This window comes from Triturus cristatus, chromosome 10, assembly GCF_964204655.1.
Source record: "Triturus cristatus chromosome 10, aTriCri1.1, whole genome shotgun sequence".
Taxonomy (NCBI): domain Eukaryota; kingdom Metazoa; phylum Chordata; class Amphibia; order Caudata; family Salamandridae; genus Triturus; species Triturus cristatus.
Window position 1 is genome coordinate 736,355,440 of NC_140593.1, and position 72,089 is coordinate 736,427,528.

The following is a 72,089-nucleotide window of genomic DNA, read 5'->3' on the forward strand; positions in this document are numbered from 1 at the left end:
CTACTCAGCAAACCCCGAATTTGAAAGACTGTAATCTCTACTGATGACGGTTAAAGAACCAGAAACACGTGTTTAGAGATCAGCACTATTTGCACCAACTGCGGCGAAGCACTTGAACAATCTTGAAACAAGCAAGTAATCGAAACTGCATTTACCACAATGCCAGGGGTGAACCTTGCTGGGAGGTGAAGTGGTGTGCACCCACCCCTGTTCCTGTTTAATAGTTTTCCCGTGAGTCATTGAGCTGACGAGCTCGTTGATGAAGCACCTGCATGCCTGTGAGAGGTACCTGATCTGAGAAAGATATTGGCAGCCTACTCAGCAAACCTCACATTTGAAAGACTGTAATCTCTACTGATGATGGTTAAAGAAGCAGAAACACGTGTCTAGAGATCAGCACTATTTGCGCCAACTGTGGCAAAACACTCGAACACTCTTGAAGCCAGCAAGTAACTGAAACTGCATTTACCACAACGCCAGGGGTGAACCTTGCTGGGAACTGATGAGGTGTGCTCCCACCACTGTTCCTGTTCAATAGTACTCCCGTGAGTCATTAAGCTGACGAGCTCGTGAATGAAGCACCCGCATGCCTGTGAGAGGTACCTGACCTGAGAAAGATGTTGGCAGCCTACTCAGCAAACCCCAAATTTCAAAGACTGTAATCTCTACTGATGATGGTTAAAGAACCAGAAACACGTGTCTAGAGATCAGCACTATCTGCGCCCACTATGGCGAAACACTTGAACACTCTTGAAGGAAGCAAGTAACTGAAACTGCATTTACCACAATGCCAGGGGCGAACCTTGCTGGGAGGTGAAGCGGTGTGCTCCCACCCCTGTTCCTGTTTAAAAGTACTTCTGTGAGTCATTGAACTGACGAGCTCGTGGATGAAGCACCCGCATGCCTGTGAGAGGTACCTGACCTGAGAAAGATGTTGGCAGCCTACTCAGCAAATTCCAAATTTGAAAGACTGTAATCTCTACTGATGATGGTTAAAGAACCAGAAACACGTGTCTAGAGATCAGCACCATCTGCGCCAACTGTGGTGAAACACTCGAACACTCTTGAAGCAAGCAAGTAACTGAAACTCCATTTACCAAAATGCCAGGGGTGAACCTTGCTGTGAGGTGAAGAGGTGTGCTCCCACCCCTGTTCCTGTTTAATAGTACTCCCGTGAGTCATTGAGCTGACGAGCTCATGGATGAAGCACCCGCATGCCTGTGAGAGGTACCTGACCTGAGAAAGATGTTGGCAGCATACTCAGCAAACCCCAGATTTGAAAGACTGTAATCTCTACTGATGATGGTTAAAGAACCAGAAACACGTGTCTAGAGATCAGCACTATCTGCGCCCACTATGGCGAAACACTTTCACACTCTTGAAGGAAGCAAGTAACTGAAACTGCATTTACCACAATGCCAGGGGCGAACCTTGCTGGGAGGTGAAGCGGTGTGCTCCCACCCCTGTTCCTGTTTAAAAGTACTTCTGTGAGTCATTGAACTGACGAGCTCGTGGATGAAGCACCCGCATGCCTGTGAGAGGTACCTGACCTGAGAAAGATGTTGGCAGCCTACTCAGCAAATTCCAAATTTAAAGACTGTAATCTCTACTGATGATGGTTAAAGAACCAGAAACACGTGTCTAGAGATCAGCACCATCTGCGCCAACTGTGGTGAAACACTCGAACACTCTTGAAGCAAGCAAGTAACTGAAACTCCATTTACCAAAATGCCAGGGGTGAACCTTGCTGTGAGGTGAAGAGGTGTGCTCCCACCCCTGTTCCTGTTTAATAGTACTCCCGTGAGTCATTGAGCTGACGAGCTCATGGATGAAGCACCCGCATGCCTGTGAGAGGTACCTGACCTGAGAAAGATGTTGGCAGCATACTCAGCAAACCCCAGATTTGAAAGACTGTAATCTCTACTGTTGACGGTTAAAATACCAGAAACACGTGTCTAGAGATCAGCACTATCTGCTCCAACTGTGGCGAAACACTCGAACACTCTTGAAGCAAGCAAGTAACTGAAACTGCATTTACCACAATGCCAAGGGCGAACCTTGCTGGGAGGTGAAGCGGTGTGCTCCCACCCATGTTCCTGCTTAATAGTACTTCTGTGTGTCATTGAGCTGACGAGCTGGTGGATGAAGCACCCGCATGCCTGTGAGAGGTACCTGACCTGAGAAAGATGTTGGCAGCCTACTCAGCAAACCCCAAATTTGAAAGACTGTAATCTCTACTGATGACGGCTAAAGAACCAGAAACACATGTCTAGAGATCAGCACTATCTGCGTCAACTGTGCGGAAACACTTGAACACTCTTGAAGCAAGCAAGTAACTGAAACTGCATTTACCACAATGCCAGGGGCGAACCTTGCTCGGAGGTGAAGCGGTGTGCTCCCACCCCTGTTCCTGTTTAATAGTACTCCCATGAGTTATTGAGCTGACGAGCTCATGGATGAAGCACCCGCATGCCTGTGAGAGGTACCTGACCTGAGAAAGATGTTGGCAGCCTTCTCAGCAAACCCCACATTTGAGAGACTGTAATCTGTACTGATGACGGTTAAAGAACCAGAAACATGTGTCTAGAGATCAGCACTATCTGCGCCAACTGTGGCAAAACACTCGAACACTCTTGAAGCAAGCAAGTAACTGAAACTGCATTTACCAAAATGCCAGGGGCGAACCTTGCTGGGAGGTCAAGCGGTGTGCTCCCACCCCTGTTCCTGTTTAACAGTACTCCCGTGAGTCATTGAGCTGACGAGCTCGTGGATGAAGCACCCGCATGCCTGTGAGAGGTACCTGACCTGAGAAAGATGTTGGCAGCCTACTCAGCAAACCCCAAATTAGAAAGACTGTAATCTCTACTAATGATGGTTAAAGAACCATAAACACGTGTCTAGAGATCAGCACCATCTGTGCCAACTGTGGTGAAACACTCGAACACTCTTGAAGCAAGCAAGTAACTGAGACTCCATTTACCACAATGCCAGAGGTGAACCTTGCTGTGAGGTGAAGCGGTGTGCTCCCCCTGTTCCTGTTCAATAGTACTCCCGTGAGTCATTGAGCTGACGAGCTCGTGGATGAAGCACCCGCATGCCTGTGAGAGGTACCTGACCTGAGAAAGATGTTGGCAGCATACTCAGCAAACCCCACATTTGAAAAACTGTAATCTCTAATGTTGACGGTTAAAATACCAGAAACACGTGTCTATAGAGCTGCACTATCTACTCAACCTGTGGCGTAACACTCGAACAATCTTGAAGCAAGCAAGTAACTGAAACTGCATTTACCACAATGCCAGGGACGAACCTTGCTGGGAGGTGAAGCGGTGTGCTCCCACCCCTGTTCCTGCTTAATAGTACTTCTGTGAGTCATTTAGCTGACGAGCTGGTGGATGAAGCACCCGCATGCCTGTGAGAGGTACCTGACCTGAGAAAGATGTTGGCAGCCTTTTCAGCAAACCCCACATTTGAAAGACTGTAATCTCTACTGATGACGGTTAAAGAACCAGAAACACGTGTCTAGAGATCAGCACTATCTGCGCCAACTGTGCGGAAACACTTGAACACTCTTGAAGCAAGCAAGTAACTGAAACTGCATTTACCACAATGCCAGGGGCGAACCTTGCTGGGAGGTGAAGCGGTGTGCTCCCACCCCTGTTCCTGTTTAATAGTAGTCCCATGAGTTATTGAGCTGACGAGCTCATGGATGAAGCACCCGCATGCCTGTGAGAGGTACCTGACCTGAGAAAGATGTTGGCAGCCTTTTCAGCAAACCCCACATTTGAAAGACTGTAATCTCTACTGATGACGGTTAAAGAACCAGAAACACATGTCTAGAGATCAGCACTATCTGCGCCAACTGTGGCAAAACACTCGAACACTCTTGAAGCAAGCAAGTAACTGAAACTGCATTTACCAAAATGCCAGGGGCGAACCTTGCTGGGAGGTGAAGAAGTGTGCTCCCACCCCTGTTCCTGTTTAAAAGTACCTCCGTGAGTCATTGAACTGACGAGCTCGTGGATGAAGCACCCGCATGCCTGTGAGAGGTACCTGACCTGAGAAAGATGTTGGCAGTCTACTCAGCAAACCCAAATTTGAAAGACTGTAATCTCTACTGATGACGGTTAAAGAACCAGAAACACGTGTCTAGAGATCAGCATCATCTACGCCAACTGTGGTGAAACACTCGAACACTCTTGAAGCAAGCAAGTAACTGAAACTGCATTTACCACAATGCCAGGGGCGAACCTTGCTGGGAGGTGAAGTGGTGTGCTCGCACCCCTGTTCCTGTTTAATAGTACTTCCGTGAGTCATTGAGCTGACGAGCTCGTGGATGAAGCACCCGCATGCCTCTGAGAGGTACCTGGCCTGAGAAAGATGTCGGCAGCCTACTCAGCAAACCCCAAATTTCAAAGACTGTAATCTCTACTGATGATGGTTAAAGAACCAGAAACACGTGTCTAGAGATCAGCACTATCTGCGCCCACTATGGCGAAACACTTGAACACTCTTGAAGGAAGCAAGTAACTGAAACTGCATTTACCACAATGCCAGGGGCGAACCTTGCTGGGAGGGGAAGCGGTGTGCTCCCACCCCTGTTCCTGTTTAAAAGTACTTCTGTGAGTCATTGAACTGACGAGCTCGTGGATGAAGCACCCGCATGCCTGTGAGAGGTACCTGACCTGAGAAAGATGTTGGCGGCCTACTCAGCAAATTCCAAATTTGAAAGACTGTAATCTCTACTGATGATGGTTAAAGAACCAGAAACACGTGTCTAGAGATCAGCACCATCTGCGCAAACTGTGGTGAAACACTCGAACACTCTTGAAGCAAGCAAGTAACTGAAACTCCATTTACCAAAATGCCAGGGGTGAACCTTGCTGTGAGGTGAGGAGGTGTGCTCCCACCCCTGTTCCTGTTTAATAGTACTCCCGTGAGTCATTGAGCTGACGAGCTCATGGATGAAGCACCCGCATGCCTGTGAGAGGTACCTGACCTGAGAAAGATGTTGGCAGCATACTCAGCAAACCCCAGATTTGAAAGACTGTAATCTCTACTGTTGACGGTTAAAATACCAGAAACACGTGTCTAGAGATCAGCACTATCTGCTCCAACTGTGGCGAAACACTCGAACACTCTTGAAGCAAGCAAGTAACTGAAACTGCATTTACCACAATGCCAGGGGCGAACCTTGCTGGGAGGTGAACCGGTGTGCTCCCACCCATGTTCCTGCTTAATAGTACTTCTGTGTGTCATTGAGCTGACGAGCTGGTGGATGAAGCACCCGCATGCCTGTGAGAGGTACCTGACCTGAGAAAGATGTTGGCAGCCTACTCAGCAAACCCCAAATTTGAAAGACTGTAATCTCTGCTGATGACGGCTAAAGAACCAGAAACACATGTCTAGAGATCAGCACTATCTGCGTCAACTGTGCGGAAACACTTGAACACTCTTGAAGCAAGCAAGTAACTGAAACTGCATTTACCACAATGCCAGGGGCGAACCTTGCTCGGAGGTGAAGCGGTGTGCTCCCACCCCTGTTTCTGTTTATTAGTACTCCCATGAGTTATTGAGCTGACGAGCTTATGGATGAAGCACCCGCATGCCTGTGAGAGGTACCTGACCTGAGAAAGATGTTGGCAGCCTTCTCAGCAAACCCCACATTTGAGAGACTGTAATCTGTACTGATGACGGTTAAAGAACCAGAAACATGTGTCTAGAGATCAGCACTATCTGCGCCAACTGTGGCAAAACACTCGAACACTCTTGAAGCAAGCAAGTAACTGAAACTGCATTTACCAAAATGCCAGGGGCGAACCTTGCTGGGAGGTGAAGCGGTGTGCTCCCACCCCTGTTCCTGTTTAACAGTACTCCCGTGAGTCATTGAGCTGACGAGCTCGTCGATGAAGCACCCGCATGCCTGTGAGAGGTACCTGACCTGAGAAAGATGTTGGCAGCCTACACAGCAAACCCCAAATTTGAAAGACTGTAATCTCTACTAATGATGGTTAAAGAACCATAAACACGTGTCTGGAGATCAGCACCATCTGTGCCAACTGTGGTGAAACACTCGAACACTCTTGAAGCAAGCAAGTAACTGAGACTCCATTTACCACAATGCCAGAGGTGAACCTTGCTGTGAGGTGAAGCGGTGTGCTCCCCCTGTTCCTGTTCAATAGTACTCCCGTGAGTCATTGAGCTGACGAGCTCGTGGATGAAGCACCCGCATGCCTGTGAGAGGTACCTGACCTGAGAAAGATGTTGGCAGCATACTCAGCAAACCCCACATTTGAAAAACTGTAATCTCTAATGTTGACGGTTAAAATACCAGAAACACGTGTCTATAGAGCTGCACTATCTACTCAGCCTGTGGCGTAACACTCGAACAATCTTGAAGCAAGCAAGTAACTGAAACTGCATTTACCACAATGCCAGGGACGAACCTTGCTGGGAGGTGAAGCGGTGTGCTCCCACCCCTGTTCCTGCTTAATAGTACTTCTGTGAGTCATTGAGCTGACGAGCTGGTGGATGAAGCACCCTCATGTCTGTGAGAGGTACCTGACCTGAGAAAGATGTTGGCAGCCTACTCAGCAAACTCCAAATTTCAAAGACTGTAATCTCTACTGATGACGGTTAAAGAACCAGAAACACATGTCTAGAGATCAGCACTATCTGCACCAACTTAGGCGAAACACTTGAACACTCTTGAAGCAAGCAAGTAACCGAAACTGTATTTACCACAATGCCAGGGGCAAGCCTTGCTGGGAGGTGAAGCGGTGTGCTCCCACCCCTGTTCCTGTTTAATAGTACTCCCTTGAGTCATTGAGCTGACGAGCTCATGGATGAAGAACCCACATGCCTGTGAGAGGTAACTGACCTGAGAAAGATGTTGGCAGCCTACTCAGCAAACCCCGAATTTGAAAGACTGTAATCTCTACTGATGACGGTTAAAGAACCAGAAACACGTGTTTAGAGATCAGCACTATTTGCACCAACTGCGGCGAAGCACTTGAACAATCTTGAAACAAGCAAGTAATCGAAACTGCATTTACCACATTGCCAGGGGTGAACCTTGCTGGGAGGTGAAGTGGTGTGCACCCACCCCTGTTCCTGTTTAATAGTTTTCCCGTGAGTCATTGAGCTGACGAGCTCGTTGATGAAGCACCTGCATGCCTGTGAGAGGTACCTGATCTGAGAAAGATATTGGCAGCCTACTCAGCAAACCTCACATTTGAAAGACTGTAATCTCTACTGATGATGGTTAAAGAAGCAGAAACACGTGTCTAGAGATCAGCACTATTTGCGCCAACTGTGGCAAAACACTCGAACACTCTTGAAGCCAGCAAGTAACTGAAACTGCATTTACCACAACGCCAGGGGTGAACCTTGCTGGGAACTGATGAGGTGTGCTCCCACCACTGTTCCTGTTCAATAGTACTCCCGTGAGTCATTAAGCTGACGAGCTCGTGAATGAAGCACCCGCATGCCTGTGAGAGGTACCTGACCTGAGAAAGATGTTGGCAGCCTACTCAGCAAACCCCAAATTTCAAAGACTGTAATCTCTACTGATGATGGTTAAAGAACCAGAAACACGTGTCTAGAGATCAGCACTATCTGCGCCCACTATGGCGAAACACTTGAACACTCTTGAAGGAAGCAAGTAACTGAAACTGCATTTACCACAATGCCAGGGGCGAACCTTGCTGGGAGGTGAAGCGGTGTGCTCCCACCCCTGTTCCTGTTTAAAAGTACTTCTGTGAGTCATTGAACTGACGAGCTCGTGGATGAAGCACCCGCATGCCTGTGAGAGGTACCTGACCTGAGAAAGATGTTGGCAGCCTACTCAGCAAATTCCAAATTTGAAAGACTGTAATCTCTACTGATGATGGTTAAAGAACCAGAAACACGTGTCTAGAGATCAGCACCATCTGCGCCAACTGTGGTGAAACACTCGAACACTCTTGAAGCAAGCAAGTAACTGAAACTCCATTTACCAAAATGCCAGGGGTGAACCTTGCTGTGAGGTGAAGAGGTGTGCTCCCACCCCTGTTCCTGTTTAATAGTACTCCCGTGAGTCATTGAGCTGACGAGCTCATGGATGAAGCACCCGCATGCCTGTGAGAGGTACCTGACCTGAGAAAGATGTTGGCAGCATACTCAGCAAACCCCAGATTTGAAAGACTGTAATCTCTACTGATGATGGTTAAAGAACCAGAAACACGTGTCTAGAGATCAGCACTATCTGCGCCCACTATGGCGAAACACTTGAACACTCTTGAAGGAAGCAAGTAACTGAAACTGCATTTACCACAATGCCAGGGGCGAACCTTGCTGGGAGGTGAAGCGGTGTGCTCCCACCCCTGTTCCTGTTTAAAAGTACTTCTGTGAGTCATTGAACTGACGAGCTCGTGGATGAAGCACCCGCATGCCTGTGAGAGGTACCTGACCTGAGAAAGATGTTGGCAGCCTACTCAGCAAATTCCAAATTTGAAAGACTGTAATCTCTACTGATGATGGTTAAAGAACCAGAAACACGTGTCTAGAGATCAGCACCATCTGCGCCAACTGTGGTGAAACACTCGAACACTCTTGAAGCAAGCAAGTAACTGAAACTCCATTTACCAAAATGCCAGGGGTGAACCTTGCTGTGAGGTGAAGAGGTGTGCTCCCACCCCTGTTCCTGTTTAATAGTACTCCCGTGAGTCATTGAGCTGACGAGCTCATGGATGAAGCACCCGCATGCCTGTGAGAGGTACCTGACCTGAGAAAGATGTTGGCAGCATACTCAGCAAACCCCAGATTTGAAAGACTGTAATCTCTACTGTTGACGGTTAAAATACCAGAAACACGTGTCTAGAGATCAGCACTATCTGCTCCAACTGTGGCGAAACACTCGAACACTCTTGAAGCAAGCAAGTAACTGAAACTGCATTTACCACAATGCCAGGGGCGAACCTTGCTGGGAGGTGAAGCGGTGTGCTCCCACCCATGTTCCTGCTTAATAGTACTTCTGTGTGTCATTGAGCTGACGAGCTGGTGGATGAAGCACCCGCATGCCTGTGAGAGGTACCTGACCTGAGAAAGATGTTGGCAGCCTACTCAGCAAACCCCAAATTTGAAAGACTGTAATCTCTACTGATGACGGCTAAAGAACCAGAAACACATGTCTAGAGATCAGCACTATCTGCGTCAACTGTGCGGAAACACTTGAACACTCTTGAAGCAAGCAAGTAACTGAAACTGCATTTACCACAATGCCAGGGGCGAACCTTGCTCGGAGGTGAAGCGGTGTGCTCCCACCCCTGTTCCTGTTTAATAGTACTCCCATGAGTTATTGAGCTGACGAGCTCATGGATGAAGCACCCGCATGCCTGTGAGAGGTACCTGACCTGAGAAAGATGTTGGCAGCCTTCTCAGCAAACCCCACATTTGAGAGACTGTAATCTGTACTGATGACGGTTAAAGAACCAGAAACATGTGTCTAGAGATCAGCACTATCTGCGCCAACTGTGGCAAAACACTCGAACACTCTTGAAGCAAGCAAGTAACTGAAACTGCATTTACCAAAATGCCAGGGGCGAACCTTGCTGGGAGGTGAAGCGATGTGCTCCCACCCCTGTTCCTGTTTAACAGTACTCCCGTGAGTCATTGAGCTGACGAGCTCGTGGATGAAGCACCCGCATGCCTGTGAGAGGTACCTGACCTGAGAAAGATGTTGGCAGCCTACTCAGCAAACCCCAAATTTGAAAGACTGTAATCTCTACTAATGATGGTTAAAGAACCATAAACACGTGTCTAGAGATCAGCACCATCTGTGCCAACTGTGGTGAAACACTCGAACACTCTTGAAGCAAGCAAGTAACTGAGACTCCATTTACCACAATGCCAGAGGTGAACCTTGCTGTGAGGTGAAGCGGTGTGCTCCCCCTGTTCCTGTTCAATAGTACTCCCGTGAGTCATTGAGCTGACGAGCTCGTGGATGAAGCACCCGCATGCCTGTGAGAGGTACCTGACCTGAGAAAGATGTTGGCAGCATACTCAGCAAACCCCACATTTGAAAAACTGTAATCTCTAATGTTGACGGTTAAAATACCAGAAACACGTGTCTATAGAGCTGCACTATCTACTCAACCTGTGGCGTAACACTCGAACAATCTTGAAGCAAGCAAGTAACTGAAACTGCATTTACCACAATGCCAGGGACGAACCTTGCTGGGAGGTGAAGCGGTGTGCTCCCACCCCTGTTCCTGCTTAATAGTACTTCTGTGAGTCATTGAGCTGACGAGCTGGTGGATGAAGCACCCGCATGCCTGTGAGAGGTACCTGACCTGAGAAAGATGTTGGCAGCCTTTTCAGCAAACCCCACATTTGAAAGACTGTAATCTCTACTGATGACGGTTAAAGAACCAGAAACACGTGTCTAGAGATCAGCACTATCTGCGCCAACTGTGCGGAAACACTTGAACACTCTTGAAGCAAGCAAGTAACTGAAACTGCATTTACCACAATGCCAGGGGCGAACCTTGCTGGGAGGTGAAGCGGTGTGCTCCCACCCCTGTTCCTGTTTAATAGTAGTCCCATGAGTTATTGAGCTGACGAGCTCATGGATGAAGCACCCGCATGCCTGTGAGAGGTACCTGACCTGAGAAAGATGTTGGCAGCCTTTTCAGCAAACCCCACATTTGAAAGACTGTAATCTCTACTGATGACGGTTAAAGAACCAGAAACACGTGTCTAGAGATCAGCACTATCTGCGCCAACTGTGGCAAAACACTCGAACACTCTTGAAGCAAGCAAGTAACTGAAACTGCATTTACCAAAATGCCAGGGGCGAACCTTGCTGGGAGGTGAAGAAGTGTGCTCCCACCCCTGTTCCTGTTTAAAAGTACATCCGTGAGTCATTGAACTGACGAGCTCGTGGATGAAGCACCCGCATGCCTGTGAGAGGTACCTGACCTGAGAAAGATGTTGGCAGTCTACTCAGCAAACCCAAATTTGAAAGACTGTAATCTCTACTGATGACGGTTAAAGAACCAGAAACACGTGTCTAGAGATCAGCATCATCTACGCCAACTGTGGTGAAACACTCGAACACTCTTGAAGCAAGCAAGTAACTGAAACTGCATTTACCACAATGCCAGGGGCGAACCTTGCTGGGAGGTGAAGTGGTGTGCTCGCACCCCTGTTCCTGTTTAATAGTACTTCCGTGAGTCATTGAGCTGACGAGCTCGTGGATGAAGCACCCGCATGCCTCTGAGAGGTACCTGGCCTGAGAAAGATGTCGGCAGCCTACTCAGCAAACCCCAAATTTCAAAGAGTGTAATCTCTACTGATGACGGTTAAAGAACCGGAAACATGTGTCTTGAGATCAGCACTATCTGTGCCAACTGTGGCGAAACACTCCAACACTCTTGAAGCAAGCAAGTAACTGATACTGCATTTATCACAATGACAGGGGCGAACCTTGCTGGGAGGTGAAGCGGTGTGCTCCCACCCATGTTCCTGCTTAATAGTACTCCCGTGAGTCATTGAGCTGACGAGCTGGTGGATGAAGCACCCGCATGCCTGTGAGAGGTACCTAACCTGAGAAAGATGTTGGCAGCCTACTCAGCAAACCCCAAATTTGAAAGACTGTAATCTCTACTGATGACGATTAAAGAACCCGAAACACGTGTCTAGAGATCAGCACTATCTGCGCCAACGGTGCGGAAACACTTGAACACTCTTGAAGCAAGCAAGTAACTGAAACTGCATTTACCACAATGCCAGGGGCGAACCTTGCTCGGAGGTGAAGCGGTGTGCTCCCACCCCTGTTCCTGCTTAATAGTACTTCTGTGAGTCATTGAGCTGACGAGCTCGTGGATGATGCACCCGCATTCCTCTGAGAGGTACCTGACCTGAGAAAGATGTTGGCAGCCTTTTCAGCAAACCCCACATTTGAAAGACTGTAATCTCTACTGATGACGGTAAAAGAACCAGAAACATGTGTCTATAGATCAGCACTATCTGCGCCAACTGTGGCAAAACACTCAAACACTCTTGAAGCAAGCAAGTAACTGAAACTGCATTTACCAAAATGCCAGGGGCAAACCTTGCTGGGAGGTGAAGAAGTGTGCTTCCACCCCTGTTCCTGCTTAATAGTACTTCTGTGAGTCATTGAGCTGACGAGCTCGTGGATGATGCACCCGCATTCCTGTGAGAGGTACCTGACCTGAGAAAGATGTTGGCAGCCTACTCAGCAAACCCCAAATTTCAAAGACTGTAATCTCTACTGATGATGGTTAAAGAACCAGAAACACGTGTCTAGAGATCAGCACTATCTGCTCCAACTGTGGCGAAACACTCAAACACTCTTGAAGCGAGCAAGTAACTGAAACTGCATTTACCAAAATGCCAGGGGCGAACCTTGCTGGGAGGTGAAGCGGTGTGCTCCCACCCCTGTTCCTGCTTAATAGTATTTCTGTGAGTCATTGAGCTGACAAGCTTGTGGATGATGCACCCGCATTCCTGTGAGAGGTACCTGACCTGAGAAAGATGTTGGCAGCCTACTCAGCATACCCCAAATTTGAAATACTGTAATCTCTACTGATGACGGTTAAAGAACCAGAAACACGTGTCTAGAGATCAGCACTATCTGTGCCAACTGTGGCGAAACACTCGAACACTCTTGAAGCAAGCAAGTAACTGAAACTGCATTTACCACAATGCCAGGGGCGAACCTTGCTGGTAGGTGAAGCGGTGTGCTCCCACCCCTGTTCCTCCTTAATAGTACTTCTGTGAGTCATTGAGCTGACGAGCTCGTGGATGAAGCACCCTCATGCCTGTGATAGGTACCTGACCTGAGAAAGATGTTGGCAGCATACTCAGCAAACCCCAAATTTGAAAGACTGTAATCTCTACTGATGACGGTTAAAGAACCAGAAAAACGTGTCTAGAGATCAGCACTATCTGCGCCAACTGTGCAGAAACACTTGAACACTCTTGAAGCAAGCAAGTAACTGAAACTGCATTTACCACAATGCCAGGGGCGAACCTTGCTGGGAGGTGAAGAGGTGTGTTCCCACCCCTGTTCCTGTTTAATAGTACTCCCATGAGTTATTGAGCTGACGAGCTCATGGATGAAGCACCCGCATGCCTGTGAGAGGTACCTGACCTGAGAAAGATGTTGGCAGCCTTCTCAGCAAACCCCACATTTGAAAGACTGTAATCTCTACTGATGACGGTTAAAGAACCAGAAACACGTGTCTAGAGATCAGCACTATCTGCGTCAACTGTGGCAAAATACTCGAACACTCTTGAAGCAAGCAAGTAACTGAAACTGCATTTACCAAAATACCAGGGGCTGCCCTTGCTGGGAGGTGAAGCGGTGTGCTCCCACCCCTGTTCCTGTTTAAAAATACTTACGAGAGTCATTGAACTGACGCGCTCGTGGAAGAAGCACCCGCATGCCAGTGAGAGGTACCTGACCTGAGAAAGATGTTGGCAGCCTATTCAGCAAACCCCAAATTTGAAAGACTGTAATCTCTACTGATGACGGTTAAAGAACCAGAAACACGTGTCTAGAGATCAGCATCATCTACGCCAACTGTGGTGAAACACTCGAACACTCTTGAAGCAAGCAAGTAACCGAAACTGTATTTACCACAATGCCAGGGGCGAACCTTGCTGGGAGGTGAAGTGGTGTGCTCCCACCCCTGTTCCTGTTTAATAGTACTCCCTTAAGTCATTGAGCTGACGAGCTCATGGATGAAGCACCCGCATGCCTGTGAGAGGTACCTGACCTGAGAAAGATGTTGGCAGCCTACTCAGCAAACTCCAAATTTCAAAGACTGTAATCTCTACTGATGACAGTTAAAGAACCAGAAACACGTGTCTAGAGATCAGCACTATCTGCACCAACTTTGGCGAAACACTTGAACACTCTTGAAGCAAGCAAGTAACCAAAACTGTATTTACCACAATGCCATGGGCAAGCCTTGCTGGGAGGTGAAGCGGTGTGCTCCCACCCCTGTTCCTGTTTAATAGTACTCCCTTAAGTCATTGAGCTGACGAGCTCATGGATGAAGAACCCAGATGCCTGTGAGAGGTAACTGACCTGAGAAAGATGTTGGCAGCCTACTCAGCAAACCCTGAATTTGAAAGACTGTAATCTCTACTGATGATGGTTAAAGAACCAGAAACACGTGTCTAGAGATCAGCACTATTTGCGCCAACTGCGGCGAAACACTTGAACAATCTTGAAACAAGCAAGTAATCGAAACTGCATTTACCACAATGCCAGGGGCGAACCTTGCTGGGAGGTGAAGCGGTGTGCTCCCACCCCTGTTCCTGATTAATAGTACTTCTGTGAGTCATTGAGCTGACGAGCTGGTGGATGAAGCACCCGCATGCCTGTGAGAGGTACCTGACCTGAGAAAGATGTTGGCAGCCTACTCAGCAAACCCCAAATTTGAAAGACTGTAATCTCTACTGATGACGGTTAAAGAACCAGAAACACGTGTCTAGAGATCAGTACTATCTGCGCCAACTGTGCGGAAACACTTGAACACTCTTGAAGCAAGCAAGTAACTGAAACTGCATTTACCACAATGCCAGGGCCGAACCTTGCTGGAAGGTGAAGCGGTGTGCTCCCACCCCTGTTCCTGTTTAATAGTTCTCCCATGAGTTATTGAGCTGACGAGCTCGTGAATGAAGCACCCGCATGCCTGTGAGAGGTACCTGACCTGAGAAAGATGTTGGCAGCCTACTCAGCAAACCCCAAATTTCAAAGACTGTAATCTCTACTGATGATGGTTAAAGAACCAGAAACACGTGTCTAGAGATCAGCACTATCTGCGCCAACTGTGGCGAAACACTCGAACACTCTTGAAGGAAGCAAGTAACTGAAACTGCATTTACCACAATGCCAGGGGCGAACCTTGCTGGGAGGTGAAGCGGTGTGCTCCCACCCTTGTTCCTGTTTAAAAGTACTTCTGTGAGTCATTGAACTGACGAGCTCGTGGATGAAGCACCCGCATGCCTGTGAGAGGTACCTGACCTGAGAAAGATGTTGGCAGCCTACTCAGCAAACCCCAAATTTCAAAGACTGTAATCTCTACTGATGACGGTTAAAGAACCAGAAACACGTGTCTAGAGATCAGCACTATCTGCACCAACTGTGCAGAAACACTTGAACACTCTTGAAGGAAGCAAGTAACTGAAACTGCATTTACCACAATGCCAGGGGCGAACCTTGCTGGGAGGTGAAGCGGTGTGCTCCCACCCTTGTTCCTGTTTAAAAGTACTTCTGTGAGTCATTGAACTGACGAGCTCGTGGATGAAGCACCCGCATGCCTGTGAGAGGTACCTGACCTGAGAAAGATGTTGGCAGCCTACTCAGCAAATTCCAAATTTGAAAGACTGTAATCTCTACTGATGATGGTTAAAGAACCAGAAACACGTGTCTAGAGATCAGCACCATCTTCGCAAACTGTCGTGAAACACTCGAACACTCTTGAAGCAAACAAGTAACTGAAACTCCATTTACCACAATGCCATAGGTGAACCTTGCTGTGAGGTGAAGCGGTGTGCTCCCACCCCTGTTCCTGTTTAAAAGTACATCCGTGAGTCATTGAACTGACGAGTTTGTGGATGAAGCACCCGCATGCCTGTGAGAGGTACCTAACCTGAGAAAGATGTTGGCAGCCTACTCAGCAAACCCAAATTTGAAAGACTGTAATCTCCACTGATGACGGTTAAAGAACCAGAAACCCGTGTCTAGAGATCAGCATCATCTACGCCATCTGTGGTGAAACACTCGAACACTCTTGAAGCAAGCAAGTAACTGAAACTGCATTTACCACAATGCCAGGGGCGAACCTTGCTGGGAGGTGAAGTGGTGTGCTCCCACCCCTGTTCCTGTTTAATAGTACTTCAATGAGTCATTGAGCTGACGAGTTCGTGGATTAAGCACCTGCATGCCTGTGAGAGGTACCTGACCTGAGAAAGATGTTGGCAGCCTACTCAGCAAACCCCAAATTTCAAAGAGTGTAATCTCTACTGATGACGGTTAAAGAACCGGAAACACGTGTCTAGAGATCAGCACTTTCTGTGCCAACTGTGGCAAAACACTCAAACACTCTTGAAGCAAGCAAGTAACTGATACTGCATTTACCACAACGCCAGGGTCGAACCTTGCTGGGAGGTGAAGCGGTGTGCTCCCACCCATGTTCCTGCTTAATAGTACTCCCGTGAATCATTGAGTTGACGAGCTGGTGGATGAAGCACCCGCATGTCAGTGAGAGGTACCTGACCTGCGAAAGATGTTGGCAGCCTACTCAGCAAACCCCAAATTTGAAAGACTGTAATCTCTACTGATGATGGTTAAAGAACCAGAAACACGTGTCTAGAGATCAGCACCATCTGCGCCAACTGTGGTGAAACACTCGAACACTCTTGAAGCAAACAAGTAACTGAAACTCCATTTTCCACAATGCAAGGGGTGAACCTTGCTGTGAGGTGAAGCGGTGTGCTCCCACCCCTGTTCCTGTTTAATAGTACTCCCGTGAGTCATTGAGCTGACAAGCTCGTGGATGAAGCACCCGCATGCCTGTGAGAGGTACCTGACCTGAGAAAGATGTTGGCAGCATACTCAGCAAACCCCACATTTGAAAGACTGTAATCTCTACTGTTGACGGTTAAAATACCAGAAACACGTGTCTAGAGATCAGCACTATCTGCTCCAACTGTGGCGAAACACTCGAACACTCTTGAAGCAAGCAAGTAACTGAAACTGCATTTACCGCAATGCCAGGGGCGAACCTTGCTGGGAGGTGAAGCGGTGTGCTCTCACCCCTGTTCCTGCTTAATAGTACTTCTGTGAGTCATTGAGCTGACGAGCTCGTGGATGATGCACCCGCATTCCTCTGAGAGGTACCTGACCTGAGAAAGATGTTGGCAGCCTACTCAGCAAACCCCAAATTTCAAAGACTGTAATCTCTACTGATGATGGTTAAAGAACCAGAAACACGTGTCTAGTGATCAGCACTATCTGCTCCAACTGTGGCGAAACACTCGAACACTCTTGAAGCAAGCAAGTAACTGAAACTGCATTTACCAAAATGCCAGGGGCGAACCTTGCTGGGAGGTGAAGCGGTGTGCTCCCACCCCTGTTCCTGCTTAATAGTACTTCTGTGAGTCATTGAGCTGACGAGCTCGTGGATGAAGCACCCTCATGCCTGTGAGAGGTACCTGACCTGAGAAAGATGTTGGCAGCTGTTGGACTTGGCCCTTTTTCCCGAAATTTTTCGCTTTTCGGGGAAACTAAATGATATATGAATGCTGTATGAATGTGTGCAGACTGAGTTTCCCCATTTTAAAAATGTAACTCAAAATGGATGCCAAAGCCGTGTGGTTGCGCCGTTTGACTGAGCTGAGTTGACAGTCTAGGCGTTATTTCCCAGCAGCCCCAGCTTTTGGAGGGAAGCCTGGCACCCAGGGTGCTCTACCCCTCCCCCTAGGCCAGTTAGAGCCAGTTTCCCCAGATGCTTCTAGAAGCTTCTGGCACTGTCTGGAAGGTGGGGTGAGGGGCGTCTAAAGGGAGGAGCTGGGTTGCCATGCAGTCAGTCAGAGGGTGGACCTGGGAGAGAGGGGACCTGCTGCCAGGGGTTACCGCCACATAGGCCTGTGTGCTAGGCCCTGAGCCTACCTACCCCCCTACTGTCCACAGGGCGAGGGAAAGATATAGTTGGGGCAACGCAAACCTGGAGAAGCCCTCGCAGGAGTTTTAGGCGGTAGGATCAGTCAGGGACCTATGCCTCTGAAGGTGACAGGGTTTAGGCGCTGCCCTTTAAGTGAGTGAGGGATCCTGAACTACCCACTGATCTGGCCCGGCGAGAGGAGAATCCAGGGACGACAGGCAGAGACTAATTAGTACGCCTTCCGCCACCAAAGCAATTTCCCCCCTCAAGAAACCCTCAAACAAGGGGCAGGAACCAAAGAGCGCTATTTCCAAGCTGCCCCTGGAAGGAGAGCGCTATTTCCAAGCTGCCCCTGGAAGGAGAGTGCTATTTACAAAGGAGAGCGCTATTTCCAAGCTGCCCCTGGAAGGAGAGCGCTATTTACAAAGGAGAGCGCTATTTCCAAGCTGCCCCTGGAAGGAGAGCGCTATTTACAAAGGAGAGCGCTATTTCCAAGCTGCCCCTGGAAGGAGAGCGCTATTTACAAAGGAGAGTGCTATTTCCAAGCTGCCCCTGGACCAAAGATTGCTATTTACAAAGGAGAGCGCTATTTACAAGCTGCCCCTGGAAGGAGAGCGCTATTTACAAAGGAGAGCGCTATTTCCAAGCTGCCCCTGGAAGGAGAGCGCTATTTACAAAGGAGAGCGCTATTTCCAAGCTGCCCCTGGAAGGAGAGCACTATTTACAAAGGAGAGTGCTATTTCCAAGCTGCCCCTGGACCAAAGAGCGCTATTTACAAAGGAGAGCGCTATTTACAAGCTGCCCCTGGAAGGAGAGCGCTATTTACAAAGGAGAGCGCTATTTCCAAGCTGCCCCTGGAAGGAGAGCGCTATTTACAAAGGAGAGCGCTATTTCCAAGCTGCCCCTGGAAGGGGAGCGCTAGTTACAAAGGAGAGCGCTATTTCCAAGCTGCCCCTGGAAGGAGAGCGCTATTTACAAAGGAGAGCGCTATTTCCAAGCTGCCCCTGGAAGGAGAGCGCTATTTACAAAGGAGAGCGCTATTTCCAAGCTGCCCCTGGAAGGAGAGCGCTATTTACAAAGGAGAGCGCTATTTCCAAGCTGCCCCTGGAAGGAGAGCGCTGGATTTGGTGAGCGCTATCTTTGAAGTGGCTGTGCCTGCAGCCGGAGAGAGTGAGAGCCTGCTGCTGGGAGGCCGCCGAGACGCCTGCAGCCGAGAGCCCGGTGAGTGGGGCATTGGGGGAACCAGTGGCGTGGAGGGGGCAACGGGGCACATTATCGGTGCCCGCCCCGGGGACCCTTCACATTTTTGGGACCTTGTGGGGGCGCACTTGGAGGGTGTGTCGGGGCACATTGTCGGTGCCCGCCCCCGGCGTCGTGTGGGACTGGTAGTGGAGGAGGGGGGGCAACGGGGTACATTGCCGGTGCCCGCCCCTGGTGCCAGGAGCCTGCACAGCTGCCCCACAGGACAGTGGGCAGCTGCAACGGCCTAGAGGGATGCTGGAGGGGGTGGACACCTCGGAGGGCCCACGGACCTGCCCGGACTAAATGCAATGCCTAGCGCTGCAGTGGCTGGCCATGGTTGATGCTCCCAGAGCTTGCCAAGTCTACTGCCCCAAGAGCTTGCTATGCTGAATGCTCCCAGTGAGGGCCCTATCTGAAGCGCCATTGATCTGCCAGGTGTAGCACTATGCTATAATGCCATATTTACAGCGCTATGGTCAATGCTAGTTGTGCAGCGCTATATTCAAATGTCATGCTCTTAAGCGCTATGTCAATGGCTAGGTTTTGAAGCGCTTTCGCCGTGATATGTGCAGCGCTATATTCAAATGTCATGCTCTTAAGCGCTATGTCAATGGCTATGTTTTGAAGCGCTTTCGCCGTGATATGTGCAGCGCTATATTCAAATGTCATGCTCTTAAGCGCTATGTCAATGGCTATGTTTTGAAGCGCTTTCACCGTGATATGTGCGGCGCTATATTCAAATGTCATGCTCTTAAGCGCTATGTCAATGGCTATGATTTAAAGTGGTAGTCATGTGTTGTATGCAGCGCTATGTCTAGATGCCAGGTTTTAAGGTGAATGAACTGCCTATTTTGATTCCTGCCTCAGGGGACCTCCAGGGTGTTAAGGGATATGGTCAGGTCATGATGTGTTTTATTACAGGTGGTCCGGACTAACGCCTAAGGTTATGGCCTGAGTTGACTTTATTGCAGGTTGCAGCTAATGGACTTACTTTTACTATCTTCTAAATCGCAATGATTCCGGCAGGGGCCCGATTGGTCCTGCCCTGTACATAATTCCCCCCCTGTAAATGTTAACCTAGCGCCAGTTGGCGCAGTACAGAGATTGCCTATTGACACCTTGTGGTTTTGGACAATACAAAAGTTATTTTTACCTCAACTGGTGTGGTGTCTCTTTTTGTAGTGTGCCTTGTGTGTCGCCTGTGTGTACTGCGTGGATGCTTTGCACATTTCCTCCGGAGTTTGGCCCGCCCGCTCTGCACCACGCTACCCGTTTCCAACATTGGTGTTCAGCGGTGGGAAAGGACTTGTGTTTGCGCAGTACCGCAGCGACCACGGGTTGCACTGCAAACTGAGGATTGAAGGAATCTCAGGTTGTGGGGAATTATTGTTTTTTTTCCTTGATTGTGATTTTCTCCTGGAAGTGTGTTTTTAAATTGTGTCCCCCTGTTGCACTGTGGGTGGTGTGTCCCGGGTGTACCTTGCCAGGATGGGGGTGACCTACGAGGAGGTTTGCCTGATGGAGTACACGGAGCAGGAAGTAGTGGATTTCTGCAGGGAGAGAGGGATACCCCCAGTAGGCAACATACGCAGGAAGTTATTTCTCTATGAGGCCCTCAAGAGGGGGGAACCCTTAGAGATTGGTGGGGACCTGTCAGATTACCCCTCCGCATATTTAAAGGGTGGATTTAGGGGAGACCCGGAGGAGGACCTCCAGTGTAGGGAGGACTCCGAGAGTGAGGGGGCCCAGTCCATAACCCAGGAGGGGGGTGACACTGACGAGGAGGAGGAAGATGACCGGGGGGAGACGCCAGTAGCGAGTGAGGACACCAGAGTTAGGGAGTCCCGTGCTGGGTCCAGTCCCGGGGGCACTGCCCCGTCCCTTTCCCTGTCCCCAGAAGAGTGGGTAGATAGGAGGGAAGAGAGGGAGCATCAGCTGGCGCTGGGAAGGCTCAAGGTGGAGCTAGCGCGGCTGAGTGTGCAGGAGAAGAGGCTAGAGACGGAGAAGGTCCTAGCGCAGGAGAGGATGGCGGAGGCAGAGAGGGCCTTTGCCAGGGAGAGACCAGCTCGGGAGGGTAGGTTGCCCCCTGAGAGTGGTTTTTGTGGTCTGGATTCACCAGTAAGGGTGGGATCCAGTGGTGGCAGCGAGAGTGGATCCAATGTAGGGTGTCCCACTCCCAGAGCCCAGGATACGGTGCCTGATTCCCAGGAAGAAGGGGACAGGTTAGAGTTCAGGGGCAGGGGAAAACTGTCCCACCAGTCCTGGGGGGAGTTTGCGGAGGTGTGTGGGACTGCATTGGAGGATTGGGTGGTGAGGAGTGCAGTGAATGAGTGGGAAGGGCTGTGCCAGGTACTCATCCGGGAGCACATGCTTAGAAATTGTTCCCCAAGGTTGCGTCACCACCTAGTACAGTGTGGGTTCTCCGACCCCAGGGAGCTTGCACAGGAGGCAGACCTCTGGGTGAGGGCCAGGGTGTCTGAGGAGGCATTGGGGAGTGACCCTGAAGGGGGTGGTGCAGGGATCGTCCAACCCAGCGAGGTGGGAGAGGTGGCGAATAGCCCAGCTAGGTCCCCGGGAAGAGAGAGGGTTGTAGGGCCTCACGACCTATCCATAGGAAGGAGTAAGACGGGGAGGTGTCCCGAGGTGCCCCAACCGCAGTCTCAGGGCCTGGAGAGTTCCGTAAGGGAGCCCCAGGTTGGGAACCTAGGCTGTCCTGATGTGCCGCCCGGTGAGGGGGAGCCCCTAGTGTCAGGAGGACCCGGGGCATCTGTAATCAGAGCTCCTGAGGTTCTGGGGTTGGCCCAGTTGCAGGGTTTAGATCCTGGGCTGGTATGCCAGGTTCAGGGGTTGCCTGACCTGGCGGGTGGGACATCTGTTAACAGTGTCCCCCCGGAATTGACTTCCAGGGGTACTTCTCCAGGTGGGAGGGTGTGGAACTCTGGAAGGGGGTGCAGAGGGAGGAATGTCTCACCTCGGGCACCGGCTCAGCCACAGGGCTTAGATCCTGGGTTGGGAGGCCAGGGATGGGTACTGCCTGACCTGGCGGGTGGGACATCTGTTAGCAGTGTCCCCCCAGAATTGTCTTCCAGGGGTGCTACTCCCGTTGGGAGGGTGCGGAACTCTGGGAGGGGGTGCAGGGGGAGGGAGGTCTCACCCCTGGCACCGGTGCAGCCTAAGGGTTTAGACCCTAGGCTGGGGAACCAGTTGAAGGGTCAAGGCCCTGGACTGGGGAGAGAGTGGTGGTCTTAGGGTGCCTCGCATGGGAGTAGGGTGAGGAACCCCAGAAGGAGAGGTAGGGGGAGGAGAGCCACGCCCCTGAGGGCTGGTCAGCCTGAGGGTGCGGACCCCAGGTGGGAGGACCAGTGGCAGTTCGGAACTGCAAGGAGGAGGAGGAGAGTGGTCAACGGGTACTATGGGCCTGGGGTTACTGCCCCCCACTCTGTGAGACCACAAGGGCCAGAGACATCTGGGTGGCCTAGGGGCCAGTCCTGGCCACAACCATCTAGGGGACCCCCGGGTGGTGGCTCAGTCGGTCGAGGAAGGTTTGAGAGAGGGAACCTTCGGGTTCCAGAGTGGAGGAGAACCTGCGGGTGCTCCTGCAGTTGCGGGCCTGCGTCCACCTTTTCTCGCCCTAAGCAGGGAAGCCCATCAAGGCATTGATCGGTCTACCCTGGCTTTTGGCTGGAAGGGGGTTGTGTTGGACTTGGCCCTTTTTCCCGAAATTTTTCGCTTTTCGGGGAAACTAAATGATATATGAATGCTGTATGAATGTGTGCAGACTGAGTTTCCCCATTTTAAAAATGTAACTTAAAATGGATGCCAAAGCCGTGTGGTTGCGCCATTTGACTGAGCTGAGTTGACAGTCTAGGCGTTATTTCCCAGCAGCCCCAGCTTTTGGAGGGAAGCCTGGCACCCAGGGTGCTCTACCCCTCCCCCTAGGCCAGCTAGAGCCAGTTTCCCCAGATGCTTCTAGAAGCTTCTGGCACTGTCTGGAAGGTGGGGTGAGGGGCGTCTAAAGGGAGGAGCTGGGTTGCCATGCAGTCAGTCAGAGGGTGGACCTGGGAGAGAGGGGACCTGCTGCCAGGGGTTACCGCCACATAGGCCTGTGTGCTGGGCCCTGAGCCTACCTACCCCCCTACTGTCCACAGGGCGAGGGAAAGATATAGTTGGGGCAACGCAAACCTGGAGAAGCCCTCGCAGGAGTTTTAGGCGGTAGGATCAGTCAGGGACCTATGCCTCTGAAGGTGACAGGGTTTAGGCGCTGCCCTTTAAGTGAGTGAGGGATCCTGAACTACCCACTGATCTGGCCCGGCGAGAGGAGAATCCAGGGACGACAGGCAGAGACTAATTAGTCCGCCTTCCGCCACCAACGCAATTTCCCCCCTCAAGAAACCCTCAAACAAGGGGCAGGAACCAAAGAGCGCTATTTCCAAGCTGCCCCTGGAAGGAGAGCGCTATTTCCAAGCTGCCCCTGGAAGGAGAGCGCTATTTACAAAGGAGAGCGCTATTTACAAGCTGCCCCTGGAAGGAGAGCGCTATTTACAAAGGAGAGCGCTATTTCCAAGCTGCCCCTGGAAGGAGAGCGCTATTTACAAAGGAGAGCGCTATTTCCAAGCTGCCCCTGGAAGGAGAGCGCTATTTACAAAGGAGAGTGCTATTTCCAAGCTGCCCCTGGACCAAAGAGCGCTATTTACAAAGGAGAGCGCTATTTACAAGCTGCCCCTGGAAGGAGAGCGCTATTTACAAAGGAGAGCGCTATTTCCAAGCTGCCCCTGGAAGGAGAGCGCTATTTACAAAGGAGAGCGCTATTTCCAAGCTGCCCCTGGAAGGAGAGCGCTATTTACAAAGGAGAGTGCTATTTCCAAGCTGCCCCTGGACCAAAGAGCGCTATTTACAAAGGAGAGCGCTATTTACAAGCTGCCCCTGGAAGGAGAGCGCTATTTACAAAGGAGAGCGCTATTTCCAAGCTGCCCCTGGAAGGAGAGCGCTATTTACAAAGGAGAGCGCTATTTCCAAGCTGCCCCTGGAAGGAGAGCGCTAGTTACAAAGGAGAGCGCTATTTCCAAGCTGCCCCTGGAAGGAGAGCGCTATTTACAAAGGAGAGCGCTATTTCCAAGCTGCCCCTGGAAGGAGAGCGCTATTTACAAAGGAGAGCGCTATTTCCAAGCTGCCCCTGGAAGGAGAGCGCTATTTACAAAGGAGAGCGCTATTTCCAAGCTGCCCCTGGAAGGAGAGCGCTATTTACAAAGGAGAGCGCTATTTCCAAGCTGCCCCTGGAAGGAGAGCGCTGGATTTGGTGAGCGCTATCTTTGAAGTGGCTGTGCCTGCAGCCGGAGAGAGTGACAGCCTGCTGCTGGGAGGCCGCCGAGACGCCTGCAGCCGAGAGCCCGGTGAGTGGGGCATTGGGGGAACCAGTGGCGTGGAGGGGGCAACGGGGCACATTATCGGTGCCCGCCCCGGGGACCCTTCACATTTTTGGGACCTTGTGGGGGCGCACTTGGAGGGTGTGTCGGGGCACATTGTCGGTGCCCGCCCCCGGCGTCGTGTGGGACTGGTAGTGGAGGAGGGGGGGCAACGGGGTACATTGCCGGTGCCCGCCCCTGGTGCCAGGAGCCTGCACAGCTGCCCCACAGGACAGTGGGCAGCTGCAACGGCCTAGAGGGATGCTGGAGGGGGTGGACACCTCGGAGGGCCCACGGACCTGCCCGGACTAAATGCAATGCCTAGCGCTGCAGTGGCTGGCCATGGTTGATGCTCCCAGAGCTTGCCAAGTCTACTGCCCCAAGAGCTTGCTATGCTGAATGCTCCCAGTGAGGGCCCTATCTGAAGCGCCATTGATCTGCCAGGTGTAGCACTATGCTATAATGCCATATTTACAGCGCTATGGTCAATGCTAGTTGTGCAGCGCTATATTCAAATGTCATGCTCTTAAGCGCTATGTCAATGGCTAGGTTTTGAAGCGCTTTCGCCGTAATATGTGCAGCGCTATATTCAAATGTCATGCTCTTAAGCGCTATGTCAATGGCTATGTTTTGAAGCGCTTTCGCCGTGATATGTGCAGCGCTATATTCAAATGTCATGCTCTTAAGCGCTATGTCAATGGCTATGTTTTGAAGCGCTTTCACCGTGATATGTGCGGCGCTATATTCAAATGTCATGCTCTTAAGCGCTATGTCAATGGATATGATTTAAAGTGGTAGTCATGTGTTGTATGCAGCGCTATGTCTAGATGCCAGGTTTTAAGGTGAATGAACTGCCTATTGTGATTCCTGCCTCAGGGGACCTCCAGGGTGTTAAGGGATATGGTCAGGTCATGATGTGTTTTATTACAGGTGGTCCGGACTAACGCCTAAGGTTATGGCCTGAGTTGACTTTATTGCAGGTTGCAGCTAATGGACTTACTTTTACTATCTTCTAAATCGCAATGATTCCGGCAGGGGCCCGATTGGCCCTGCCCTGTACATAATTCCCCCCCGTAAATGTTAACCTAGCGCCAGTTGGCGCAGTACAGAGATTGCCTATTGACACCTTGTGGTTTTGGACAATACAAAAGTTATTTTTACCTCAACTGGTGTAGTTTCTCATTTTGTAGTGTGCCTTGTGTGTCGCCTGTGTGTACTGCGTCGATGCTTTGCACATTTCCTCCGGAGTTTGGCCCGCCCGCTCTGCACCACGCTACCCGTTTCCAACAGCAGCATACTCAGCAAACCCCAAATTGGAAAGACTGTAATCTCTACTGATGACGGTTAAAGAACCAGAAACAGGTGTCTAGAGATCAGCACTATCTGCGCCAACTGTGCGGAAATACTTGAACACTCTTGAAGCAAGCAAGTAACTGAAACTGCATTTACCACAATGCCAGGGGCGAACCTTGCTGGGAGGTGAAGCGGTGTGCTCCCACCCCTGTTCCTGCTTAATAGTATTTCTGTGAGTCATTGAGCTGACAAGCTCGTGGATGATGCACCCGCATTCCTGTGAGAGGTACCTGACCTGAGAAAGATGTTGGCAGCCTACTCAGCAAACCCCAAATTTCAAAGACTGTAATATCTACTGATGATGGTTAAAGAACCAGAAACACGTGTCTAGAGATCAGCACTATCTGCTCCAACTGTGGCGAAACACTCGAACACTCTTGAAGCAAGCAAGTAACTGAAACTGCATTTACCAAAATGCCAGGGGCGAACCTTGCTGGGAGGTGAAGCGGTGTGCTCCCACCCCTGTTCCTGCTAATAGTATTTCTGTGAGTCATTGAGCTGACAAGCTCGTGGATGATGCACCCGCATTCCTGTGAGAGGTACCTGACCTGAGAAAGATGTTGGCAGCCTACTCAGCAAACCCCAAATTTGAAAGACTGTAATCTCTACTGATGACGGTTAAAGAACCAGAAACACGTGTCTAGAAATCAGCACTATCTGCGCCAACTGTGCGGAAACACTTGAACACTCTTGAAGCAAGCAAGTAACTGAAACTGCATTTACCACAATGCCAGGGGCGAACCTTGCTGGGAGGTGAAGCGGTGTGCTCCCACTCCTGTTCCTGCTTAATAGTATTTCTATGAGTCATTGAGCTGACGAGCTCGTGGATGAAGCACCCTCATGCCTGTGAGAGGTACCTGACCTGAGAAAGATGTTGGCAGCATACTCAGCAAACCCCAAATTTGAAAGACTGTAATCTCTACTGATGACGGTTAAAGAACCACAAACACGTGTCTAGAAATCAGCACTATCTGCGCCAACTGTGCGGAAACACTTGAACACTCTTGAAGCAAGCAAGTAACTGAAACTGCATTTACCACAATGCCAGGGGCGAACCTTGCTGGGAGGTGAAGCGGTGTGCTCCCACTCCTGTTCCTGCTTAATAGTATTTCTATGAGTCATTGAGCTGACAAGCTCGTGGATGATGCACCCGCATTCCTGTGAGAGGTACCTGACCTGAGAAAGATGTTGGCAGCCTTTTCAGCAAACCCCACATTTGAAAGACTGTAATCTCTACTGATGACGGTTAAAGAACCAGAAACACGTGTCTAGAGATCAGCACTATCTGCGCCAACTGTGCGGAAACCCTTGAACACTCTTGAAGCAAGCAAGTAACTGAAACTGCATTTACCACAATGCCAGGGGCGAACCTTGCTGGGAGGTGAAGTGGTGTGCTCCCACCCCTGTTCCTGTTTAATAGTACTTCCGTGAGTCATTGAGCTGACGAGCTCGTGGATGAAGCACCCGCATGCCTCTGAGAGGTACCTGGCCTGAGAAAGATGTCGGCAGCCTACTCAGCAAACCCCAAATTTCAAAGAGTGTAATCTCTACTGATGACGGTTAAAGAACCGGAAACATGTGTCTAGAGATCAGCACTATCTGTGCCAACTGTGGCGAAACACTCAAACACTCTTGAAGCAAGCAAGTAACTGATACTGCATTTATCACAATGCCAGGGGCGAACCTTGCTGGGAGGTGAAGCGGTGTGCTCCCACCAATGTTCCTGCTTAATAGTACTCCCGTGAGTCATTGAGCTGACGAGCTGGTGGATGAAGCACCCGCATGCCTGTGAGAGGTACCTAACCTGAGAAAGATGTTGGCAGCCTACTCAGCAAACCCCAAATTTGAAAGACTGTAATCTCTACTGATGACGATTAAAGAACCCGAAACACGTGTCTAGAGATCAGCACTATCTGCGCCAACTGTGCGGAAACACTTGAACACTCTTGAAGCAAGCAAGTAACTGAAACTGCATTTACCACAATGCCAGGGGCGAACCTTGCTGGGAGGTGAAGCGGTGTGCTCCCACCCCTGTTCCTGCTTAATAGTACTTCTGTGAGTCATTGAGCTGACGAGCTCGTGGAGGATGCACCCCCATTCCACTGAGAGGTACCTGACCTGAGAAAGATGTTGGCAGCCTACTCAGCAAACCCCAAATTTCAAAGACTGTAATCTCTACTGATGATGGTTAAAGAACCAGAAACACGTGTCTAGAGATCAGCACTATCTGCTCCAACTGTGGCGAAACATTCGAACACTCTTGAAGCAAGCAAGTAACTGAAACTGCATTTACCAAAATGCCAGGGGCGAACTTTGCTGGGAGGTGAAGCGGTGTGCTCCCACCCCTGTTCCTGTTTAAAAGTACTTCCGTGAGTCATTGAACTGACGAGCTCGTGGATGAAGCCCCCGCATGCCTGTGAGAGGTACCTGACCTGAGAAAGATGTTGGCAGCCTACTCAGCAGACCCCAAATTCGAAAGACTGTAATCTCTACTGATGACGGTTAAAGAACCAGAAACACGTGTCTAGAGATCAGCACTATCTGTGCCAACTGTGGCGAAACACTCGAACACTCTTGAAGCAAGCAAGTAACTGAAACTGCATTTACCACAATGCCAGGGGCGAACCTTGCTGGTAGGTGAAGCGGTGTGCTCCCACCCCTGTTCCTGCTTAATAGTACTTCTGTGAGTCATTGAGCTGACGAGCTCGTGGATGAAGCACCCTCATGCCTGTGCGAGGTACCTGACCTGAGAAAGATGTTGGCAGCATACTCAGCAAACCCCAAATTTGAAAGACTGTAATCTCTACTGATGACGGTTAAAGAACCAGAAACACGTGTCTAGAGATCAGCACTATCTGCGCCAACTGTGCGGAAACACTTGAACACTCTTGAAGCAAGCAAGTAACTGAAACTGCATTTACCACAATGCCAGGGGCGAACCTTGCTGGGAGGTGAAGCGGTGTGCTCCCACCCCTGTTCCTGCTTAATAGTATTTCTGTGAGTCATTGAGCTGACAAGCTCGTGGATGATGCACCCGCATTCCTGTGAGAGGTAACTGACCTGAGAAAGATGTTGGCAGCCTACTCAGCAAACCCCAAATTTCAAAGACTGTAATCTCTACTGATGATGGTTAAAGAACCAGAAACACGTGTCTAGAGATCAGCACTATCTGCTCCAACTGTGGCGAAACACTCGAACACTCTTGAAGCAAGCAAGTAACTGAAACTGCATTTACCACAATGCCAGGGGCGAACCTTGCTGGGAGGTGAAGCGGTGTGCTCCCACTCCTGTTCCTGCTTAATAGTATTTCTATGAGTCATTGAGCTGACAAGCTCGTGGATGATGCACCCGCATTCCTGTGAGAGGTACCTGACCTGAGAAAGATGTTGGCAGCCTTTTCAGCAAACCCCACATTTGAAAGACTGTAATCTCTACTGATGACGGTTAAAGAACCAGAAACACGTGTCTAGAGATCAGCACTATCTGCGCCAACTGTGCGGAAACCCTTGAACACTCTTGAAGCAAGCAAGTAACTGAAACTGCATTTACCACAATGCCAGGGGCGAACCTTGCTGGGAGGTGAAGCGGTGTGCTCCCACCCCTGTTCCTGTTTAATAGTAGTCCCATGAGTTATTGAGCTGACGAGCTCATGGATGAAGCACCCGCATGCCTGTGAGAGGTACCTGACCTGAGAAAGATGTTAGCAGCCTTTTCAGCAAACCCCACATTTGAAAGACTGTAATCTCTACTGATGACGGTTAAAGAACCAGAAACACGTGTCTATAGATCAGCACTATCTGCGCCAACTGTGGCAAAACACTCAAACACTCTTGAAGCAAGCAAGTAACTGAAACTGCATTTACCAAAATGCCAGGGGCAAACCTTGCTGGGAGGTGAAGAAGTGTGCTCCCACCCCTGTTCCTGTTTAAAAGTACATCCGTGAGTCATTGAACTGACAAGATTGTGGATGAAGCACCCGCATGCCTGTGAGAGGTACCTGACCTGAGAAAGATGTTGGCAGTCTACTCAGCAAACCCAAATTTGAAAGACTGTAATCTCTACTGATGACGGTTAAAGAACCAGAAACACGTGTCTAGAGATCAGCATCATCTACCCCAACTGTGGTGAAACACTCGAACACTCTTGAAGCAAGCAAGTAACTGAAACTGCATTTACCACAATGCCAGGGGCGAACCTTGCTGGGAGGTGAAGTGGTGTGCTCCCACCCCTGTTCCTGTTTAATAGTACTTCCGTGAGTCATTGAGCTGACGAGCTCGTGGATGAAGCACCCGCATGCCTCTGAGAGGTACCTGGCCTGAGAAAGATGTCGGCAGCCTACTCAGCAAACCCCAAATTTCAAACAGTGTAATCTCTACTGATGACGGTTAAAGAACCGGAAACATGTGTCTAGAGATCAGCACTATCTGTGCCAACTGTGGAGAAACACTCAAACACTCTTGAAGTAAGCAAGTAACTGATACTGCATTTATCACAATGCCAGGGGCGAACCTTGCTGGGAGGTGAAGCGGTGTGCTCCCACCAATGTTCCTGCTTAATAGTACTCCCGTGAGTCATTGAGCTGACGAGCTGGTGGATGAAGCACCCGCATGCCTGTGAGAGGTACCTAACCTGAGAAAGATGTTGGCAGCCTACTCAGCAAACCCCAAATTTGAAAGACTGTAATCTCTACTGATGACGATTAAAGAACCCGAAACACGTGTCTAGAGATCAGCACTATCTGCGCCAACTGTGCGGAAACACTTGAACTCTCTTGAAGCAAGCAAGTAACTGAAACTGCATTTACCACAATGCCAGGGGCGAACCTTGCTGGTAGGTGAAGCGGTGTGCTCCCACCCCTGTTCCTGCTTAATAGTACTTCTGTGAGTCATTGAGCTGACGAGCTCGTGGATGAAGCACCCTCATGCCTGTGAGAGGTACCTGACCTGAGAAAGATGTTGGCAGCATACTCAGCAAACCCCAAATTTGAAAGACTGTAATCTCTACTGATGACGGTTAAAGAACCAGAAACACGTGTCTAGAGATCAGCACTATCTGCGCCAACTGTGCGGAAACACTTGAACACTCTTGAAGCAAGCAAGTAACTGAAACTGCATTTACCACAATGCCAGGGGCGAACCTTGCTGGGAGGTGAAGCGGTGTGCTCCCACCCATGTTCCTGCTTAATAGTACTCCTGTGAGTCATTGAGCTGACGAGCAGGTGGATGAAGCACCCGCATGCCTGTGAGAGGTACCTGACCTGAGAAAGATGTTGGCAGCCTACTCAGCAAACCCCAAATTTGAAAGACTGTAATCTCTACTGATGATGGTTAAAGAACCAGAAACACGTGTCTAGAGATGAGCACCATCTGCGCAAACTGTGGTGAAACACTCGAACACTCTTGAAGCAAACAAGTAACTGAAACTCCATTTACCACAATGCCAGGGGTGAACCTTGCTGTGAGGTGAAGCGGTGTGCTCCCACCCCTGTTCCTGTTTAATAGTACTCCCGTGAGTCATTGAGCTGACGAGCTCGTGGATGAAGCACCCGCATGCCTGTGAGAGGTACCTGACCTGAGAAAGATGTTGGCAGCCTACTCAGCAAACCCCAAATTTGAAAGACTGTAATCTCTACTGATGACGGTTAAAGAACCAGAAACACGTGTCTAGAGATCAGTACTATCTGCGCCAACTGTGCGGAAACACTTGAACACTCTTGAAGCAAGCAAGTAACTGAAACTGCATTTACCACAATGCCAGGGCCGAACCTTGCTGGGAGGTGAAGCGGTGTGCTCCCACCCCTGTTCCTGTTTAATAGTTCTCCCATGAGTTATTGAGCTGACGAGCTCGTGAATGAAGCACCTGCATGCCTGTGAGAGGTACCTGACCTGAGAAAGATGTTGGCAGCCTACTCAGCAAACCCCAAATTTCAAAGACTGTAATCTCTACTGATGATGGTTAAAGAACCAGAAACACGTGTCTAGAGATCAGCACTATCTGCGCCAACTGTGGCAAAACACTCGAACACTCTTGAAGGAAGCAAGTAACTGAAACTGCATTTACCACAATGCCAGGGGCGAACCTTGCTGGGAGGTGAAGCGGTGTGCTCCCACCCTTGTTCCTGTTTAAAAGTACTTCTGTGAGTCATTGAACTGACGAGCTCGTGGATGAAGCACCCGCATGCCTGTGAGAGGTACCTGACCTGAGAAAGATGTTGGCAGCCTACTCAGCAAATTCCAAATTTGAAAGACTGTAATCTCTACTGATGATGGTTAAAGAACCAGAAACACATGTCTAGAGATCAGCACCATCTTCGCAAACTGTGGTGAAACACTCGAACACTCTTGAAGCAAACAAGTAACTGAAACTCCATTTACCACAATGCCATAGGTGAACCTTGCTGTGAGGTGAAGCGGTGTGCTCCCACCCCTGTTCCTGTTTAAAAGTACATCCGTGAGTCATTGAACTGACGAGTTTGTGGATGAAGCACCCGCATGCCTGTGAGAGGTACCTAACCTGAGAAAGATGTTGGCAGCCTACTCAGCAAACCCAAATTTGAAAGACTGTAATCTCCACTGATGACGGTTAAAGAACCAGAAACCCGTGTCTAGAGATCAGCATCATCTACGCCATCTGTGGTGAAACACTCGAACACTCTTGAAGCAAGCAAGTAACTGAAACTGCATTTACCACAATGCCAGGGGCGAACCTTGCTGAGAGGTGAAGTGGTGTGTTCCCACCCCTGTTCCTGTTTAATAGTACTTCAATGAGTCATTGAGCTGACGAGTTCGTGGATGAAGCACCCGCATGCCTGTGAGAGGTACCTGACCTGAGAAAGATGTTGGCAGCCTACTCAGCAAAACCCAAATTTCAAAGAGTGTAATCTCTACTGATGACGGTTAAAGAACCGGAAACACGTGTCTAGAGATCAGCACTATCTGTGCCAACTGTGGCAAAACACTCGAACACTCTTGAAGCAAGCAAGTAACTGATACTGCATTTACCACAACGCCAGGGTCGAACCTTGCTGGGAGGTGAAGCGGTGTGCTCCCACCCATGTTCCTGCTTAATAGTACTCCCGTGAGTCAATGAGCTGACGAGCTGGTGGATGAAGCACCCGCATATCAGTGAGAGGTACCTGACCTGCGAAAGATGTTGGCAGCCTACTCAGCAAACCCCAAATTTGAAAGACTGTAATCTCTACTGATGATGGTTAAAGAACCAGAAACACGTGTCTAGAGATCAGCACCATCTGCGCCAACTGTGGTGAAACACTGGAACACTCTTGAAGCAAACAAGTAACTGAAACTCCATTTTCCACAATGCCAGGGGTGAACCTTGCTGTGAGGTGAAGCGGTGTGCTCCCACCCCTGTTCCTGTTTAATAGTACTCCCGTGAGTCATTGAGCTGACGAGCTCGTGGATGAAGCACCCGCATGCCTGTGAGAGGAACCTGACCTGAGAAAGATGTTAGCAGCATACTCAGCAAACCCCAAATTTGAAGGACTGTAATCTCTACTGTTGACGGTTAAAATACCAGAAACACGTGTCTAGAGATCAGCACTATTTGCTCCAACTGTGGCGAAACACTCGAACACTCTTGAAGCAAGCAAGTAACTGAAACTGCATTTACCGCAATGCCAGGGGCGAACCTTGCTGGGAGGTGAAGCGGTGTGCTCCCACCCCTGTTCCTGCTTAATAGTACTTCTGTGAGTCATTGAGCTGACGAGCTGGTGGATAAAGCACCCGCATGCCTGTGAGAGGTACCTGACCTGAGAAAGATGTGGGCAGCCTACTCAGCAGACCCCAAATTTGAAAGACTGTAATCTCTACTGATGACGGTTAAAGAACCAGAAACACGTGTCTAGAGATCAGTACTATCTGCGCCAACTGTGCGGAAACACTTGAACACTCTTGAAGCAAGCAAGTAACTGAAACTGCATTTACCACAATGCCAGGGGCGAACCTTGCTGGGAGGTGAAGCGGTGTGCTCCCACCCCTGTTCCTGCTTAATAGTACTTCTGTGAGTCATTGAGCTGACGAGCTGGTGGATGAAGCACCCGCATGCCTGTGAGAGGTACCTGACCTGAGAAAGATGTTGGCAGCCTACTCAGCAAACCCCAAATTTGAAAGACTGTAATCTCTACTGATGACGGTTAAAGAACCAGAAACACGTGTCTAGAGATCAGTACTATGTGCGCCAACTGTGCGGAAACACTTGAACACTCTTGAAGCAAGCAAGTAACTGAAACTGCATTTACCACAATGCCAGGGCCGAACCTTGCTGGGAGGTGAAGCGGTGTGCTCCCACCCCTGTTCCTGTTTAATAGTTCTCCCATGAGTTATTGAGCTGACGAGCTCGTGAATGAAGCACCCGCATGCCTGTGAGAGGTACCTGACCTGAGAAAGATGTTGGCAGCCTACTCAGCAAACCCCAAATTTCAAAGACTGTAATCTCTACTGATGATGGTTAAAGAACCAGAAACACGTGTCTAGAGATCAGCACTATCTGCGCCAACTGTGGCGAAACACTCGAACACTCTTGAAGGAAGCAAGTAACTGAAACTCCATTTTCCACAATGCCAGGGGTGAACCTTGCTGTGAGGTGAAGCGGTGTGCTCCCACCCCTGTTCCTGTTTAATAGTACTCCCGTGAGTCATTGAGCTGACGAGCTCATGGATGAAGCACCCGCATGCCTGTGAGAGGTACCTGACCTGAGAAAGATGTTGGCAGCATACTCAGCAAACCCCAAATTTGAAAGACTGTAATCTCTACTGTTGACGGTTAAAATACCAGAAACACGTGTCTAGAGATCAGCACTATTTGCTCCAACTGTGGCGAAACACTCGAACACTCTTGAAGCAAGCAAGTAACTGAAACTGCATTTACCGCAATGCCAGGGGCGAACCTTGCTGGGAGGTGAAGCGGTGTGCTCCCACCCCTGTTCCTGCTTAATAGTACTTCTGTGAGTCATTGAGCTGACGAGCTGGTGGATAAAGCACCCGCATGCCTGTGAGAGGTACCTGACCTGAGAAAGATGTGGGCAGCCTACTCAGCAAACCCCAAATTTGAAAGACTGTAATCTCTACTGATGACGGTTAAAGAACCAGAAACACGTGTCTAGAGATCAGTACTATCTGCGCCAACTGTGCGGAAACACTTGAACACTCTTGAAGCAAGCAAGTAACTGAAACTGCATTTACCACAATGCCAGGGGCGAACCTTGCTGGGAGGTGAAGCGGTGTGCTCCCACCCCTGTTCCTGCTTAATAGTACTTCTGTGAGTCATTGAGCTGACGAGCTGGTGGATGAAGCACCCGCATGCCTGTGAGAGGTACCTGACCTGAGAAAGATGTTGGCAGCCTACTCAGCAAACCCCAAATTTGAAAGACTGTAATCTCTACTGATGACGGTTAAAGAACCAGAAACACGTGTCTAGAGATCAGTACTATGTGCGCCAACTGTGCGGAAACACTTGAACACTCTTGAAGCAAGCAAGTAACTGAAACTGCATTTACCACAATGCCAGGGCCGAACCTTGCTGGGAGGTGAAGCGGTGTGCTCCCACCCCTGTTCCTGTTTAATAGTTCTCCCATGAGTTATTGAGCTGACGAGCTCGTGAATGAAGCACCCGCATGCCTGTGAGAGGTACCTGACCTGATAAAGATGTTGGCAGCCTACTCAGCAAACCCCAAATTTCAAAGACTGTAATCTCTACTGATGATGGTTAAAGAACCAGAAACACGTGTCTAGAGATCAGCACTATCTGCGCCAACTGTGGCGAAACACTCGAACACTCTTGAAGGAAGCAAGTAACTGAAACTCCATTTTCCACAATGCCAGGGGTGAACCTTGCTGTGAGGTGAAGCGGTGTGCTCCCACCCCTGTTCCTGTTTAATAGTACTCCCGTGAGTCATTGAGCTGACGAGCTCATGGATGAAGCACCCGCATGCCTGTGAGAGGTACCTGACCTGAGAAAGATGTTGGCAGCATACTCAGCAAACCCCAAATTTGAAAGACTGTAATCTCTACTGTTGACGGTTAAAATACCATAAACACGTGTCTAGAGATCAGCACTATTTGCTCCAACTGTGGCGAAACACTCGAACACTCTTGAAGCAAGCAAGTAACTGAAACTGCATTTACCGCAATGCCAGGGGCGAACCTTGCTGGGAGGTGAAGTGGTGTGCTCCCACCGCTGTTCCTGCTTAATAGTACTTCTGTGAGTCATTGAGCTGACAAGCTGGTGGATAAAGCACCCGCATGCCTGTGAGAGGTACCTGACCTGAGAAAGATGTGGGCAGCCTACTCAGCAAACCCCAAATTTGAAAGACTGTAATCTCTACTGATGACGGTTAAAGAACCAGAAACACGTGTCTAGAGATCAGTACTATCTGCGCCAACTGTGCGGAAACACTTGAACACTCTTGAAGCAAGCAAGTAACTGAAACTGCATTTACCACAATGCCAGGGGCGAACCTTGCTGGGAGGTGAAGCGGTGTGCTCCCACCCCTGTTCCTGCTTAATAGTACTTCTGTGAGTCATTGAGCTGACGAGCTGGTGGATGAAGCACCCGCATGCCTGTGAGAGGTACCTGACCTGAGAAAGATGTTGGCAGCCTACTCAGCAAACCCCAAATTTGAAAGACTGTAATCTCTACTGATGACGGTTAAAGAACCAGAAACACGTGTCTAGAGATCAGTACTATGTGTGCCAACTGTGCGGAAACACTTGAACACTCTTGAAGCAAGCAAGTAACTGAAACTGCATTTACCACAATGCCAGGGCCGAACCTTGCTGGGAGGTGAAGCGGTGTGCTCCCACCCCTGTTCCTGTTTAATAGTTCTCCCATGAGTTATTGAGCTGACGAGCTCGTGAATGAAGCACCCGCATGCCTGTGAGAGGTACCTGACCTGAGAAAGATGTTGGCAGCCTACTCAGCAAACCCCAAATTTCAAAGACTGTAATCTCTACTGATGATGGTTAAAGAACCAGAAACACGTGTCTAGAGATCAGCACTATCTGCGCCAACTGTGGCGAAACACTCGAACACTCTTGAAGGAAGCAAGTAACTGAAACTGCATTTACCACAATGCCAGGGGCGAACCTTGCTGGGAGGTGAAGCGGTGTGCTCCCACCCCTGTTCCTGTTTAAAAGTACTTCTGTGAGTCATTGAACTGACGAGCTCGTGGATGAAGCACCCGCATGCCTTTGAGAGGTACCTGACCTGAGAAAGATGTTGGCAGCCTACTCAGCAAATTCCAAATTTGAAAGACTGTAATCTCTACTGATGATGGTTAAAGAACCAGAAACACGTGTCTAGAGATCAGCACCATCTGCGCCAACTGTGGGGAAACACTCAAACACTCTTGAAGCAAGCAAGTAACTGAAACTCCATTTACCAAAATGCCAGGGGTGAACCTTGCCGTGAGGTGAAGCGGTGTGCTCCCACCCCTGTTCCTGTTTAATAGTACTCCCGTGAGTCATTGAGCTGACGAGCTCATGGATGAAGCACCCGCATGCCTGTGAGAGGTACCTGACCTGAGAAACATGTTGGCAGCCTACTCAGCAAACCCAAATTTGAAAGACTGTAATCTCTACTGATGACGGTTAAAGAACCAGAAACACGTGTCTAGAGATCAGCATCATCTACCCCAACTGTGGTGAAACACTCGAACACTCTTGAAGCAAGCAAGTAACTGAAACTGCATTTACCACAATGCCAGGGGCGAACCTTGCTGGGAGGTGAAGTGGTGTGCTCCCACCCCTGTTCCTGTTTAATAGTACTTCCGTGAGTCATTGAGCTGACGAGCTCGTGGATGAAGCACCCGCATGCCTCTGAGAGGTACCTGGCCTGAGAAAGATGTCGGCAGCCTACTCAGCAAACCCCAAATTTCAAAGAGTGTAATCTCTACTGATGACGGTTAAAGAACCGGAAACATGTGTCTAGAGATCAGCACTATCTGTGCCAACTGTGGCGAAACACTCAAACACTCTTGAAGCAAGCAAGTAACTGATACTGCATTTATCACAATGCCAGGGGCGAACCTTGCTGGGAGGTGAAGCGGTGTGCTCCCACCAATGTTCCTGCTTAATAGTACTCCCGTGAGTCATTGAGCTGACGAGCTGGTGGATGAAGCACCCGCATGCCTGTGAGAGGTACCTAACCTGAGAAAGATGTTGGCAGCCTACTCAGCAAACCCCAAATTTGAAAGACTGTAATCTCTACTGATGACGATTAAAGAACCCGAAACACGTGTCTAGAGATCAGCACTATCTGCGCCAACTATGCGGAAACACTTGAACTCTCTTGAAGCAAGCAAGTAACTGAAACTGCATTTACCACAATGCCAGGGGCGAACCTTGCTGGGAGGTGAAGCGGTGTGCTCCCACCCCTGTTCCTGCTTAATAGTACTTCTGTGAGTCATTGAGCTGACGAGCTCGTGGATGATGCACCCCCATTCCACTGAGAGGTACCTGATCTGAGAAAGATGTTGGCAGCCTACTCAGCAAACCCCAAATTTCAAAGACTGTAATCTCTACTGATGATGGTTAAAGAACCAGAAACACGTGTCTAGAGATCAGCACTATCTGCTCCAACTGTGGCGAAACATTCGAACACTCTTGAAGCAAGCAAGTAACTGAAACTGCATTTACCAAAATTCCAGGGGCGAACTTTGCTGGGAGGTGAAGCGGTGTGCTCCCACCCCTGTTCCTGTTTAAAAGTACTTCCGTGAGTCATTGAACTGACGAGCTCGTAGATGAAGCCCCCGCATGCCTGTGAGAGGTACCTGACCTGAGAAAGATGTTGGCAGCCTACTCAGCAGACCCCAAATTTGAAAGACTGTAATCTCTACTGATGACGGTTAAAGAACCAGAAACACGTGTCTAGAGATCAGCACTATCTGTGCCAACTGTGGCGAAACACTCGAACACTCTTGAAGGAAGCAAGTAACTGAAACTCCATTTTCCACAATGCCAGGGGTGAACCTTGCTGTGAGGTGAAGCGGTGTGCTCCCACCCCTGTTCCTGTTTAATAGTACTCCCGTGAGTCATTGAGCTGACGAGCTCATGGATGAAGCACCCGCATGCCTGTGAGAGGTACCTGACCTGAGAAAGATGTTGGCAGCATACTCAGCAAACCCCAAATTTGAAAGACTGTAATCTCTACTGTTGACGGTTAAAATACCAGAAACACGTGTCTAGAGATCAGCACTATTTGCTCCAACTGTGGCGAAACACTCGAACACTCTTGAAGCAAGCAAGTAACTGAAACTGCATTTACCGCAATGCCAGGGGCGAACCTTGCTGGGAGGTGAAGCGGTGTGCTCCCACCCCTGTTCCTGCTTAATAGTACTTCTGTGAGTCATTGAGCTGACGAGCTGGTGGATAAAGCACCCGCATGCCTGTGAGAGGTACCTGACCTGAGAAAGATGTGGGCAGCCTACTCAGCAAACCCCAAATTTGAAAGACTGTAATCTCTACTGATGACGGTTAAAGAACCAGAAACACGTGTCTAGAGATCAGTACTATCTGCGCCAACTGTGCGGAAACACTTGAACACTCTTGAAGCAAGCAAGTAACTGAAACTGCATTTACCACAATGCCAGGGGCGAACCTTGCTGGGAGGTGAAGCGGTGTGCTCCCACCCCTGTTCCTGCTTAATAGTACTTCTGTGAGTCATTGAGCTGACGAGCTGGTGGATGAAGCACCCGCATGCCTGTGAGAGGTACCTGACCTGAGAAAGATGTTGGCAGCCTACTCAGCAAACCCCAAATTTGAAAGACTGTAATCTCTACTGATGACGGTTAAAGAACCAGAAACACGTGTCTAGAGATCAGTACTATGTGCGCCAACTGTGCGGAAACACTTGAACACTCTTGAAGCAAGCAAGTAACTGAAACTGCATTTACCACAATGCCAGGGCCGAACCTTGCTGGGAGGTGAAGCGGTGTGCTCCCACCCCTGTTCCTGTTTAATAGTTCTCCCATGAGTTATTGAGCTGACGAGCTCGTGAATGAAGCACCCGCATGCCTGTGAGAGGTACCTGACCTGATAAAGATGTTGGCAGCCTACTCAGCAAACCCCAAATTTCAAAGACTGTAATCTCTACTGATGATGGTTAAAGAACCAGAAACACGTGTCTAGAGATCAGCACTATCTGCGCCAACTGTGGCGAAACACTCGAACACTCTTGAAGGAAGCAAGTAACTGAAACTCCATTTTCCACAATGCCAGGGGTGAACCTTGCTGTGAGGTGAAGCGGTGTGCTCCCACCCCTGTTCCTGTTTAATAGTACTCCCGTGAGTCATTGAGCTGACGAGCTCATGGATGAAGCACCCGCATGCCTGTGAGAGGTACCTGACCTGAGAAAGATGTTGGCAGCATACTCAGCAAACCCCAAATTTGAAAGACTGTAATCTCTACTGTTGACGGTTAAAATACCATAAACACGTGTCTAGAGATCAGCACTATTTGCTCCAACTGTGGCGAAACACTCGAACACTCTTGAAGCAAGCAAGTAACTGAAACTGCATTTACCGCAATGCCAGGGGCGAACCTTGCTGGGAGGTGAAGTGGTGTGCTCCCACCGCTGTTCCTGCTTAATAGTACTTCTGTGAGTCATTGAGCTGACAAGCTGGTGGATAAAGCACCCGCATGCCTGTGAGAGGTACCTGACCTGAGAAAGATGTGGGCAGCCTACTCAGCAAACCCCAAATTTGAAAGACTGTAATCTCTACTGATGACGGTTAAAGAACCAGAAACACGTGTCTAGAGATCAGTACTATCTGCGCCAACTGTGCGGAAACACTTGAACACTCTTGAAGCAAGCAAGTAACTGAAACTGCATTTACCACAATGCCAGGGGCGAACCTTGCTGGGAGGTGAAGCGGTGTGCTCCCACCCCTGTTCCTGCTTAATAGTACTTCTGTGAGTCATTGAGCTGACGAGCTGGTGGATGAAGCACCCGCATGCCTGTGAGAGGTACCTGACCTGAGAAAGATGTTGGCAGCCTACTCAGCAAACCCCAAATTTGAAAGACTGTAATCTCTACTGATGACGGTTAAAGAACCAGAAACACGTGTCTAGAGATCAGTACTATGTGTGCCAACTGTGCGGAAACACTTGAACACTCTTGAAGCAAGCAAGTAACTGAAACTGCATTTACCACAATGCCAGGGCCGAACCTTGCTGGGAGGTGAAGCGGTGTGCTCCCACCCCTGTTCCTGTTTAATAGTTCTCCCATGAGTTATTGAGCTGACGAGCTCGTGAATGAAGCACCCGCATGCCTGTGAGAGGTACCTGACCTGAGAAAGATGTTGGCAGCCTACTCAGCAAACCCCAAATTTCAAAGACTGTAATCTCTACTGATGATGGTTAAAGAACCAGAAACACGTGTCTAGAGATCAGCACTATCTGCGCCAACTGTGGCGAAACACTCGAACACTCTTGAAGGAAGCAAGTAACTGAAACTGCATTTACCACAATGCCAGGGGCGAACCTTGCTGGGAGGTGAAGCGGTGTGCTCCCACCCCTGTTCCTGTTTAAAAGTACTTCTGTGAGTCATTGAACTGACGAGCTCGTGGATGAAGCACCCGCATGCCTTTGAGAGGTACCTGACCTGAGAAAGATGTTGGCAGCCTACTCAGCAAATTCCAAATTTGAAAGACTGTAATCTCTACTGATGATGGTTAAAGAACCAGAAACACGTGTCTAGAGATCAGCACCATCTGCGCCAACTGTGGGGAAACACTCAAACACTCTTGAAGCAAGCAAGTAACTGAAACTCCATTTACCAAAATGCCAGGGGTGAACCTTGCCGTGAGGTGAAGCGGTGTGCTCCCACCCCTGTTCCTGTTTAATAGTACTCCCGTGAGTCATTGAGCTGACGAGCTCATGGATGAAGCACCCGCATGCCTGTGAGAGGTACCTGACCTGAGAAACATGTTGGCAGCCTACTCAGCAAACCCAAATTTGAAAGACTGTAATCTCTACTGATGACGGTTAAAGAACCAGAAACACGTGTCTAGAGATCAGCATCATCTACCCCAACTGTGGTGAAACACTCGAACACTCTTGAAGCAAGCAAGTAACTGAAACTGCATTTACCACAATGCCAGGGGCGAACCTTGCTGGGAGGTGAAGTGGTGTGCTCCCACCCCTGTTCCTGTTTAATAGTACTTCCGTGAGTCATTGAGCTGACGAGCTCGTGGATGAAGCACCCGCATGCCTCTGAGAGGTACCTGGCCTGAGAAAGATGTCGGCAGCCTACTCAGCAAACCCCAAATTTCAAAGAGTGTAATCTCTACTGATGACGGTTAAAGAACCGGAAACATGTGTCTAGAGATCAGCACTATCTGTGCCAACTGTGGCGAAACACTCAAACACTCTTGAAGCAAGCAAGTAACTGATACTGCATTTATCACAATGCCAGGGGCGAACCTTGCTGGGAGGTGAAGCGGTGTGCTCCCACCAATGTTCCTGCTTAATAGTACTCCCGTGAGTCATTGAGCTGACGAGCTGGTGGATGAAGCACCCGCATGCCTGTGAGAGGTACCTAACCTGAGAAAGATGTTGGCAGCCTACTCAGCAAACCCCAAATTTGAAAGACTGTAATCTCTACTGATGACGATTAAAGAACCCGAAACACGTGTCTAGAGATCAGCACTATCTGCGCCAACTGTGCGGAAACACTTGAACTCTCTTGAAGCAAGCAAGTAACTGAAACTGCATTTACCACAATGCCAGGGGCGAACCTTGCTGGGAGGTGAAGCGGTGTGCTCCCACCCCTGTTCCTGCTTAATAGTACTTCTGTGAGTCATTGAGCTGACGAGCTCGTGGATGATGCACCCCCATTCCACTGAGAGGTACCTGACCTGAGAAAGATGTTGGCAGCCTACTCAGCAAACCCCAAATTTCAAAGACTGTAATCTCTACTGATGATGGTTAAAGAACCAGAAACACGTGTCTAGAGATCAGCACTATCTGCTCCAACTGTGGCGAAACATTCGAACACTCTTGAAGCAAGCAAGTAACTGAAACTGCATTTACCAAAATTCCAGGGGCAAACTTTGCTGGGAGGTGAAGCGGTGTGCTCCCACCCCTGTTCCTGTTTAAAAGTACTTCCGTGAGTCATTGAACTGACGAGCTCGTAGATGAAGCCCCCGCATGCCTGTGAGAGGTACCTGACCTGAGAAAGATGTTGGCAGCCTACTCAGCAGACCCCAAATTTGAAAGACTGTAATCTCTACTGATGACGGTTAAAGAACCAGAAACACGTGTCTAGAGATCAGCACTATCTGTGCCAACTGTGGTGAAACACTCGAACACTCTTGAAGCAAGCAACTGAAACTGCATTTACCACAATGCCAGGGGCGAACCTTGCTGGTAGGTGAAGCGGTGTGCTCCCACCCCTGTTCCTGCTTAATAGTACTTCTGTGAGTCATTGAGCTGACGAGCTCGTGGATGAAGCACCCTCATGCCTGTGAGAGGTACCTGACCTGAGAAAGATGTTGGCAGCATACTCAGCAAACCCCAAATTTGAAAGACTGTAATCTCTACTGATGACGGTTAAAGAACCAGAAACACGTGTCTAGAGATCAGCACTATCTGCGCCAACTGTGCGGAAACACTTGAACACTCTTGAAGCAAGCAAGTAACTGAAACTGCATTTACCACAATGCCAGGGGCGAACCTTGCTGGGAGGTGAAGCGGTGTGCTCCCACCCCTGTTCCTGCTTAATAGTATTTCTGTGAGTCATTGAGCTGACAAGCTCGTGGATGATGCACCCGCATTCCTGTGAGAGGTACCTGACCTGAGAAAGATGTTGGCAGCCTACTCAGCAAACCCCAAATTTCAAAGACTGTAATCTCTACTGATGATGGTTAAAGAACCAGAAACACGTGTCTAGAGATCAGCACTATCTGCTCCAACTGTGGCGAAACACTCGAACACTCTTGAAGCAAGCAAGTAACTGAAACTGCATTTACCACAATGCCAGGGGCGAACCTTGCTGGCAGGTGAAGCGGTGTGCTCCCACCCCTGTTCCTCCTTAATAGTACTTCTGTGAGTCATTGAGCTGACGAGCTCGTGGATGAAGCACCCTCATGCCTGTGAGAGGTACCTGACCTGAGAAAGATGTTGGCAGCATACTCAGCAAACCCCAAATTTGAAAGACTGTAATCTCTACTGATGACGGTTAAAGAACCAGAAAAACGTGTCTAGAGATCAGCACTATCTGCGTCAACTGTGCAGAAACACTTGAACACTCTTGAAGCAAGCAAGTAACTGAAACTGCATTTACCACAATGCCAGGGGCGAACCTTGCTGGGAGGTGAAGCGGTGTGCTCCCACTCCTGTTCCTGCTTAATAGTATTTCTATGAGTCATTGAGCTGACAAGCTCGTGGATGATGCACCCGCATTCCTGTGAGAGGTACCTGACCTGAGAAAGATGTTGGCAGCCTACTCAGCAAACCCCAAATTTCAAAGACTGTAATCTCTACTGATGATGGTTAAAGAACCAGAAACACGTGTCTAGAGATCAGCACTATCTGCTCCAACTGTGGCGAAACACTCGAACACTCTTGAAGCAAGCAAGTAACTGAAACTGCATTTACCACAATGCCAGGGGCGAACCTTGCTGGGAGGTGAAGAGGTGTGTTCCCACCCCTGTTCCTGTTTAATAGTACTCCCATGAGTTATTGAGCTGACAATCTCATGGATGAAGCACCCGCATGCCTGTGAGAGGTACCTGACCTGAGAAAGATGTTGGCAGCCTTCTCAGCAAACCCCACATTTGAAAGACTGTAATCTCTACTGATGACGGTTAAAGAACCAGAAACACGTGTCTAGAGATCAGCACTATCTGCGTCAACTGTGGCAAAATACTCGAACACTCTTGAAGCAAGCAAGTAACTGAAACTGCATTTACCAAAATACCAGGGGCTGCCCTTGCTGGGAGGTGAAGCGGTGTGCTCCCACCCCTGTTCCTGTTTAAAAATACTTACGAGAGTCATTGAACTGACGCGCTCGTGAATGAAGCACCCGCATGCCAGTGAGAGGTACCTGACCTGAGAAAGATGTTGGCAGCCTATTCAGCAAACCCCAAATTTGAAAGACTGTAATCTCTACTGATGACGGTTAAAGAACCAGAAACACGTGTCTAGAGATCAGCATCATCTACGCCAACTGTGGTGAAACACTCGAACACTCTTGAAGCAAGCAAGTAACTGAAACTGCAGTTGCCACAATGCCAGGGGCGAACCTTGCTGGGAGATGAAGTGGTGTGCTCCCTCCCCTGTTCCTGTTTAATAGTACTCCTGTGAGTCATTGAGCTGACGAGCTCGTGGATGAAGCACCCGCATGCCTGTGAGAGGTACCTGACCTGAGAAAGATGTTGGCAACCTACTCAGCAAACTCCAAATTTCAAAGACTGTAATCTCTACTGATGACGGTTAAAGAACCAGAAACACGTGTCTAGAGATCAGCACTATCTGAACCAACTTTGGTGAAACACTTGAACACTCTTGAAGCAAGCAAGTAACCGAAACTGTATTTACCACAATGCCAGGGGCAAGCCTTGCTGGGAGGTGAAGCGGTGTGCTCCCACCCCTGTTCCTGTTTAATAGTACTCCCTTAAGTCATTGAGCTGACGAGCTCATGGATGAAGAACCCACATGCCTGTGAGAGGTAACTGACCTGAGAAAGATGTTGGCAGCCTACTCAGCAAACCCTGAATTTGAAAGACTGTAATCTCTACTGATGACGGTTAAAGAACCAGAAACACGTGTCTAGAGATCAGCACTATTTGCGCCACTTGCGGCGAAACACTTGAACAATCTTGAAACAAGCAAGTAATCGAAACTGCATTTACCACAATGCCAGGGGTGAACCTTGCTGGGAGGTGAAGTGGTGTGCTCCCACCCCTGTTCCTGTTTAATAGTTTTCCCGTGAGTCATTGATCTGACGAGCTCTTTGATGAAGCACCCGCATGCCTGTGAGAGGTACATGACCTGAGAAAGATGTTGGCAGCCTACTCAGCAAACCCCAAATTTCAAAGACTGTAATCTCTACTGATGATGGTTAAAGAACCAGAAACACGTGTCTAGAGATAAGCACTATCTGCGCCAACTGTGGCGAAACACTCGAACACTCTTGAAGGAAGCAAGTAACAGAAACTGCATTTACCACAATGCCAGGGGCGAACCTTGCTGGGAGGTGAAGCGTAGTGCTCCCACCCCTGCTCCTGTTTAAAAGTACTTCTGTGAGTCATTGAACTGTCGAGCTCGTGGATGAAGCACCCGCATGCCTGTGAGAGGTACCAGACCTGAGAAAGATGTTGGCAGCCTACTCAGCAAACCCCAAATTTGAAAGACTGTAATCTCTACTGATGATGGTTAAAGAAGCAGAAACACGTGTTTAGAGATCAGCACTATTTGCGCCAACTGTGGTGAAACACTCGAACACTCTTGAAGCAAGCAAGTAACTGAAACTTCATTTACCACAATGCCAGGGGCGAACCTTGCTGGGAGGTGAAGTGGTGTTCTCCCACCCCTGTTCCTGTTTAATAGTACTTCCGTGAGTCATTGAGCTGACGAGTTCGTGGATGAAGCACCTGCATGCCTGTGAGAGGTACCTGACCTGAGAAAGATGTTGGCAGCCTACTCAGCAAACCCCAAATTTCAAAGAGTGTAATCTCTACTGATGATGATTAAAGACCCGGAAACACGTGTCTAGTTATCAGCACTATCTGTGCCAACTGTGGCAAAACACTCGAACACTCTTGAAGCAAGCAAGTAACTGATACTGCATTTACCACAATGCCAGGGGCGAACCTTGCTGGGAGGTGAAGCGGTGTGCTCCCACCCATGTTCCTGCTTAATAGTACTCCTGTGAGTCATTGAGCTGACGAGCAGGTGGATGAAGCACCCGCATGCCTGTGAGAGGTACCTGACCTGAGAAAGATGTTGGCAGCCTACTCAGCAAACCCCAAATTTGAAAGACTGTAATCTCTACTGATGATGGTTAAAGAACCAGAAACACGTGTCTAGAGATGAGCACCATCTGCGCAAACTGTGGTGAAACACTCGAACACTCTTGAAGCAAACAAGTAACTGAAACTCCATTTACCACAATGCCAGGGGTGAACCTTGCTGTGAGGTGAAGCGGTGTGCTCCCACCCCTGTTCCTGTTTAATAGTACTCCCGTGAGTCATTGAGCTGACGAGCTCGTGGATGAAGCACCCGCATGCCTGTGAGAGGTACCTGACCTGAGAAAGATGTTGGTAGCATACTCAGCAAACCCCACATTTGAAAGACTGTAATCTCTACTGTTGACGGTTAAAATACCAGAAACACGTGTCTAGAGATCAGCACTAGCTGCTCCAACTGTGGCGAAACACTCGAACACTCTTGAAGCAAGCAAGTAACTGAAACTGCATTTACCACAATGCCAGGGGCAAACCTTGCTGGGAGGTGAAGCGGTGTGCTCCCACCCCTGTTCCTGCTTAATAGTACTTCTGTGAGTCATTGAGCTGACGAGCTGGTGGATGAAGCACCCGCATGCCTGTGAGAGGTACCTGACCTGAGAAAGATGTTGGCAGCCTACTCAGCAAACCCCAAATTTCAAAGACTGTAATCTCTACTGATGATGGTTAAAGAACCAGAAACACGTGTCTAGAGATCAGCACTATCTGCGCCAACTGTGGCGAAACACTCGAACACTCTTGAAGGAAGCAAGTAACTGAAACTGCATTTACCACAATGCCAGGGGCGAACCTTGCTGGGAGGTGAAGCGGTGTGCTCCCACCCTTGTTCCTGTTTAAAAGTACTTCTGTGAGTCATTGAACTGACGAGCTCGTGGATGAAGCACCCGCATGCCTGTGAGAGGTACCTGACCTGAGAAAGATGTTGGCAGCCTACTCAGCAAATTCCAAATTTGAAAGACTGTAATCTCTACTGATGATGGTTAAAGAACCAGAAACACATGTCTAGAGATCAGCACCATCTTCGCAAACTGTGGTGAAACACTCGAACACTCTTGAAGCAAACAAGTAACTGAAACTCCATTTACCACAATGCCATAGGTGAACCTTGCTGTGAGGTGAAGCGGTGTGCTCCCACCCCTGTTCCTGTTTAAAAGTACATCCGTGAGTCATTGAACTGACGAGTTTGTGGATGAAGCACCCGCATGTCTGTGAGAGGTACCTAACCTGAGAAAGATGTTGGCAGCCTACTCAGCAAACCCAAATTTGAAAGACTGTAATCTCCACTGATGACGGTTAAAGAACCAGAAACCCGTGTCTAGAGATCAGCATCATCTACGCCATCTGTGGTGAAACACTCGAACACTCTTGAAGCAAGCAAGTAACTGAAACTGCATTTACCACAATGCCAGGGGCGAACCTTGCTGGGAGGTGAAGTGGTGTGTTCCCACCCCTGTTCCTGTTTAATAGTACTTCAATGAGTCATTGAGCTGACGAGTTCGTGGATGAAGCACCCGCATGCCTGTGAGAGGTACCTGACCTGAGAAAGATGTTGGCAGCCTACTCAGCAAACCCCAAATTTCAAAGAGTGTAATCTCTACTGATGACGGTTAAAGAACCGGAAACACGTGTCTAGAGATCAGCACTATCTGTGCCAACTGTGGCAAAACACTCGAACACTCTTGAAGCAAGCAAGTAACTGATACTGCATTTACCACAACGCCAGGGTCGAACCTTGCTGGGAGGTGAAGCGGTGTGCTCCCACCCATGTTCCTGCTTAATAGTACTCCCGTGAGTCAATGAGCTGACGAGCTGGTGGATGAAGCACCCGCATATCAGTGAGAGGTACCTGACCTGCGAAAGATGTTGGCAGCCTACTCAGCAAACCCCAAATTTGAAAGACTGTAATCTCTACTGATGATGGTTAAAGAACCAGAAACACGTGTCTAGAGATCAGCACCATCTGCGCCAACTGTGGTGAAACACTGGAACACTCTTGAAGCAAACAAGTAACTGAAACTCCATTTTCCACAATGCCAGGGATGAACTTTGCTGTGAGGTGAAGCGGTGTGCTCCCACCCCTGTTCCTGTTTAATAGTACTCCCGTGAGTCATTGAGCTGACGAGCTCGTGGATGAAGCACCCGCATGCCTGTGAGAGGAACCTGACCTGAGAAAGATGTTAGCAGCATACTCAGCAAACCCCAAATTTGAAAGGCTGTAATCTCTACTGTTGACGGTTAAAATACCAGAAACACGTGTCTAGAGATCAGCACTATCTGCGCCAACTGTGCGGAAACACTTGAACACTCTTGAAGCAAGCAAGTAACTGAAACTGCATTTACCACAATGCCAGGGGCGAACCTTGCTGGGAGGTGAAGCGGTGTGCTCCCACCCCTGTTCCTGCTTAATAGTACTTCTGTGAGTCATTGAGCTGACGAGCTGGTGGATGAAGCACCCGCATGCCTGTGAGAGGTACCTGACCTGAGAAAGATGTTGGCAGCCTACTCAGCAAACCCCAAATTTGAAAGACTGTAATCTCTACTGATGACGGTTAAAGAACCAGAAACACGTGTCTAGAGATCAGTACTATGTGCGCCAACTGTGCAGAAACACTTGAACACTCTTGAAGCAAGCAAGTAACTGAAACTGCATTTACCACAATGCCAGGGCCGAACCTTGCTGGGAGGTGAAGCGGTGTGCTTCCACCCCTGTTCCTGTTTAATAGTTCTCCCATGAGTTATTGAGCTGACGAGCTCGTGAATGAAGCACCCGCATGCCTGTGAGAGGTACCTGACCTGAGAAAGATGTTGGCAGCCTACTCAGCAAACCCCAAATTTCAAAGACTGTAATCTCTACTGATGATGGTTAAAGAACCAGAAACACGTGTCTAGAGATCAGCACTATCTGCGCCAACTGTGGCGAAACACTCGAACACTCTTGAAGGAAGCAAGTAACTGAAACTCCATTTTCCACAATGCCAGGGGTGAACCTTGCTGTGAGGTGAAGCGGTGTGCTCCCACCCCTGTTCCTGTTTAATAGTACTCCCGTGAGTCATTGAGCTGACGAGCTCGTGGATGAAGCACCCGCATGCCTGTGAGAGGAACCTGACCTGAGAAAGATGTTAGCAGCATACTCAGCAAACCCCAAATTTGAAAGACTGTAATCTCTACTGTTGACGGTTAAAATACCATAAACACGTGTCTAGAGATCAGCACTATTTGCTCCAACTGTGGCGAAACACTCGAACACTCTTGAAGCAAGCAAGTAACTGAAACTGCATTTACCGCAATGCCAGGGGCGAACCTTGCTGGGAGGTGAAGTGGTGTGCTCCCACCCCTGTTCCTGCTTAATAGTACTTCTGTGAGTCATTGAGCTGACGAGCTGGTGGATAAAGCACCCGCATGCCTGTGAGAGGTACCTGACCTGAGAAAGATGTTGGCAGCATACTCAGCAAACCCCAGATTTGAAAGACTGTAATCTCTACTGTTGACGGTTAAAATACCAGAAACACGTGTCTAGAGGTCAGCACTATCTGCTCCAACTGTGGCGAAACACTCGAACACTCTTGAAGCAAGCAGGTAACTGAAACTGCATTTACCACAATGCCAGGGGCGAACCTTGCTGGGAGGTGAAGCGGTGTGATCCCACCCCTGTTCCTGCTTAATAGTACTTCGGTGAGTCATTGAGCTGACGAGCTGGTGGATGAAGCACCCGCATGCCTGTGAGAGGTACCTGACCTGAGAAAGATGTTGGCAGCCTACTCAGCAAACCCCAAATTTGAAAGACTGTAATCTCTACTGATGACGGTTAAAGAACCAGAAACACATGTCTAGAGATCAGCACTATCTGCGTCAACTGTGCGGAAACACTTGAACACTCTTGAAGCAAGCAAGTAACTGAAACTACATTTACCACAATGCCAGGGGCGAACCTTGCTGGGAGGTGAAGCGGTGTGCTTCCACCCCTTTTCGTGTTTAATAGTACTCCCATGAGTTATTGAGCTGACGAGCTCATGGATGAAGCACCCGCATGCCTGTGAGAGGTACCTGACCTGAGAAAGATGTTGGCAGCCTTCTCAGCAAACCCCACATTTTAGAGACTATAATCTGTACTGATGACGGTTAAAGAACCAGAAACATGTGTCTAGAGATCAGCACTATCTGCGCCAACTGTGGCAAAACACTCGAACACTCTTGAAGCAAGCAAGTAACTGAAACTGCATTTACCAAAATGCCAGGGGCGAACCTTGCTGGGAGGTGAAGCGGTGTGCTCCCACCCCTGTTCCTGTTTAAAAGTACATCCGTGAGTCATTGAACTGACAAGCTTGTGGATGAATGAACTGACGAGCTCGTGGATGAAGCACCCGCATGCCTTTGAGAGGTACCTGACCTGAGAAAGATGTTGGCAGCCTAATCAGCAAATTCCAAATTTGAAAGACTGTAATCTCTACTGATGATGGTTAAAGAACCAGAAACACGTGTCTAGAGATCAGCACCATCTGCGCCAACTGTGGGGAAACACTCAAACACTCTTGAAGCAAGCAAGTAACTGAAACTCCATTTACCAAAATGCCAGGGGTGAACCTTGCCGTGAGGTGAAGCGGTGTGCTCCCACCCCTGTTCCTGTTTAATAGTACTCCCGTGAGTCATTGAGCTGACAAGCTCATGGATGAAGCACCCGCATGCCTGTGAGAGGTACCTGACCTGAGAAAGATGTTGGCAGCATACTCAGCAAACCCCAGATTTGAAAGACTGTAATCTCTACTGTTGACGGTTAAAATACCAGAAACACGTGTCTAGAGGTCAGCACTATCTGCTCCAACTGTGGCGAAACACTCGAACACTCTTGAAGCAAGCAGGTAACTGAAACTGCATTTACCACAATGCCAGGGGCGAACCATGCTGGGAGGTGAAGCGGTGTGCTCCCACCCCTGTTCCTGCTTAATAGTACTTCGGTGAGTCATTGAGCTGACGAGCTGGTGGATGAAGCACCCGCATGCCTGTGAGAGGTACCTGACCTGAGAAAGATGTTGGCAGCCTACTCAGCAAACCCCAAATTTGAAAGACTGTAATCTCTACTGATGACGGTTAAAGAACCAGAAACACATGTCTAGAGATCAGCACTATCTGCGTCAACTGTGCGGAAACACTTGAACACTCTTGAAGCAAGCAAGGAACTGAAACTACATTTACCACAATGCCAGGGGCGAACCTTGCTGGGAGGTGAAGCGGTGTGCTTCCACCCCTTTTCCTGTTTAATAGTACTCCCATGAGTTATTGAGCTGACGAGCTCATGGATGAAGCACCCGCATGCCTGTGAGAGGTACCTGACCTGAGAAAGATGTTGGCAGCCTTCTCAGCAAACCCCACATTTTAGAGACTATAATCTGTACTGATGACGGTTAAAGAACCAGAAACATGTGTCTAGAGATCAGCACTATCTGCGCCAACTGTGGCAAAACACTCGAACACTCTTGAAGCAAGCAAGTAACTGAAACTGCATTTACCAAAATGCCAGGGGCGAACCTTGCTGGGAGGTGAAGCGGTGTGCTCCCACCCCTGTTCCTGTTTAAAAGTACATCCGTGAGTCATTGAACTGACAAGCTTGTGGATGAAGCACCCGCATGCCTGTGAGAGGTACCTAACCTGAGAAAGATGTTGGCAGCCTACTCAGCAAACCCAAATTTGAAAGACTGTAATCTCTACTGATGACGGTTAAAGAACCAGAAACACGTGTCTAGAGATCAGCATCATCTACGCCAACTGTGGTGAAACACTCGAACACTCTTGAAGCAAGCAAGTAACTGAAACTGCATTTACCACAATGCCAGGGGCGAACCTTGCTGGGAGGTGAAGTGGTGTGCTCCCACCCCTGTTCCTGTTTAATAGTACTTCCGTGAGTCATTGAGCTGACGAGTTCGTGGATGAAGCACCTGCATGCCTTTGAGAGGTACCTGACCTGAGAAAGATGTTGGCAGCCTACTCAGCAAACCCCAAATTTCAAAGAGTGTAATCTCTACTGATGACGATTAAAGAACCGGAAACACGTGTCTAGTTATCAGCACTATCTGTGCCAACTGTGGCAAAACACTTGAACACTCTTGAAGCAAGCAAGTAACTGATACTGCATTTACCACAATGCCAGGGGCGAACCTTGCTGGGAGGTGAAGCGGTGTGCTCCCACCCATGTTCCTGCTTAATAGTACTCCCGTGAGTCATTGAGCTGACGAGCTGGTGGATGAAGCACCCGCATGCCTGTGAGAGGTACCTGACCTGAGAAAGATGTTGGCAGCCTACTCAGCAAACCCCAAATTTGAAAGACTGTAATCTCTACTGATGATGGTTAAAGAACCAGAAACACGTGTCTAGAGATCAGCACCATCTGCGCAAACTGTGGTGAAACACTCGAACACTCTTGAAGCAAACAAGTAACTGAAACTCCATTTACCACAATGCCAGGGGTGAACCTTGCTGTGAGGTGAAACGGTGTGCTCCCACCCCTGTTCCTGTTTAATAGTACTCCCGTGAGTCATTGAGCTGACTAGCTCGTGGATGAAGCACCGGCATGCCTGTGAGAGGTACCTGACCTGAGAAAGATGTTGGCAGCATACTCAGCAAACCCCACATTTGAAAGACTGTAATCTCTACTGTTGACGGTTAAAATACCAGAAACACGTGTCTAGAGATCAGAACTATCTGCTCCAACTGTGGCGAAACACTCGAACACTCTTGAAGCAAGCAAGAAACTGAAACTGCGTTTACCACAATGCCAGGGGCGAACCTTGCTGGGAGGTGAAGCAGTGTGCTCCCACCTCTGTTCCTGCTTAATAGTACTTCTGTGAGTCATTGAGCTGACGAGCTGGTGGATGAAGCACCCGCATGCCTGTGAGAGGTACCTGACCTGAGAAAGATGTTGGCAGCCTACTCAGCAAACCCCAAATTTGAAAGACTGTAATCTCTACAGATGACGGTTAAAGAACCAGAAACACGTGTCTAGAGATCAGTACTATCTGCGCCAACTGTGCGGAAACACTTGAACACTCTTGAAGCAAGCAAGTAACTGAAACTGCATTTACCACAATGCCAGGGCTGAACCTTGCTGGGAGGTGAAGCGGTATGCTCCCACCCATGTTCCTGCTTAATAGTACTCCTGTGAGTCATTGAGCTGACGAGCAGGTGGATGAAGCACCCGCATGCCTGTGAGAGGTACCTGACCTGAGAAAGATGTTGGCAGCCTACTCAGCAAACCCCAAATTTGAAAGACTGTAATCTCTACTGATGATGGTTAAAGAACCAGAAACACGTGTCTAGAGATCAGCACCATCTGCGCAAACTGTGGTGAAACACTCGAACACTCTTGAAGCAAACAAGTAACTGAAACTCCATTTACCACAATGCCAGGGGTGAACCTTGCTGTGAGGTGAAGCGGTGTGCTCCCACCCCTGTTCCTGTTTAATAGTACTCCCGTGAGTCATTGAGCTGACGAGCTGGTGGATGAAGCACCCGCATGCCTGTGAGAGGTACCTGACCTGAGAAAGATGTTGGCAGCCTACTCAGCAAACCCCAAATTTGAAAAACTGTAATCTCTACTGATGACGGTTAAAGATCCAGAAACACGTGTCTAGAGATCAGTACTATCTGCGCCAACTGTGCGGAAACACTTGAACACTCTTGAAGCAAGCAAGTAACTGAAACTGCATTTACCACAATGCCAGGGCCGAACCTTGCTGGGAGGTGAATCGGTGTGCTCCTACCCATGTTCCTGCTTAATAGTACTCCCGTGAGTCATTGAGCTGACGAGCTGGTGGATGAAGCACCCGCATGCCTGTGAGGGGTACCTGACCTGAGAAAGATGTTGGCAGCCTACTCAGTAAACCCCAAATTTGAAAGACTGTAATCTCTACTGTTGACGGTTAAAATACCAGAAACACGTGTCTAGAGATCAGCACTATCTGCTCCAACTGTGGCGAAACACTCGAACACTCTTGAAGCAAGCAAGTAACTGAAACTGCATTTACCACAATGCCAGGGGCGAACCTTGCTGGGAGGTGAAGCGGTGTGCTCCCACCCCTGTTCCTGCTTAATAGTACTTCTGTGAGTCATTGAGCTGACGAGCTGGTGGCTGAAGCACCCGCATGCCTGTGAGAGGTACCTGACCTGAGAAAGATGTTGGCAGCCCACTCAGCAAACCCCAAATTTGAAAGACTGTAATCTCTTCTGATGACGGTTAAAGAACCAGAAACACATGTCTAGAGATCAGCACTATCTGCGTCAACTGTGCGGAAACACTTGAACACTATTGAAGCAAGCAAGTAACTGAAACTGCATTTACCACAATGCCAGGGGCGAACCTTGCTGGGAGGTGAAGCGGTGTGCTCCCACCCATGTTCCTGCTTAATAGTACTTCTGTGAGTCATTGAGCTGACGAGCTCGTGGATGAAGCACCCTCATGCCTGTGAGAGGTACCTGACCTGAGAAAGCTGTTGGCAGCATACTCAGCAAACCCCAAATTTGAAAGACTGTAATCTCTACTGATGACGGTTAAAGAACCAGAAACACGTGTCTAGAAATCAGCACTATCTGCGCCAACTGTGCGGAAACACTTGAACACTCTTGAAGCAAGCAAGTAACTGAAACTGCATTTACCACAATTCCAGGGGCGAACCTTGCTGGGAGGTGAAGCGGTGTGCTCCCACCCCTGTTCCTGCTTAATAGTACTTCTGTGAGTCATTGAGCTGACGAGCTCGTGGATGATGCACCCGCATTCCTGTGAGAGGTACCTGACCTGAGAAAGATGTTGGCAGCCTACTCAGCAAACCCCAAATTTCAAAGACTGTAATCTCTACTGATGATCGTTAAAGAACCAGAAACACGTGTCTAGAGATCAGCACTATCTGCTCCAACTGTGGCAAAACACTCGAACACTCTTGAAGCAAGCAAGTAACTGAGACTTTATTTACCAAAATGCCAGGGGCGAACCTTGCTGGGAGGTGAAGCGGTGTGCTCCCACCCCTGTTCCAGTTTAAAAGTACTTCCGTGAGTCATTGAACTGACGAGCTCGTGGATGAAGCCCCCGCATGCCTGTGAGAGGTACCTGACCTGAGAAAGATGTTGGCAGCCTACTCAGGAAACCCCAAATTTGAAAGACTGTAAGCTCTACTGATGACGGTTAAAGAACCAGAAACATGTGTCTAGAGATCAGCACTATCTGTGCCAACTGTGGCGAAACACTTGAACACTCTTGAAGCAAGCAAGTAACTGATACTGCATTTACCACAATGCCAGAGGCGAACCTTGCTGGGAGGTGAAGCGGTGTGCTCCCACCCAATTTCCTGCTTAATAGTACTCCTGTGAGTCATTGAGCTGACGAGGTGGTGGATGAAGCACCCGCATGCCTGTGAGAGGTACCTGACCTGAGAAAGTTGTTGGCAGCTTACTCAGCAAACCCCAATTTGAAAGACTGTATGTCAGGATTGCCGTCTTAACACCGCTGCAGACAATGGGATCCTAACGCGCTTGCGCGAGGAGGTCAGGCCGTCAACAAAAGCCTGACTTCCGCCGGGAAATGCGCTTTGCGTCATTTCCGTTCCCGGAAGTCACAGAGTCCTACGGTGCCTTCAGCGTTCCTGAACAGAAGTTTTTGGACCCGACTTGGAAAACTCCCGTTCCTTTGTTGCGAGTGCACGGTGCTGTGCAGAGAGTCAGCGCCGCGGCATCCCTTGCAATCCGTCCCTGGCCTATTAGGGTTTCACTGTATGTCCGTTATTCGAACCACAGGGTGAGGGGCAGTCCCGCAACCAGGTAGAGGGCATCGGGGGTTTCACTAGTCGATTGAAGTGGAGTTCATCGACTGGTCGGATTCCCTGGCGTCACTCGCGTGTGTACCGGTGCTGTTCATTATCCTGGTGGGAGACTATGGACAGAAGTGACAGCCCGCACTCAAAGCTCCTAGACCGTGCCTGATATCCACCTTCGGTGGAAGAGACCTCCCTGAGGGAAGAGACTTGATTTCAGTTGCTTACCACGCCGCATTTCCCTATTTGGAACAATCATGAGGACACTGCAACTGCCAGAGGGGATACGGTAACAGCGAGTATTCGCTGCTTTAATTTTCCTTTTCATTTTGATTTGGGGACTTCAGAATCCTGTTGGGTTATGAGTTAAGCCAAGGCAGATTTCTCTGAAGGAAGAGCCGTCTGACAATTGTTCTTGCCTATTACTGAATCCCTATACATTGAGGCTCCATTAACTCCGCCCAGTAAGCACTACAATCAGGTTGTCTCATTTTCCTCCCAGTAAAACTGTACATTGTATACTGACATGTTCTTCTATCCCTTTATAGTGCAGACCCCTAGTAAGGTGGAGCCCGTCCTATCTGCGAGGAAGAAGGGTGGCTTTTGGGTATCTTTTTATCAGTACTTTTCTCTAGAGTAATGTTCCTTTCCTAGAGTATAGAGATACATTGTTTGTTTTTCTTTCCAGTTCCGTTTCTGCGAGGACTCCTGGTTGGTGCCATAAACTGAGAGATCCCTCCTTTCCTTGTTTTGTTTCCCTTATTCCCCAGACCTCATATCGCTGCCTAGAGTCTGATAGGCACGATACGGGGTGGGAGAAGTAGTGGACCTACTCATCAGTTCCCGGGCGCTTCTGCAGAAATCAACAGGTGAGCACCTGTCCGATCCTGACAGAACGCAAAGCCCAAAGAAATAGATACACATTCTGCCCGAGCGTCATGGAACTGAATCAAGTAACAATAGCCGATTTGGCTAACATGATTGGAAACTTGCAGGTAGAAACCCAGTCTTTAGCGTCTCGGGTAGACGCGTTACAGAGAGAGAGACGAGTGGAGGCGGATTCTAGTAGAGCAGGTCCAAGTGCGTCTTCACCCGTTATTCACGTTTCAACCCCCCAAACAGTTCCCTTAGCCCCTCCTGAAAGGTTCTTAGGGGATTCCGCGAAATTCGCAGCATTCATTAGCCAATGCCAATTACATTTTATGTGTAAAGCAGCCTGTTTCCCTACAGAACAAGCCAAGGTGGCTTTTGTTATCTCTTATGTGGGGGGTTCAGCAGCTAATTGGACCATTCCTCTTATTGAACGTAACGACCCCCTCCTACACGATTACAGTGCTTTTCGTAGAGAACTGAAAAAATAATTTGATAGGCATACTTTCACGCATTAGGCAGAACTCTTGACCTTGAAACAAGGTACAAAGGATATAACGGCGTACATTACAATGTTTCATAGGTTAATTGCAGAAGCGGGTTGGCCTGAAGAGAAAAGAAGTGCTCTGTTTTATAAAGGCCTCAAGGATGACCTGAAAGATGCTTTATCTCAGGTGGTAGATCCACCAGACTCATGCCCTGCCTTAATTGATTTGGTTGTCAAACTGGATCACCGAATTAATGAAAGGCGACGAGAAAGGGGTAAGGGCGACACTAAAACGATCGTGTACAAAGAACGAAAGATTGATCCTGAAAAGAGTAGTGATGACCCGGAACCAATGCAAATTGGTACTTTGAGAGGACCTCTAAGTGCAGAAGAAAGGCAGAGAAGAAGAGACAATAAGTTGTGCCTGTATTGTGGCAAACAAGGCCATTTTCTCAGAGAGTGCCCAGTGAAGCCTAAGCAAGCCAAGAATACGGAAAACTAAAGCACCTGAGGCCTAGAGAGACAGGGTCCTCGGGTAATTCAGGGTTAGTTGTCTCCTCTTTAGAAACTTTTGAGGGTGGGAATCGCCATTTCTTTTTGAAGGCCCTGCTCTCATGGAAAGATAACGTACAGGAGGTTCACATTATGATAGACTCAGGGGCCTCTGGTAATTTTATGGACATTCTATGGGCAAAGGATAAACTCATCCCTGGTGTGGAAAAGAAAACGCAGGAAGAGATCACTACTATCGATGGAAGTGTATTGAAATCAGGCCCAATAACCCATCACACCATTCCTTTGGTCCTAGACATACCTCCCGGCCATCAAGAACAGTTAAGTTTTGATTTAATCTGTACACCTCAGTTTCCAGTTATCCTAGGAATACCCTGGTTACGCTTACACAACCCCATACTGGATTGGAAGCATATGACACTGGACTTTCGTCCTGAAATATGCAAATCTCATGTTCCGGCCCCGATGACCCATGCATCTACCGGAAGGGTCGCTACTGCTACTGAAGAAGGTACCTTACCATTGCAGTATCGGGATCTCCTCTCTATTTTTGATGAAACAGAAGCTACCTCGCTCCCTCCTCATAGGGAGTACGACTGCCATATATACCTACAAGTGGGGGCGAGAATCCCGTGTAGCAGGGTGTATTCGCTGACAGAAAAAGAGACCCTCTATTTGAGAGAATATTTGGACAAAATGCTCAAGATGGGGTTCATACGTCCATCCCGCTCCCCTGCGTCTTCCTCTCTATTTTTCATTCCTAAGAGGGAAGGCGGTCTGAGCTGTTGTATTGACTACAGGGCGTTAAACAATGTGACCATTAAAAACAAATACCCGTTACCCTTAATTTCCTCTCTCCTTGACCGCATTAGGAATGCCAAGATTTTCACTAAGTTGGATTTGCGGGGAGCATATCACTTAGTGCGGGTCAAGGAGGGGGATGAATGGAAGACAGCCTTTTGCACCAAGTACGGGCTATATGAGTATTTGGTTATGCCTTTTGGGCTTTGCAATGCCCCCTCTGCATTCCAATTTTTTATAAACGAAACTCTAAAGGAGATGATTGACGATTATGTTATCGCCTACATAGATGATTTGTTGATATTCTCCTCCTCCATACAAGAACATCAAAAGCACGTAAGAAACGTCTTAGAGAGATTGAAAGAGACAAAGCTGTTTTGTAAACTCGAGAAATGCCTCTTTCATATACAACAGGTATCCTTTTTGGGATTCATAGTCTCTCCTCAAGGCCTTAGCATGGATCCGCAAAAGGTGGAAGCGATTCACAGATGGCAGGCCCCACGATCGGTCAAGGAAACACAGAGTTTCATTGGCTTCGCCAATTTCTACCGGCGATTCATTTGCAATTTCTCGGGATTGGTGGTTCCCATTACCACCTTACTGAGAAAAGGAAAGAAATTCACTTGGACTCCTGAAGCAGAGGAGGCATTTCAGATGTTAAAGATTGCGTTCACTCAGGCTCCAGTTCTACGCCATCCGAATTCTGCCCAAGAGTATATAGTTGAGGCTGATGTCTCCCAGGTGGCAGTGGGAGGGATCCTGTCCCAGAAAGACCCCAGCACCGGACACCTACATCCGGTCGCATATTTTTCACGGAAACTAACCCCTGCCGAAACTAACTATTCCATAGGGGATAAGGAACTGCTAGCCATCAAGAAAGTGTTTGAAGTATGGAGACAGTACGTATTGGGGGCTAATCACACTATCACAGTATTAACTGATCATCGGAACCTGCAATTCCTAAAATCCGCACGAGCCCTTTCCATGAGACAGTTACGGTGGGCTCAATTTTTCAGTGACTATGATTATGTAATTCGCTTCCAAGCTGGGCGGAAGAATGGAAAAGCAGATGCTTTGTCTCGGCTCAGCTTTGATACCGAAGAAACCATGATAGAACCTCCTCTTATCATAGCCAAGGACAGAGTAATAGGAGGGTTGTTGTCAGAGGAAGAATTCTTAGCCAAGGTTAAACAAGAGCAAAGTCAGACTGATATGAATCTAAGAAAGGGTACACACACCCCCCAGGCAGATTCTGGTTTCCTCTACATAGAAGGAGGGTTGGTCATTCCCACTGTGGAATTACAAACACAAGCTTTAGAATGGTGTCATTCTCACCCTATTGCAGGACATCCGGGCTACAAGAAGACACTAGATCACCTACGTAGACACTTCTGGTGGCCAACTATGGGAGGAGACACGAAGCGTTTCCTGCAGCAATGTTACGTCTGTACTCAGAGTAAAGCTTCACATCAAAAGCCCGTGGGATTATTACAACCCATCCCTACGCCTAAGCATCCTTGGCATACTGTGTCACTAGACTTTATTGTGGAGCTTCCACAAACCGCTCAAGGACACAACACCCTATTAGTGGTAGTGGATTTATTCACGAAAATGGCCCATTTCATACCCTTAAATGGGCTTCCCACAGCCAGGAAATTAGCGACAGTTTTTCTTTAGCAAATTGTGCGCTTACATGGCCTTCCGTCAGTCCTTATTTCGGATAGGGGCGCTCAGTTTATTTCTAAGTTTTGGAAAGGGGTGTGTAGCCTGTTACAAATTGATGCCCGATTATCGTCCAGCCACAATCCGCAGACTGACAAACAGAGAGGGTAAACCAGTGTTTTGAGCAATACATCAGATGCCAACTGTTGCAAGATCCTTTGGATTGGGATTTGTTGGTATGGATAGCTGAACTATCCTATAACAACAGTTACCAAGTATCTATCAACGCCACACCCTTCTTTTGCAACTTTGGCTATCATCCACGTATCATACCATGTCCAAAGTACTCCTCCTGTACAACTCCAGCAGCAATCGAATTGGTGCAGGAATTACAAACAGTACACTAAACAACACATTCAGCCTTAGAACAGGCCAAGGCTAGGTATAAAGAAACCACTGACGCACACAGAACACCAGAACCAACATACACACAGGGAGACACAGTATGGTTATCCTCAAAAAACCTGAAACTCAGAGGGTCATGTAAATTCAAATCCAAATACATAGGCCCTTTTGCCATAGCTAAGGTGATTAATCCAGTAGCCATGAGATTAGAACTTCCTCCGTCTCTAAAGATACATCCTGTGTTTCATGTGTCCCTATTGAAACCTGTAGAGCCGGGTACTCATCTTCCCATAGCCCCTGCTTCCGTATCACTGGATGGGGAACCTGAATATAAAGTAGAGAAGATCCTAGATTCCCGAAGAGTCAGACGTAAGCTTCAATACCTGATACATTGGAAGGGGTATGGAATAGAGGAGCGCACATGGGAACCAGCCAGTAATGTGCATGCCCCTCGCCTTGTACGCCTCTTTCATAGACGACATCCAGACAAGCCTAGACCGGTGGGAGGCTTATTGGCAGGGGTATACTATCAGGATTGCCGTCTTAACACCGCTGCAGACTATGGGATCCTAACGCGCTTGCGCGAGGAGGTCAGGCCGTCAACAAAAGCCTGACTTCCGCCGGGAAATGCGCTTTGCGTCATTTCCGTTCCCGGAAGTCACAGAGTCCTACGGTGCCTTCAGCGTTCCTGAACAGAAGTTTTTGGACCCGACTTGGAAAACTCCCGTTCCTTTGTTGCGAGTTCACGGTGCTGTGCAGAGAGTCAGCGCCGCGGCATCCCTTGCAATCCGTCCCTGGCCTATTAGGGTTTCACTGTATGTCCGTTATTCGAACCACGGGGTGAGGGGCAGTCCCGCAACCAGGTAGAGGGCATCGGGGGTTTCACTAGTCGATTGAAGTGGAGTTCATCGACTGGTCGAATTCCCTGGCGTCACTCGCGTGTGTACCGGTACTGTTCATTATCCTGGTGGGAGACTATGGACAGAAGTGACAGCCCGCACTCAAAGCTCCTAGACCGTGCCTGATATCCACCTTCGGTGGAAGAGATCTCCCTGAGGGAAGAGACTTGATTTCAGTTGCTTACCACGCCTCATTTCCCTATTTGGAACAATCATGAGGACACTGCAACTGCCAGAGGGGATACGGTAACAGCGAGTATTCGCTGCTTTAATTTTCCTTTTCATTTTGATTTGGGGACTTCAGAATCCTGTTGGGTTATGAGTTAAGCCAAGGCAGATTTCTCTGAAGGAAGAGCCGTCTGACAATTGTTCTTGCCTATTACTGAATCCCTATACATTGAGGCTCCATTAACTCCGCCCAGTAAGCACTACAATCAGGTTGTCTCATTTTCCTCCCAGTAAAACTGTACATTGTATACTGACATGTTCTTCTATCCCTTTATAGTGCAGACCCCTAGTAAAGTGGAGCCCGTCTTATCTGAGAGGAAGAAGGGGGGCTTTTAGGTATCTTTCTATCAGTACTTTTCTCTAGAGTAATGTTCCTTTCCTAGAGTATAGAGATACATTGTTTGTTTTTCTTTCCAGTTCCGTTTCTGCGAGGACTCCTGGTTGGTGCCATAAACTGAGAGATCCCTCCTTTCCTTGTTTTGTTTCCCTTCTTCCCCAGACCTCATATCGCTGCCTAGAGTCTGATAGGCGCGATACGGGGTGGGAGAAGTAGTGGACCTACTCATCAGTTCCCGGGCACTTCTGCAGAAATCAACAGGTGAGCACCTGTCCGATCCTGACACTGTAATCTCTACTGATGACGATTAAAGAACCAGAAACACGTGTCTAGAGATCAGCACTATCTGCGCCAACTGTGCGGAAACACCTGAACCCTCTTGAAGCAAGCAAGTAACTGAAACTGCATTTACCACAATGCCAGGGGCGAACCTTGCTGGGAGGTGAAGCGGTGTGCTCCCACCCCTGTTCCTGCTTAATAGTACTTCTGTGAGTCATTGAGCTGACGAGCTTGTGGATGATGCACCCGCATTCCTGTGAGAGGTACCTGACCTGAGAAAGATGTTGGCAGCCTACTCAGCAAACCCCAAATTTCAAAGACTGTAATCTCTACTGATGATGGTTAAAGAACCAGAAACACATGTCTAGAGATCAGCACTATCTGCTCCAACTGTGGTGAAACACTCGAACACTCTTGAAGCAAGCAAGTAACTGAAACTGCATTTACCAAAATGCCAGGGGCGAACCTTGCTGGGAGGTGAAGCGGTGTGCTCCCACCCCTGTTCCTGTTTAAAAGTACTTCCGTGAGTCATTGCCTCGGAAGTCTGGTGTAATACCTTGGCATCCTTTTTTAGGGATAAAATAATCAGCATCCAGGAGACATTTCGGTCCTCGGTGAGGTCTGGCAGCCCTGAGCAGGCGCCTCTTCTGCCTAGGGCACCTTTGATCTCCAGCTTCTCTGATTTTAGTCCCATTGACTTGACAGGTTCTCTTAGAATTCTTAAAGCCCTCAAGTCTGGCTCGCCTAACGACCCGTGTGTGGCTAGGCTACTCTCCGATGTGGCTGACACCACCAACTTAGAGGTGAATCTCCTGGTTAACCAATCATTACGGGAAGCGTTTGTGCCTATGGCATGGAAACACGCTTTAATTCTGCCTCTACTTAAAACGCCATCCCTTGATCCTTTGCTCCCAGAAAACTATCGTCCCATCTCGCTTTTGCCTAGTTTGGCCAAAGTATGCGAGAAGACGGTCACGTTCCAACTGACTAACTTCGTGGAGGGAGCAGGTGTGCTTCACCCGGTGCAATCTGGATTCTGTGCCTCTTACAGTACTGAATCCGCACTGTTGGAAGTTTCGGAGTCAATCCGGGAGTGCCTGGATGCCGGTGGGAGAGCAGCATTGATATTGCTAGATCTCTCGGCGGCGTTCGACACGGTGCCCCATGCCATGCTCCTTGACCGCCTCCTGGATATTGGAGTATCTGGGAGGGCGCTGCTTTGGATCAACTCCTTTTTGGAGGGAAGGATGCAGCAGGTCTGGCTCCCTCCGTGTGCCTCGGTCCCCTTGAGGGTTACCACGGGGGTACCACAGGGGTCGTCACTTAGCCCTCTGCTATTTAACATCTATTTGACTCCGCTGATTTTTCTGGCGGAGTCACTGGGGGCTAAAGTGATGGCCTATGCTGATGACACCCAGCTGCTGTTCACTTGGAGTAAGGAAGACGACTCGGTGGCTAGACCTCACCAGTGTCTGTCCTCGGTCTTTCAGTGGTTGGCTAATGCACAGCTGAAATGTAACGAGGCAAAGTCGGAGGTCCTGCTGTTTGGTTCCTTTTCTCCTGAGTTCAGAGCAAGACTCTGGCCCTCGGGCTTTCCATGTCCCCCCGAGATTAAGGGGGCCGTCAAAAATCTCGGTGTGTGCTTTGACGAGAACTTGAACTTTGTATCGCATGTAAAAAAACTGGCAGGCACATGCTTTGGGCTGATGAAGAGTTTGAAGAAGTTTCTCCCCTTGCTGCCATATAAGGCCAGAGAGACGGTGGTGCGGGCACTGGTTCTCTCCCGCCTGGATTACGCGAATGCCCTCCTGGCGGGCAGCCCGGGCTACCTTGTAAAGAAATTGCAAGTGGTCCAAAATTCGGCCGCCAGACTTCTAGGGGGGCTGTCCCCCAGGCATAGTGTATGGGCCCAGCTTCGGTCACTTCATTGGCTTCCCGTTGAAACACGACTGAAATTCAAAATGCTGTCAATTGTGCAACAGGCCCTCTATGGATTAGGCCCCTCTTATTTGCAGGACAGATTCACCTTCTACATTCCTAGGAGACAGCTGAGGTCGTCCTCACTGCTGCTGATGCAGGTGCCCAAATTTAAGCGTCAACGGCTGGGGGGCAACTCTTTTGCCCGTAGAGCCTGCCTTGCCTGGAATTCGCTTCCCCTGACTTTGAGGGCCATTTGTGATCCTCGTCTGTTCAGGAAGTCTTTGAAGACTCTGTTGTTTTGATGGACATCTGTTTCGGCCGCCTTTCTGTTGCTAGCGCCGGGACACTTCCGAGTAGCTGTGCGCTGAATAAATTAAAATGACATACCATAACATAACATTGAACTGACGAGCTCATGGATGAAGCCCCCGCATGCCTGTGAGAGGTACCTGACCTGAGAAAGATGTTGGCAGCCTACTCAGCAAACCCCAAATTTGAAAGACTGTAATCTCTACTGATGACTGTTAAAGAACCAGAACGACGTGTCTAGAGATCAGAACTATCTGCGCCAACTGTGCGGAAACACTTGTACACTCTTGAAGCAAGCAAGTAACTGAAACTGCATTTACCACAATGACAGGGGCGAACCTTGCTGGGAGGTGAAGAGGTGTGCTCCCCCCCTGTTCCTGTTTAATAGTACTCCCATGAGTTATTGAGCTGACGAGCTCATGGATAAGGCACCCGCATGCCTGTGAGAGGTACCTGACCTGAGAAAGATATTGGCAGCCTTATCAGCAAACCCCACATTTGAAAGACTGTAATCTCTACTGATGACGGTTAAAGAACCAGAAACACGTGTCTAGAGATCAGCACTATCTGCGCCAACTGTGGCAAAACACTTGAACACTCTTGAAGCAAGCAAGTAACTGAAACTGCATTTACCAAAATACCAGGGGCGACCCTTGCTGGGAGGTGAAGCGGTGTGCTACCACCCCTGTTCCTGTTTAAAAGTACTTCAGTGAGTCATTGAACTGACGCGCTCGTGGATGAAGCACCCGCATGCCTGTGAGAGGTACCAGACCTGAGAAAGATGTTGGCAGCCTACTCAGCAAACCCCAAATTTGAAAGACTGTAATCTCTACTGATGACGGTTAAAGAACCAGAAACACGTGTCTAGAGATCAGCATCATCTACGCCAACTGTGGTGAAACACTCGAACACTCTTGAAGCAAGCAAGTAACTGAAACTGCAGTTACCACAATGCCAGGGGCGAACCTTGCTGGGAGGTGAAGTGGTGTGCTCCCACCCCTGTTCCTATTTAATAGTACTCCTGTGAGTCATTGAGCTGACGAGCTGGTGGATGAAGCACCCGCATGCCTGTGAGAGGTACCTGACCTGAGAAAGATGTTGGCAGCCTACTCAGCAAACCCCAAATTTCAAAGAGTGTAATCTCTACTGATGACGGTTAAAGAACCGGAAACACGTGACTAGAGATCAGCACTATCTGTGCCAACTGTGGCGAAACACTCGAACACTCTTGAAGCAAGCAAGTAACTGATACTGCATTTACCACAATGCCAGGGGCGAACCTTGCTGGGAGGTGAAGCGGTGTGCTCCCACCCATTTTCCTGCTTAATAGTACTCCCGTGAGTCATTGAGCTGACGAGCTCGTGGATGAAGCACCCGCATGCCTGTGAGAGGTACCTGACCTGAGAAAGATGTTGGCAGCCTACTCAGCAAACCCCAAATTTGAAAGACTGTAATCTCTACTGATGACGATTAAAGAACCAGAAACACGTGTCTAGAGATCAGCACTATCTGCGCCAACTGTGCGGAAACACTTGAACACTCTTGAAGCAAGCAAGTAACTGAAACTGCATTTACCACAATGCCAGGGACGAACCTTGCAGGGAGGTGAAGTGTTGTGCTCCCACCCCTGTTCCTGTTTAATAGTACTCCCGTGAGTCATTGAGCTGACGAGCTCGTGGATGAAGCACCCTCGTGCTTGTGAGAGTTACCTGACCTGAGAAAGATGTTAGCAGCATACTCAGCAAACCCCAAATTTGAAAGACTGTAATCTCTACTGATGACGGTTAAAGAACCAGAAACACGTGTCTAGAGATCAGCACTATCTGCGCCAACTGTGCGGAAACACTTGAACACTCTTGAAGCAAGCAAGTAACTGAAACTGCATTTACCACAATGCTAGGGGCGAAACTTGCTGGGAGGTGAAGCGGTGTGCTCCCACCTCTGTTCCTGCTTAATAGTACTTCTGTGAGTCATTGAGCTGACAAGCTCGTGGATGAAGCACCCGCATGCCTGTGAGAGGTACCTGACCTGAGAAAGATGTTGGCAGCCTACTCAGCAAACCCCAAATTTCAAAGACTGTAATCTCTAATGATGATGGTTAAAGAACCAGAAACACGTGTCTAGAGATCAGCACTATCTGCGCCAACTGTGGCGAAACACTCGAACACTCTTGAAGCAAGCAAGTAACTGAAACTGCATTTACCAAAATGCCAGGGGCGAACCTTGCTGGGAGGTGAAGCGGTGTGCTCCCACCCCTGTTCCTGTTTAAAAGTACTTCCGTGAGTCATTGAACTGACGAGCTCGTGGATGAAGCACCCACATGCCTGTGAGAGGTACCTGACCTGAGAAAGATTTTGGCAGCCTACTCAGCAAACCCCAAATTTGAAAGACTGTAATCTCTACTGATGACGGTTAAAGAACCAGAAACACATGTCTAGAGATCAGCACTATCTGTGCCAACTGTGGCGAAACACTCGAACACTCGTGAAGCAAGCAAGTAACTGATACTGCATTTACCACAATGCCGGGGACGAACCTTGCTGGGAGGTGAAGCGGTGTGCTCCCACCCATGTTCCTACTTAATAGTACTCCCCTGAGTCATTGAGCTGACGAGCTGGTGGATGAAGCACCCGCATGCCTGTGAGAGGCACCTGACCTGAGAAAGATGTTGGCAGCCTACTCAGCAAACCCCAAATTTGAAAGACTGTAATCTCTACTGATGACGATTAAAGAACCAGAAACACCTGTCTAGAGATCAGCACTATCTGCGCCAACTGTGCGGAAACACTTGAACACTCTTGAAGCAAGTAACTGAAACTGCATTTACCACAATGCCAGGGGCGAACCTTGCTGGGAGGTGAAGCGGTGTGCTCCCACCCCTGTTCCTGTTTAATAGTACTCCCATGAGCCATTGAGCTGACAAGCTCATGGATGAAACACCTGCATGCCTGTGAGAGGTACCTGACCTGAGAAAGAAGTTGGCAGCCTACTCAGCAAACCCCACATTTGAAAGATTGTAATCTCTACTGATGACGATTAAAGAACCAGAAACACGTGTCTAGAGATCAGCACTATCTGCGCCAACTGTGCGGAAACACTTGAACTCTCTTGAAGCAAGCAAGTAACTGAAACTGTATTTACCACAATGCCAGGGGCGAACCTTGCTGGGAGGTGAAGCGGTGTGCTCCCACTGTGGAAAAGTGGATTTCCCTGATCAGTTATGTCCCCTATCTTGGACCCCAACGGTTTTATATGCATGTTACAAGTACATGTATGTTCTCTCCAGTTCCAGTTTCTAAGACGCAAACATATGTGCGTCTACCGTCAACATGTTCTCTGTCAGATCCGCCATCAATGGGCTGGATAGTCGATTCCTAAGTAGGAAAGGCCACCGACTTTATATGGCTCAGTTACTCCATTTTTACAGTTCAGACAAGTAGGCCCGATTCTGTCCTCGAAGCCTTTCTCTGCTCTCTGTCTCTGACAAGCGTCAGCTTGAGCTTGCATCTGTATCCATGAACTTTGTCCTATTTCCTGTGCAGCTAACGATGCCTGCCTCGGCCAGTTTAGCCTATCTGCCAAGAAGCTGTATTTCACCTTCGAATTATCTACTTTGCTCTTCAGCCGATGCATTCCTGTCTAGTGATTTAGGTAAACATTTCCTTTAGCTCTTGTGCAAAGGGCTGTCCTCCTGCAAGTAATTCATAGCCCAGTTGCCATGGAAAGTTTTCTGCCTCTTGCATCTCACATAGACACTTAGGCGTTTGTGCACGCACACAGTCAGTATAGAATAGATTCTGTTCGAAAGTCCTTCCTTGTGGATAACATAGTTCTTTAAACATAAGATATGAGATATGATTTAGGATTAGGTTGACTTGACCTCTTAGACTTTTCGTCTCCACACGTAGAGTCAGTGACGAGGCCCCTTCACCCCCCTAGTTACACGTCAAATACACGTCATGCTGCTGCGCGCGCATCTATGTCAAGTATTATCTTATAGAACCACCTATATTTGATAACGTTAACCAATTATGTTTCTTTTTACTCCTTATTACGCCTAGTTTCGTTTACGCAATCAATATGTCACTTTTCTTATCAAATGTTACGCCTCCTACATTCGTTTTCATTATAATGTAATAACTATAAAAATGTATGTATATCAATAAAGAATTGTACTTCACTTCCTGAACCTTCTTGGTGACGGAACCTGAAGGCCGCTACTCGAGTAGGCCATTTTGGAATAAAGCCCATTCAGAAACCTCTATTACCACGGATTCTGCCTCTCATTATTCTGAGCTATTTGTTTAAAGTCCTAGCATGAAATTCCGATCGATAATGGATAAATATATTTTATTTACCACATAATGGCGCCCGAACAGGGACACTTTCTCATCTCACGCGCCGGCGGTGCGTTGCAGGCCCGGTCTCCTGCCATAGCTGGACGGACCATAACGCGTACCAGCAGGATTTCCTGTAGCTCCCTCCGGTCAAGCGGGGGCGACTGAGGCTGCGATCAACCCAGACGAGGCGGTGAGAAGCGCAAAGTATCCCGACCAGAGCCTAGCTGAGAGAGCAAGATCCGAGGTATACAGAGGCCCACCAGGTTTCCGAAGTCCCGATGTCCAGAGGGTCCGATGTCCGAAATCAAGTCCAGTGTCCGAGGCCTTTCGTTGTGAGCTACTCGGTGAGTACCATCGCCGGGGAGGCATGTTGACGTGCACATAGGTTGTGCCGGTCAAGACGGATTTGGGTACACAAATCCGGTCTGCACTGTTTAGCAGTGTATATGTACTGTTTAGCAGTATATCAAGTAATCCGAAGTATTCAGTTATTGTCAAGAATTCAGCGTGGTGATTAGTTAGGCAGACTGTCATCATTGTCGGCCATTGTTAAAAATATTTAATGTTTAATGTTTAAAGTATTCAGAAATGTCTTGCATATTGTGGTATGAATGATTGTTCATTGTTCACTGTTCATTATTGTGTTTTTTTCGTATTAAGTAAGTTCAAGAGTAAGTATCAGATCAGTTGTCAATATGCCGCTCTTCTCGAAGTTAAGACAGATTACTACCAGAAAAGGGGTGCTTGAAGAAGCAGTTCCTATTCCTCCTAGGAACACTCCAGGGCATTTCATGTACCATAAGCATGGCTTAGATGCCATATTGTTTCTTGATCTATGGGTAGATTATACCAAGGGATTACCGGAAAGTCAAAGGTGGCCCGCAGCGGGAACCTGGGATGCAGAGTGCATCATGAAAGTGGAGGAAGAGTTATGGAAAAGAAAGGTCAGACAGTCACAGAAAGACGCTGTTGAGTTATGGCGTAAAGAATCTCATAGACGAACAGAAAAAGCACGTAGACAAGAGGAGAGGAGTAAAGAAAGTTCAAACAAAGTTCAAGAAAATCTATTAATTGAGGAAGGTATCCGAGTGAAATCAGAACAAGTAAATAGACAAAGAAATGCTCTTATGAATGGTATGTATCCCCTTCTAGCCGAAGGACTACCTAAGGCTGCTCCAGAGATGCCAAAAGACTTGCCACCCCCATTATTTCCAATTAAGGTACATCCAAAAGGGCATCCCAGAACCGCAGAAGATGTTTTTCTTTCCTCATATCTAGACGACGCAGCTCCCGAGTATGCTAACGCCACACCATATAGACCGTCTGGCGGAGGGGTTCAGCGTCAGGATCAGGTATCTGTCCCCGTGCAACAGCAAGTCCCGATACAAGCTTCGGCAAGCACATCTGTTTCCGCATCTGTCTCCGCAGTCGACTCTACAGAGGTATCGACACCCATAGTTGCTGTGTCACGTTCAACGAACCCATTCACACCCGACGCCCCAGATAGGGCCACGGGAGGTGCTAGCAGTACCTTTACACCACCCAGAATAAATAAACTTGTTTTTCAAGAGTCAGCACATGCACGTACGCCCAAACTTATAAATACCCGTACGCTTAAGGAGCTTATGGTGGATTGTAGATATGATCCGGTGCCTGGTAGAGAGGATGAAATGATTATAACATCATTACGTATTAGACGAGCTGCGTCATTTTTAGGAAGGCTGCCAGGAATGGCCGCGCATCTAGATAACATATATCATTTTATCCAAACAGGGAAAGATCCTGAATGTATTAACAGAGCTATGGAATACCAGAAAGTCGAGATACAGGCAGAATTGTTACGTTTTTTTATAAATTGTGTGATCAGAAATCAAGACCGACCGGGGGTAGACCCGGAAGTAATGCAAACTCTTACTAGATGGAGTCAGAATATATCCGAGGGAAAACATGATAAACAGGGAAGTATAGTAGCCATGTGCCGAAAAATTAGGAAAGAAGTAGAACACATACATGCAGAGAGATTGGAAACAGACGAGTTCGAGCAAGATGAAGTGTCCGAATCAGGAGATTCAGGAAGACAGGCAGACACCATAGCCTATGTGGGCAGAGGAAGGTCCTGTAATAATACCGGAGGTTTTTCTGATCCGATACACTCTACGCGTCCAACAATAATAAATATGAAATCTCCCGAGCGTTTGTTTCAAGCCGCAGATAAAATACTCCGGGAACGAAGGGGTTATCACCTCCTCGATTCTATGGACGAACAAGAATTAGCAAGGGCAGCTGTTCATTGGATGGACAGTCCTGGTAAATATGGTGACGTGACAGTCGCACACGCGTTTTTGAACCTCAGTCCCGACGAACAATGTTTAGCTGGGATCTATATGATCCAGCAACTTCTTATACAATATAAGAACCAACATGCTGATCCTGGTCCCTTACCTAATATGTTAACCGAACTTCTCATGAATAGATGGAGAGGATCCAGTAACAAGTTAATCAAAGAAATACTAATGTCACGTAAACAGTACGTTCTTTTAGTAAATACGGATCCTTTCTCGATTCCCAACAAAGAAGGAACACCATAC